Below are 69,273 nucleotides of genomic sequence, written 5' to 3'. Positions count from 1 at the left end.
TCTCTTTGTTGTCTGATTGCTGTTGCTAGGACTTCTAATACTATGTTGAAGGGTGGTGAGAGTGGGCATCCTTGTCGTGTTCCTGATCTCAACGGGAAGGCTGCAAGCTTTTTCCTTTTGAGGATATTTGCTGTGGGTCTTTCATAGATAGATTTGATGAAGTTCAGGAATTTTCCCTCTATCCCTATACTTTGAAGCATTTTAATCAGGAATGGATGCTGGATTTTGTCAAATGATTTTTCTGCATCAATTGAGAGGACCATGTGGTTCTTCTATCACATTGATTGATTTGTGAATGTTGAACCATCCTTGTAGCCCAGGGATGAATCCCACCTGGTCATGGTGGACAATCTTTTTAATGTGCTGTTGGATCCTGTTTGCTAGGATCTTGTTGAGAATCTTAGCATCCATATTCATCAGTGATATTGGTCTGAAATTCTCCTTTCTGGTAGGATCTTTGCCTGGTTTGGGGATCATGGTAATGCTGGCTCCATAGAAAGAGTCTGGAAGTTTTCCTTCTGCCTCAATATTTTGAAACAGCTTCAGGAGAATAGGTGTTATTTCTTCTTTGAAAGTTTCATAGAATTCCCCCAGGGAATCCATCAGGTCCTGGGCTCTTGTGTCTTGGGAGGTTTTTGATCACTGCTTCAATCTCGTTACTGGATATCAGTCTATTCAGGTTGTCCGTTTCTTCCTGGTTCAATTTTGGGAGTTTATAGTTTTCCAGGGATGCATCCATTTCATCTAGGTTGCTTAGCTTATTGGCATATAACTGTTGATAATAACTTCTGATGATTGTTCTACTTCCTTTGTTTTAGTTGTGATCTCTCCCTTTTCATTCATAATTTTATGAATTTGGGATTTCTCTCTTTTCTTTTGGATTAGTGTGGCCAATGGTTTATTGATCTTATTGGTTCTTTCAAAAAACCAGCTTCTAGATTCATTGATATGTTCTACTGTATCTCTGGTTTCTACCTCTGCTCTAATCCTGATTATTTCCCTTCTTATGTGTGGAGTTGGTTTGATTTGTTGTTGATTCTCCAGTTATTTAAGGTGTAGAGATAGCTGCTGTGTTCTGGATTTTTCAATTTTTTTGAGGGAGGCTTGGATGGCTATGTATTTCCCCCTTAGGACTGCCTTTGCTGTAACCCATAGGTTTTGGACTGAAGTGTCTTCATTCTCATTGGTTTCCATGAATTGTATCAGTTCTTCTTTGATCTGGTTGATCCAAGCATTCTTAAGCAAGGTAGTCTTAAGCTCCCAGATGTTTGAGTTCCTTCGGAACTTTTCCTTGTGATTGAGCTCCAGTTTCAAAGCATTGTGATCTGAGAATATGCAGGGAATAATCTCAGTCTTTTGGTATTGGTTGAGTCCTCATTTGTGACCCAGTATGTGGTCTATTCTTGAGAAGGTTCCATGTGCACTTGAGAAGAATGAGTATTCTGTTGTTTTAGGGTGGAATGTTCTGTATATATCTATGAGATCCATCTGGTCCAATGTATCATTCAATGCTCTTGTTTCTTTATTGATTTTCTGTGAAGCCACTCTTCTGACTTTTCTAATGTGGTATTTCCTGGCCTCTGTGGCGCAGGGGTATGTTTCAGTCTCACCCTTGCATTCTGGGACTTTCAAAGTGGTTTCTTGTCTGTGTATAACTGCTAGATGATCTTCTTTTGAGGGGAACTGCTGTCAGGAATGACCTATGTGCATTTTTCTTGAAGTATGTTAGATTCACTCATACAATGAATTACTATGCACCAATTAAACAAGAAATTACTTATAAATTTGACATGGATAAATATAACAGGATGTTTAGTAAAAGAAACCATCCACACAAAAGAATATAGGCTGTATGATTTATACGAAGTTCAAGAAAGATCGGAGAAAACTAATTTATGTTGATACAAGTCTGAAAAACTGTTGGCTCACTAGCTACAACTATTGATTGGAAAAAGGCATAAGAAAACTTTCCATAATGGAATAAGTGTCCTATATCTTGAACTGTGTGGTGGTTATAAGGACGTTTTTATATGTAAACTGATATTGAGCTGTACAATATTTATTTTAATTTTTGAAATGTGTACCTCAACTAAAAAAAGTGAAATACCATGGGAAAAAACATGTTAAAAAGATAAAATTGCTACTTTAAAAATACATTTTGGGAGGAATAGTTAAGCTGCCAGAGGAGTATGGGACCCCAAGTTTGTCTTTTCCCTCAAACACAGCTAGATAGTTATCAAATCATTCTGAACACCCAAGAATTCATTCGGAGGTTTGAGAGAACAAAACCTGCAAGTCTACAGAGAGAAAAATGACCACCTTTTGGAAGGCAGGGGGAGCAGAGAGTTGACTTGGGGGGGATATAGCTGTGACTAGGAGGGATTCAGCTTATGGAGGCTACTGCAACGTATTATTAGCAGTGGAGCACAACATCTAAACTTTTAGAAGTCTGCTACAGTGAGAACTGGCCTGGCTTAAAGGTGCTCAAGTAGCAAAGTGGGGCAGAACCCTAGGTATGAGAGCATGGTCTGAGGATCCACTGGGTTGCAATAATAAAGGATGGTGCATTGTTCCTAGGCATAAGAGCTGGGAAGCTGGGTGAGAGCAGTGGATCTTGGTGCCGGATTTCTGCTCTCCTTTACCATAAAATTCCAACCACTGCATAGTCTAACAACCACTTTCTTGGGACTGACTGTCAAATGGCAAAAACATGGTGAGACCCTACCCTGGAAGAATAGCACAGGTTAATGCCACAGGATTCCTTAAAATTTGGAGCTTTGAAACGCTATCTCATGCCTGATTAAAAAAAAAAAAAAAAGTACTTCAGACATAAGCAACAAGCAAGGTGAATGCCAGATTCAGATGGAAACCAGGCACACAAGAGGGGTGACTGGTTGCTCTTCTCTGAGGACTCACTGAAGAGGGGGGAGGAGGGACTTCCAACTCCAGGTCTAGAGAGTGCAGTGCCACAGTATTCATCCCCCCATCAGCACTGAAAGCCTTCAAAGAGTAAAAGAGCACCATTTAGTGGAAGCCAGAGTGGCTTACATCAAGCCCTATCCCCCCTGTAGCCTGGAGGAGCATTTCCACTGAAATAAGTCAGCCAGAAAATCAGCACAGAGGGCCCCTCTCCCAGAAGACCAGCACAAACCACTCATTTGCACCCAGACTACTGATCAGAGTACTGCAAAGCTGCAGCTCTAGGATAAATAAAATCTGGCTTCCTTTTTAATTTTATTCTTTCTTTCTTTATTAGTTTTTCATTTATTTTCTTATTTTTTCAATTCCTTTTTAATTTTTAAATTATTTTTAAATTTTATTTTATATATGCTCTTCATATTTTTAAAATTTTTTTTGTTTTGGTTTTGTTTTTATTTATTTTATTTTATTTTATTTTGGGATCCAGATTCTTTTATCAAGCAGACCAAACACACTCAGGATCTGGGGGAGGGGTTGTGTGTGTGTGTTTTTTTGTTTGTATTTTTTAAAATTTGTGTGTATGTATTTCTTTTCCTTTCTGAAGAAAATGACAAGACATAGAAATTCACCCCAAAAGAAGGAAAAGGAAGTAGAACTCATGGCCAAGGATTTAATCAATACAAATATAAGATGCCTAAACTAGAATTTAAAACAATGATTATAAGAATACTAGCTGGGTTTGAAAAAAGCATGGAAGACACTAGAGAATACCTTACTGCAGAGATGAAAGAATTAAAATCTAGTCAGTCAGAAATTAAAAATGCTGAAACTGAGATAATATATACCTAGGTAGGTTAGTACTAAACACTTAATCATTGTCACTTTGTTTATATGGCTTCATATATGATGGCATTAGTCTTCTCCACTTATACTTCTTTTTCAAAAGTTTCCTGGAAATTCTCCGAGGTTTTCATTTCAAGTGAACCATAAAATTGTTTTGATTACTTGTATCAACCTTAGAGGTAGATATTAAGATTACTCACATTTTATATTTGTGAACTCAGGAAACGAAGGTAACATGCAAGTTAAGGAACTAACTTACAATCACATGACTAATAAGTGGCAGAGCTGAGAAATAAATTCTTATTTATCAGATTGCCTATTATACTGAGAATATCAAATATGTAAACATCCTGGAATAAACCTCCCTGACAATTTATAAAAGCCATACAGTGGGCCTTGTGAATATTCTCACACATATATTTTTATGAAAAAATGATGATAACCTCTATTCAATGCACATATAAGAATAATTCTGATACAGCCTTGTCCTTCTTTTATGGGTGCCCTAGAGAGTCAGATGGCTCCTTCTCGCTTTAGAGTCCTCAAGAAAGACCACAGAGGGTCCTGCTCTTGGCTTGTTCATCCCAAGAAGAGCTGTGTCTATACTGCAACTCTAACCTGCTATCTCAGAGTGGGACAAGAGTTGGTTGGTTGGTTGTTGTTGTTAATTCCTGTGCACTGTGATAATGCAGTTGTCAGGTCTTCAGCAATTTTACTTTAAAAAAAAATCTTACTATTAGGGACGCCTGGGTGGCTCAGTTGGTTAAGCAGCTGCCTTCGGCTCAGGTCATGATCCCAGTGTCCTGGGATGGAGTCCCACATCGGGCTCCTTGCTCCGCAGGGAGCCTGCTTCTCCCTCTAACTCTGCCTGCCACTCTGTCTGCCTGTGCTCGCTCTCACTCTCTCTCTCTGACAAATAAATAAAATCTTAAAAAAAATCTTACTATTAAATCACTCTAAGAGATCTACCATACAGTTTCACTAGCCATTTACTGTATGTAGGATTTTAGTAACAACTCAGGAACACAAAATCCCCAAAATGAAGCAAACTCAAACTTGTATGCCTGTGAGCAGTGTGTCAGAGGAAGTTCATTTTTCTCCACTGGAAGCACTTTGTCCTTCACCACCATATTCCCACACATTTGACAAGCAATTTCTCAGCCCCCTTGACTCACTGACTAGTTTGCCTTTTTCTGTATCTGAGCGCTCAACTTCAGGAAGTTCTTTTCTCCTGTTCTTGCAATGAAGGTGGGCAGCCAGCATACATTCTTATGGCCATACTATTTGCTTATTATAGGCAGTGTTGGTTATTGGTCCAGGCCTATGACTTAATAATTGTTACATGCTTTGTATATTGTCTAATGAAAATTTGCTTTAAATACATTTACCTTTAAGGTATCAAATTTTATTAACTCACCAACAAGGGAACCAAGAAGATGACAAAGTCATTTGAGAGAGAGTGTGCCAGGTCAGAAAGGATTTTGAAATAGAATGATTACAAGTGTGGGAACTAGGGATGCTTACGTAAACAAGTGGGTTTTTATACTAATTAACATTTCCTTTCACAATGTTTTAAACAAATAATGTCCTTAAACACATAATGTTCCAATTATTATCAAGGAAGCTTGTAACTGGATGGTACATGCTATCAGTTAGAAGATAACAAGAAGGTGCATTTAAGTAGCAAATGTTCAGAATATATCTGCCTGAGATTGGGGGTTGGTTTTATCTTCTGGCAATATTGTGTAAATAGGAACATCTATGAGGAAAGCATAAAACATAGTCAACAGAGATTGGAACAGATCACTAAGTAATGTTAGTGCCAGTAATTTTTTTAAAGCTGAAACAAAGACACAGAATATATAGTTGGTCATTTCTTAGCTTGGGGACGATTTCTTTTCTTTGACTGTCATTCCTCTGGTTTCCTCCTCCAAAAAGCAATAATAATTCTCACTTTAACTTACTGTTTGAATAATCATTTTGCACAAATTTTGAATATAACAAAAAGTAGACATATGCTTATTTATATACTGTTATTATCATCATGATCATCAGAAAGTTTTTATTTGTATTATTCCTTTAAATCAGTTTCCAACATCTAGGAAAATTTTCCAAATAAAATTCCAAAGTATATCAATATTAATGGTAACAAATTAATTTTGTTTATGAACTTCGGCTTTCAGAGTGTGTTCTTTCTACACATAACCTCAGATAGTCATTAAAGTGCATCAATAACATTACTAAATGTACACATTCCTTCTTATTGAATAATTAACAACTTTCGGGATGAGAAACTACCAAGACGTGATAACTTTTGCTGGAAGATTATGAAAGGAATACAAAGCTCTGTTTTATTTGTTTTAAGGATTTATTTATTTATTTATTTACTTGAGAGAAAGAGAGAGAGAGAGAGAGAGAGCACACGCACATGGGTGGAGGGGCAGAGGGAGAAAATCTTCAAGCGGACTCACAAGTGAGCATGGAGCCCTGCGCAGGGCTTGATCTCATGACCCTGAGATTGTGACCTACCCAAAACCAAGAGTCAGGAATTTAACCGACTGAGCAACCTATGTGCCTCCAAAGCTGTCTTAAATGGTCTTTATTACATCAGAAATGCCCTTTACCATTTTTATCTTATTCTTGCCTCATCCAAAGTTATAGAATGAGGACCAAGAAATTCCATCTGTTTGCAATACCTGTTACTCTGCAGCAGTCCACAGAGTTCACCCCAAATTTCCAAGGTTCCTAACCTGCTGGAAAAGATATTTCCTACCTGAGGCTGAGACCCTTTGGACAACAAAACAAGCACCAGTTCCCTGAAAGGTCTATTTAGGCATTGTTCTCAAGTGTAATATTTGTTTCTTGATGGTAGGCTTATTAATTCTAATTCAGTGACTTTACCTTCAAATGTGGCATTTCTTATATGGTTGCAGTTACAAATTTGATTTGATATCTGATAAACTACAGTATTGTTTCAAATACTTTTGTCAAGCCCTCCTCGTTAGTATAGTGGTGAGTATCCCCGCCTGTCAAATACTTTGTCAAATTCAGATATAGACATTAAGATTACACACACTTTATAGCTGAAGACAATGAGGCACCCCAAAGTTGAGGAACATATTTAAGATTATACAACTAATCTAAGTAGCATAATTGAGAAATAATTCATATCTAACAGTCTTCTTGTCATAATGGAAATATCAAATATGTAATCATCTTGCCATATACCTCCTTGGCAATATATAAAGAGTGGGCCTTTTGAACAGTCTCCCATATATCTAGAGTCACCATCTTTAAGTCTTTTTATTCCACTGAAAATTCACATTTATGGCCAGTTTTTTACATTAAAATGTCATAATACAGACATATAGGAAATTTTATGTTTCTGGATTTTAATGTATTCCATACTTTACTACTCCATATTGCAATATTCTGAGGAATTTAACCTGTTGAGTCCCAAAGTTTGATGACATGAGCTAAAACATAGAATTCTTAGCATGGGGCTTTTGGATAATCACTTGAATTTCATACCACTTAAGGAGTGTGAAATACTGCTGTTACCCTATGATTTCGACAGTTAGAATTTTTAAAAGAGGAGGACAAAGAAGAGAAGAGAAAAGGAAAAGAAGAAAGAGTTTTTTAAAAATCTGCAGTAATAGACTGTCCAAATAGAGAATATGAAGCCCAATACCTTAAACATCCCAATGCAAAAAATCACAATTAGATTTTTCTTATTAATTTCCTTTGGTCCTCCCATAGTCTCTAATTCTTGTTCCACTCCTCTTGAATCAACAGTCTACTTCTTGAAGTTTGTTTCTGGGTTGATATAGTCTTGGAAAACTTGAATTTCCTGTCTTTTATACAATCCATTTCACTGCAGCTCTAAGGCCAACGTTCTTGGGAGTTTCTTCCATTATATCCAACCATCAATTGATAGCTTATGACAAGAATCCTTAGGTTCATGTGTGCAGGGGAGGAAGATACAAGAATGACAGGTTTGGGTTAATTTATTAGAATGATAGAATATATCAGGATAGGAGCCTGGATTTCCCTATTGGATAAAATATGTAAAAATATGGACCTAACCATGACCTTTTCTTAGAGACTTAGGCAATACCGGTTGAAAGTTAGTATAAAACAATGGAGGACATTAAGATAAGGAAAGGAAAAGTGAATTGGGGTAAATCAGAGGGAGAGACTAAGCATGAGAGACTGTGGACTCTGAGAAACAAACTGAGGGTTTGGGGGGGGATAGGTGAGCCTGGTGGTGGGTATTAAGGAGGACACTTATTGCAGGAAGCACTGGGTGTGTTGCATAAACAGTGAATCTTGGAACACTGAAAAATTTTTTTTAAATGTTTTTTTTTTATTAGAATTGTACTTAATGTGTATATTGCTTTGGAGGTAATAAACTTCTGTAATATGAACTGTCTCCAAAAAAATTAGTGTAAACCATTTTATAAATTATGATTGACAAATCTCCAGGGCTTTAAAAAACTTCCTGTAAGGTGTGGACCACAATCATCACTGATACGCAAGGAATAATGACCTAGTAATAAAATCTTGTACATAAATTTGCAAAAGGTTTTTGTGTCTGCCCATGCACATAAGAACATGCTTCTACAAATCCTGAAGAAGCAGTTGATGAAATATATTTACCTCAATAGTATGTTAGCTATACAAAATTAACGTAGGAGTTGATTTTCTCTCTTTGATCTGACAATTGTTCTATAATGTATATCTGAAAAAAAATAGTTGCTCTTCTAACACTGTGGATCCAATTACAAAATAAAGGGCACACCAAATATACTTTAGTCTGTTTTTCATTTCTTCTTTTATAAGGTGAGGGAATAAGCCTTTTGTATTATCTTCTAGCCATCTAGAATCTGCCAAAAATGATTTGTGTGTAAGAGACATCTTGACAGTTTTATTACTCTCAATATAGGGTTAGATTTTAGAGAAGAAAATAACAAAAGGGACTGTCTATTAGGAGAAACTGGCAGCTCAATTAAAATTAGAACATAGTTACCTAAGAACAAGGAACAGTTTTATTATAGGGTAAGTTGTTAACGAAGTGAAAATGCATCATTTAAAATAAACATAGCACCTGAAGTTAATAAAATATTGTATGTCAACTATACTTCAATAAAAAGAACTATAAAATAATAAAATAAAATAAACATAGCAAAAAGAAGCAGAGGAATAAGTAAAAATTTTAGTTTTCCCTTAAATGCAGAATCTATGAATATGATAAGAGGCAGCATAAAAGGATAGAGGTTAACTATTTTGAGTTGAAAATAAACATACACATGAGGCATACTAAATCTTCTAGCACTCTGTGTAGAATATATGAAAAATTATGTCTATATGATCTCATTGTGAATGTAAATTGTATATTGTAAGATCATTTTTCATTTTAACTGTTTAGTCCTCTCCTTTCTATTATCCCTAGGTTGCTCTTCTTTATATTAATGTATTGTTATATGTATATATGTAAGCATACAGACCCAGATACAAACAAATGTATTCAAATTATAGAAAGGTTTAACCTTAAGCTTTAAAATATTGTTAACTTCTCAAAATATTATAAGGTGATGCATATACCATATTGATTTTACTATCTTAATTTGAATTAAAGTGAATATTTTTATATGTAAAACTCTAATAAAATTATTGCATTGCAACTTGGTATGTTTGATGCTTTGTGTCTGTGGATTTTGCTTTTCTTTGGAATTTTCCAGGTATCAAAAATATTCACTTATTATTTTTGAAGTCTCAAAGTCAACTAGAGAACTTGGAAATTAAGTCGACATTAAAAAAACCACAATCATTGCCATTAAAATTTTGGCTTTGTAGTATTTCACTGAAAACCTATATTATAATACAATCCAAATGGAAAAACTGTAGGTCCACATATTTTGTAGCATTGTCTGAAGTTGGCAAGAACCAATACTTTTGTAAAAACTTGACTTAATATAATTCAGTTTCTCATTATTATCTTAAACATTTAATGAGTAATGGCAACTTCCATAAGCAGCAAAGTCAGTTACATAGGCAATCTAGGAAGTTCAGATTAGTCTTTTATAATATTATAATCCCAAACAATGCAAATCAAGGAGAAAACACGTGGGAGAACTTAGGCGGGTTATGTGTTCCATAAAGCAGACTATTCTACGTATTTTTTTATTGTCACCACTGTATAAAATTTGATGAAACTCCCCAGTTTGTATTTTTATAAAGTATATAGTATATTAGAGTACAAATGATTTTTATAACCATTTTAAAGTATTTATAAATAAATGCTTATAAATAAGATGAAAAGAAATGAATTTTGGATATTTACTTCCTAGGTCAGACTAGGTGGTCTTATTTGTGCTCTGGAGTATACGTATCTCTCTCTGTAGAGATTATTTCTCCACTACCTGTTTAGTCATGCCACTCTGCTACCAAAAGCCCTAAATGTTCTCTGTTCAACTTTAGGGGATCATGTCGAACATTTCCCAAAATATTAGTCCCAATTTATACTCCAGGAGTGTACAAACCTTTAGTTTCTCCTAATCGTCACCTATACTTGGTATATTCAATATTTTAAATTTTGGTATGTTTATTTTTTAATGTTCCACTGGCTTCTTTTTAAAGCATTTTTTAATACTGAAAAAAATTACAAAATAATACCAAAAACAATAAAAGAGCAACCCTCAGAGTAGAATCTTTTCATTCTTAATAACAGTTTCTCAAGGTCTTCCCATTTTAAATAACAAAGTTTATCAGTTCTCTGTTGTCAATTGTTTCAAAAAACAATGTTTCTTAGTATTATGTCCTTGATAAACAACAGAACTGATTCTGCAATTTTGCAAAACTTCTCACGAACAGAAACTGTTTTTAGAGAATTGCAGTATTGAGAAGCATTGGTTTCTGACATTATATTAGAGCTCTTGAGAGAATGTGCTGTTAGAAATCATATCAGATATTATACGACCAAAATAAATGGACTTTAATCTGGGAGAGATCAAAATGCTTTGTATGCTAAAAGAGCCTCAGGAAAAGCTGACCAGCATTTTCTCCCACTTCTGTTAAGGCTAAACAAATTTTTCTTGCTTGCCCAGTAATGTATTCCCATTCTTTTTGGCATTATTATAACTTTGAGGTTAAAGATACGTAAGTCTCTACCTACAATTGTCACATCTTAGAAATAATGAACAAATTGCAACAACAACAAAATAAATAAAATAGCAGATGAAACCAAAATTCAGAAACCAAAATTCAGCTTTATTCAGAGGGGAAAGTGAATTGCAGAGTACTGCTCATTAGGAGAGTGAAATGAAACTAACAGAACCCAAGATTGGAGCAAACTATCCATCAGCCTAGAGGCCTTTCTAGTCTAGAAGTAGAACCTTCAAGGTGCACCATTTATGCTTTCTTCACAGGAAAATGAATATTGGGGATAAGGAAGAACATTGCTAATTTCTTATGGCTTTTACCAGTTTCTCTACCCTGGTATTCATTTCTTTCTTATTGAAATATAAGAACCAGCTTAGGGATATTTTTGTTTATCCAGTCATATGCATTGAAAAACATTTCTATGTTTGTGGTTGATTTTTTTTTTTTTTTTACTTTGGCTTATTGTGATTTTACTATTGATACACATATTTTTTTCAATTTTGGTATAACCAGATTTTGTTTCAGGATTTTGTTTAGAAATGGCTTAAGGAAAGAAGTATTAGACCTAAATCAAAGAAAAAATAGATACATTATGTCCCAGATTCAAATACAAAATTGTAAATTATTAATTCTACCTAAAATAAAGTATTCATTCATATCAATCCCAATCAAGACGCAGCATTCTTTCATAGTGGAGCTTGACTAGCAGGTTTCAAATTTACCAGAGACAAAGTATAAGAGAAGGTCTGAAAAAAAATATGCGAGGAGAATTTTAATGCATCTTTACTTATGAAAAAAAAAATTTGCTACTTCTATTTCTTTTCTTTTTTGTTGTCAGGAAGTCACCCACCTTAGGGATTTGAATGGAAACTGAACAGACATATGTTGCCATTATGCTTCAAAATTCTTTAAAAGGACCCAATTCTTTCTGTTAACTGTATTGCTGTTTAACTTGTGATTCTCCTCCCTCTAAATGAGGGAAGGACCTCCTGCTTTCTCCATCACAGAGAAGGGGCGGAGCATTCTCTAGAAGCTTGGATGTAAGCTGTGCCTGGGCAGTCTTGGAGGAGGAGCCGCATTACATACAGACTTGGAGGCTTCCGCCCTGAAGAGAAGAAGCTTGGAGGTAATGGCTGTCGTAAAAGCCAGTTATTTTCGGTGATTTCTGGAAACTTTCGAGTAAAGGTGAGAAAAGAAGGGACTGCTGCTTTGGAGTGGAGAGAAAGAAGTGTCGTTTCGTGGGGGTCGTTGTTTCTATGAGGGAATTAATGCCTGAATTTTGTATTCCTTCAGATATTTTAAAAGTCCACATTTTGAAAGTGGGGGAGGTGGTGATCAGATTACACCTGCGGGAAAAATACTTCATGAGGTGCCCAAAACTAACTTCTGAATAGTGCATTTTAGGTTTCAGATGAAAAGCAGTGGTAACAAGGGATGAATGATGAAACAAATGTTGAGAAATAAATCTTTCTTATTTAGAAAAAAAAAAAAAAGATTGTGATAGTCCCAAATGAAAAATGAAGTTAGTTGGGGTGTTGGCTTTTCATATTACTTTGATTGTATTGTGTTTCTAACAAATATTACTGTTGTGAAGGAGTTTATATAGTAATGTATAACTGTGGGGATTTAAATAGTTCTGAAAATTAGGAGTTTGGTTGTCAGTGGATTCTCAATGCCTTAGAAGAATTGCTTTTTTGTGGAAGTTCAGAGGACTGTCTTTGTCTACATCCCTACCTAGCTATCAGAAGAATATGTGTTCCTATTTTTACTAAAATCTGAAAAATATTAAGCTAAGGAAAAATGGGCTTATGTTAATATAACAACAAACAGTATGTCTAGTAGTTAAAGATGTCTAGGAGAAAAAAGAAAGGAAATTTTCCACTTCTTTCTTCCACATTTCACTTAGCATGTAGTACCTGTCTCAGCATAAATAAGAGAATTTTTTTAAAGATTTTATTTATTTATTTGACAGAGATCACAAGTAGGCAGAGAGGCAGGCAGAGAGAGAGGGGGAAGCAGGCTCCTTGCAGAGCAGAGAGCCCAATGTGGGACTTGATCCCAGGACCCTGGGAATCATGACCTGAGCCGAAGGCAGAGGCTTTAACCCACTGAGCCACCCAGGCGCCCCGAGAATTTTAAAACATGGTGGAGAAACCTACCTTCCCCAAAATGTATAAATATACATAAACATGGAAAAATCTTCAAATATATGGGTGAATAAATGTAATCTCAGATGGTACATCCTAGTGTATCTATGATGAGGGGAACAACCAAAGGGATTAGACTCAAATGCAAGCAGTAAACAACTCAGTGGTTGAAGTAATGATGGTCTATATTTTCTTCTTTGGACTTTACTTATCTTTAGAGTTTTTTGGAAACACATAATGGAGCTGAGAGGGAGCAGTCTGTTTTGTTACAGATATTTAAATAGACACCACACACACTCCATTGTCTTTACCTGGAGGTGGATCTGAGAAGGCTGGTTATCTGGTTGCTTGGGCTTTTCTTACAATTCCAGATATTTAGACTCTTGTCCAGACTTTGGTTCAAGTAGAAGGTATGTATTTGTATTTTTATGTACTCTTGAGAAATAATTCAAAAAATTAATGTTTAAAACATATTATAGAATAGTCACATAGGATAGTGCATCCATAATGTTGAATACTATGCAACTGTAAAAAGAATGAGCTAATACAATGAGCTAAATAATAATAAAAAAAGATGTCCATGGTATATTCCAAAAATAAATTGCAAAATGACCTTTATTATATTAATACATTATATGCCAGAAAAATCTGGAAATATGCATGCCACCTTATTAATTGGGGATATAGGTATTGTTGGAGAGAGAGAACATTTCAGTCTTCTGTATATCATATTTCTCCATTTAAAAAATCTTACTTTGAAAATAGTAAGCTTGAATAATTCTAATTATGAGAAAAATGAGATCAAATTTTAGAAATATAGACAACTCTTGTAACAGTAATTCACAAAAAAGTGATGTGGGAAAATATCGATGTGGAGAGACGATCAAGCATGTTCTTGTTTAAAAAGCATGCATATGTATAAATATCTGTAGGAAAAATCTAGAAATATGGAGAGAAAAACCTTATATTTTGACCATTATTGTGGAGGTTTGTTTTCTTTGAAAAATTAAAAGATGAAGAGATACAATATGTATGGGAGATATTATAATAAAGACATTAAAATGAGGAATTGTTATTCCATTTTTGCCTAACACAATTCTTAAATCGAGGATGAAAAAGTATGGAAGCCTAGGAAGGCCACTGTCTGGATAACTAGTTCCCACCCTTCCCCACTAAGGATCCAGGTATCTGCAGTTCTCTTTCTAGTCATTAGATGGCTCTTGCCCGGTGTCTTAAATTTTCTTCATGCAACCATTTTTATGAAGTGGACAAACAAAGCAATGAAACATATTTTTCATTAGCAGGTGATGAGACAGTATGTACAGTGTGATTGCAGTTCTGCTGAAATTTTTCATAGGTGCAGAAAAAGCACCCACACTAAGACTGATGTAAGAATTCAAACAGAATGCATTTTTTTTAAAAGATAGCTACAGAGATTTAGATATAGAAGATGGACAGCAACTATTATTTCCCTTCTTGCCTGTACCCAGATCATACTTTTCATGAGAGAGCTCATTTCATCACGAAGCAAATAACAACTGTATCATAGAGAGCATTTCAAATAATAACCAAAAGGGTGATAAACATGGCATCTGCATAGTAGATGAAATTTCACCTCATTTCCTATGTTTCAGAATGACCCTCATGCTGCAGTTTTGGTAGGGAAGTTTCTTTCCACCTTTTCTATTGAATTGGTTTGATTCCCTGTCTCCTTTGGGACAGTCTAGGTTAATATCAAAGATACACGTGACCTAGGGAATCTGCATGTGATGCCCATTGAGCCCCAGAAAGGCAGTGTGACCTCGGAAGTACTGAGCAGGGAGAAGGCTCTGCTGGACAAGCAGCTGGAGTGACAATCAAGACAGCCAGATCACAGGACCAGATCCTCTACGATCCACGTTGACATTGGGTAAGGCTCCTCCCATTCCATGAACTATTTCATGAAAATGTGTTGAGAACCTAGGGTATGTGATGCGTTTGCTTCCTGCTGTATCCATAGCATTTTGAATTAAAAGCTGCATTTCATACTAAAATTATGTTAGGTTGTGAATTAGCAGTACAATTTATTTTGTTTGCTATTCTGTAATTAAGAGTCATAGCTTCTCATTTGGGGAAAAAAATCTCTTGTGTTAAACCACTGTGAAGGAAATTGTGCAAGAATCTATTCAGGCATCTACCTGAGGTTTTAGCCAATGGTCTGACTCTCCATTCCTTGACAGCTAGGTTGTCATCACCACATACTACATAACATAGTTACAAATATAATTTTAAAACCTGCTTAAGGTCTTCTGACCCTCCTTACATAGACATCTGTATACTCTCTTGAATAGTAGCTTATAATGGTTTAGCACATTTAATTCTTTCCCAACAGCCATCAGGAATCTCTCTCTCTTGAAGTCATACTCTTAATGAGGTTGGTGCTGAATCTTACCCCCTGTATCCATGAGATCTTTGTTTGCTTTGGACAGGTGGAACAGCACTAGCAGTATAGAAAACGCAAAGACGCACATTCCCTCATGATAATCCAGTGGAGTCCAAAAGGTCCAAATTGTCCAGGAACACAAATAATGTCCCTGACACTGGCTAAGCCTCTCCTGCACTCATTCCCTTCTTATACTACAATAGAAATAATAAAGACAGGATATTAGGTTTGTTATTGTAATCTTTCTTCTCTGTTTTTGTTCCTCTCTCCCAAAACATGTTCCATGTCTCTCACCTCTGCTGATATTATTTATTCTTCTGATTTTTATCTTATCTTCATTCTCATTGTCCACATTCTTTCTTGTTAGCAAAGTAAACTTTGTGTCTGATCCCTTTTCTTCTCTGCCATGTTTTAATCTAATTCAGTTTTCACTCATGGAACATATTTTATTCAGGCTCTTTTGTGAAGTTTCAGGATAAGAGGCTATAGAAGGTGAGAACCATTTACTAGCCCTAATAAGAAGAGTTAAGGATTCTTTAAAAACACTGCTTTTCTAGAAAACCAGGCAACTAAAACCATATCAGTGGCATAAGGTTTTTCCTAGCATATTGTGTATCTATTGATTGATTTCTTGTCTCTATCTGGCTGCACTGATGGAGCAGGAGAAAATTCAGTTTCTCGGTGGTTAAATTGGACTTCTTTTGCCCCGTTTCCGGTACTTCCTATCTCATCTGTCTCTTACTGCACACTTAGGTAATAAACTCTTTTTTATTGTACCATTAAATATGATTTAATATTTAGACAACCTAGGTTAGTATCAGAGATAGATGTGACTCATGTGTCTTTCTTAACTATGCTATCTAGTGTAGGGAGATGACAACTTAGCATAGTTGTCAAGGATTTGATATATTTCTCTCTGCTGAACTAATAAAGGTCTCAAACCCACAACTGTCTGCCTGCATGCCTTGCCTGTTCAAACCCTTCAAAAACATGACTCTGTCATAATGCCTCCATGACAGATTTTTAAAAGAAGGACATTGGATTCTGCCAATAGAAATCCGTATCTCCTCACTGAAGACCACTTGACATCCTTTATTCAGAGTGGCTAGCTGAATAATTTTGACCCATTCTGACCCAGCTGTTATGTGTCTCTGGAAGAATGATGGCTTCTTCTTTCTTTAGAGTCCCCAGTGCAGATAGTTTTCTTTCTCTTGTTTGCTAATTACAGGAAGAGCTGTGTCATACTGCAGCTCTGTTATTCCAGCCTGAATAATCAGAGGTAGCAGGAGGTAGCAGTTGTGTTTACTTGTTCACTGTGATAATGGATGAGGTTGTAGGGGGTCTCACCAAATTTACTTACATTTTATATGTTACTTGTGTTTTATAACCTAGCAAAACATTATGTTAAGAGAACTAACCCCCTGAAAGATCCATTGGCACTGTGTAGGTTTTAGCACTTCCTGGGAAATAGCACTCTAAGTTAAAAATCTAAATTTAAGTCTTACTTTATGGACTGTATTGTGCACACAAAAGCTCAGTGAAAGAAGATAGAGAAACAATTTTCTCATATTGAATTAGAAGTAGCAAACAAGAAAAGCACAAGAACAAGGAGTTGCCAAATGTAAATAAGGATGGAATGAACTGGGGCGTTTCTCTACATAAATGACTGATTTTTCAGCCCCTGCCCTGGAATAGCTGTATCTTCAGGGGAAGATACTGCCAAGCCCTTCAACACAAAAGAGATATGTCATCTACCGCATAACCAAGTGAATGCTATCATGCAGATATGGTCAGTGCAAAAACATAGTGCAGAAAAATATTTTTTAAAATTTGTGTTGATGTGTGAATATACGTCAAAGATGGAGAGTTCATAGATAAGTCTGATAGTTATGAAAGTGGTTGTAGTTCACCAGTGTGTTCCCCAGAACTGACAGGAAATTGAGCAACGCTCACTCTGGGGTTACATTTATCAATTTCCTCGCAATCTGAAGGTAAATGACATCATTTCTGGTTCAGCCAAAGACTCGGGATTCCAAGCCCAGGAGGCAGTGAATACTGGTGGAGAAAGAACACATCCTTTTGTTTGGGAGTCAAACAGACTTTGGCTTTAATTGTTTTGCCCTCTTCCCAGCTTCATGACCTTGCCCAAGAGCCAAAGTGCCCATTTCCTCATTTTCTGGTCAACTGTCCATTGTATCATTTCTTCGTGTCTTTGTAAGTGAAATTAGGTAGAAAAATCTCATTGCTGTTTACATTTGCGTTTCTTTGATTATTAGGGAAGGTGAATATCCTTCATGTATCATTTACTTTTAATTTTTATTTTGATTGGGTTTTGAGAAGCCCCACTGAATAGCACTTTCCTTTCTCCACAGAACAAATTGATATAAAACCAGTAAAGTTTCAGGTGGGAGCCCAAATATCAGCTCTTGTACAATGGCAAGATAAGTTGCAGGGCATTGATTATTGTGAGAATCAAGTGAGCCTTATAACACCACATTTAAACAAATCTACCCAACAGCCTAGAGGTTTGCAGCTGCACAAAAAGGAGAGAGAAACACGTAGTTAAATTACTTGAGCTTACTCACAGGAAGTAAATAGGAGCAGGGTAGAACTACCCCCACAGAATATTGTAGATTGCTGAGCTCCTGGGTGACTCAGTTGGTTAAGCGACCAGCCTTGGCTCAGATCATAATCCTGGAATCTCAGAAACAAGTTCCACATCGGGGTCCCTGCTGAGCAGGGAGCCTGCTTCTCCCTTTTAACATCTCTCTCCCTCTCAGAAATAAATAAAATATTCAAAAAAAGAATATTGTGAATTGCCTATTTATACCTTTGCTTATTTTTTTCCATTCTGCTGTTTGGTCTTACTAATTTGGAAGCTCTACTTTAGATGAGAGGTTTTTTTTTTAATTGAAAATGGTTTTGTGAAGTTTGTCATCCTGTTTTCAACTTTGTTTTTTCCATGTTTTTTTTTTTTTTATTTCAGTATATTCGGATACAGATCTCTTTTCTTTAAAGATTTTGATGTTTTATGTCTAAGGAATGACTGCACTTGAAAAAACTAGAAAACATTCTGAACGATAAATGAGACATGCCATGTCCCAGGTCCAGAGAAATAAAATTACAGAGATATAATTCTTCACAAATTAATGTATTCATTCACGGCGATCAGAAACAAGAATCTAACAGGTCTTTTTAATGGACAATGACCAGCTGGGTATTAAAATCTGGTAGAAATAAGGTGCCAGAAAAGGCAAGAAAAATATGCAAGAGCTATTTTTAACTGGATCTTTATTTTATGATAAAGGGATTTGCTAAGTCTTTTCAGGAAATCACCTTACCCCTGTGGTTTGAATGGAAATTAAAGAGACACATGTTGCCATTTCACTTTCAAGTCTTTTAAAAATGAACGTTTTTCCCCTTTAAGTGAATTTCAGTTAACTTGGCGATTCTCCTCCCTCTAATTGAGGGAAAGGCCCCCTACTTTCCCCATCACAGGGAGGGGGCGGAGCATTCTCTGAGAAGCTTGAAGTGAGCTGTGCCGGGCCAGTCTTGGGGGAGGGGCTGTGTTTCACGAGGCTGCAGCTGACAAGAAGCTTCAAGGTAATGGCTGTCTTAAAGCTAGTTATTTTCTGGGAATTTCTTCGGGCTTTTGTGTTATGGTGGAAAAAAAAAAAACAAAACCGACAACAGACGTTATTGCCTGGGAAAGGTGGGAATGGAATAAATATGGTTTGGGGAGAATTGCTGTTACTGTGACAGAATCAATCCCATGAAAATTTAGTTTCTCTCAATATTTTATGAAGTCCACAGTGTGAGAATGGGTGATCAGATTACAGCTTCTAAATTAAGACCAGTGAGGCAAGCTGTTCATGTTAATTTTTACATGGCATTCCATGTTTCTATTTTTGTTACAGATTGTATTATGTTTTGATGTAAACATTTATTATTCTACACAAAAAGTAACTAATAGAAAAATATAAGCATAAAAAGTGATTGACAAGTACAAACACAAATATAAATGTATGTGAACGAATGTGGGAGGGATTCAGATATGCTGTTGAGTGACAACATTTGTGTAAAATATATGCATTTTCCTTAAAGAGAACTAGACTCCCATGTTAACAGTCAGCATCTCTGAAGTGTTCAGATTACTGAGGATTTCAAAATACATTTTTATTTGGATTAGCATTTTTAGAATTGCTTTATTTCATGATTATTTTTATAATGAGAAGAGCACAGTATATAATTTATATATATACTGAGACGCTGCAACAGTATACCTGTTTGGTTTCAGACACATAAACATTCACAGACACGACAGACATGCAAACATACCCCTCTTGTCTTCTGCCAATAGTGGAAATTTTCCTGGACCTGATCAAGCTCATAGCCTGGTTGCTCTGTTGGCTACCGCCCTGCATGTGTCCTCCTTGCAACTCATTCTTTCAGACCACAGGTATGGCTGTGGTCAGCAAGAACTATTTTTCTATATCTTTTAAGTCTATTCAGGGGGTTTGGTTTATTTCTGTTAGCAGTTTTAAAAATATCATGTGACAAGGTGCATCCACAGAATTGAATGCTATATAGCTGACAGATGAAGTATCAACATGTAGTGATTTGTAAAAAAAAAAAAAATGTCTGAGAAGTAGTATTAGGTGAAAATGGAAATTGTAGAATGGCAAGCACTATATTATGTCATTTAAAGATAAAAGACTGCCTTAATGCTCTATGTCTAACAAAATCACCAAAAAATATAAGGCTGCCTGCTAATGGGATTGTGTGGTTGGAGGCATAAGACAGTCTTTACTATCTTTATGTAAAAATAATTCTTAATATATATTTAGTCATTTTTTAACAGTAGCAGAAAAAAGTTTGAGATAAAATGTTACAAATTAGGGGGGAAATTACATTTAAAATCATTCATAATCAATGAAAATACTTATTGATATGGGAAAACTTTCAAACCATGTGCTTGAGCATGGTGAAAAGCTGGTCTGAAATAAAGATTATGGAAAAATATTTAGGAAAAAATAATACTAATTATTTTTCTAGAATTACACTTTCTTTTTATAAATCATCTTTTCAGTTTTCAGTAACTATGCAATTTTTATCAGCCCATTAGAAGTAAAGACATAGCATTCAATGTTTTGCATAATGCATAACAAAACTCTAAATTTGAGCATGGTATATTCTAGAAGCCTGAGAAAATTGCTGGCTTGGCAGCATGTAGTTCCCACCCTTCCATAAGAAGGTTCTGGTAGTAATAGAGTGCAGTTCTGGCACTGGTCACAAGATGGCGCTTGCCAGACTCTCCAAATTTTCTCCAAGCAACTATTTTTATGGAGTGTGCAAACAAAGACATGAAATGTATTTTGTATTACCAGACTATGAAACGGCACGTAGAGTATGATTATAGCTTCGTTGAAGAAAACTGCGTGTCCAGAAGAAAAAGCCCCACATGAGAACTGATAGGAGAACTCAAAATGAAAGCAATTTTTTAAAGTAACTACATAGAATTCGGCCTATAGAAAACAGAAGGCAATTGTTATTTCTCTTCTCTTTTGTCCTCACCTTACCTTTTCTTAATAAAGATGATATCAACATGAAGCAAATAACAACTGTATCACAGATAACATTTCAATAATAACCAAAAAGGTAATAAACATGGCATCTACATTGTAGATGAAATTTCCTCATTTCCTGTGTTTCAGAATGACCCTCATGCTGAAGTTTTGGTAGGGAAGTTTCTTTCCACCTTTTCCATTGAATTGGTTTGATTCCCTGTCTCCTTTGGGACAGTCTAGGTTAATATCAAAGATACACGTGACCTGGGGAATCTGCATGTGATGCCCATTGAGCCCCAGAAAGGCAGTGTGACCTCGGAAGTACTGAGCAGGGAGAAGGCTCTGCTGGACAAGCAGCTGGAGTGACAATCAAGACAGCCAGATCACAGGACCAGATCCTCTACGATCCACGTGACATTGGGTAAGACTCTTCCCATTTCATGTTAAAACATGGTTCCAAGTTGAGAATATGCAGTACAATTTTTTTTTTTTCCTAGCTCGGGAGCCATAGCATTTTAAATTTTAAATCATATATTCTAGTGTTAGGAAAGAATTATCTTAAACTTCTAGAAAGGAATTATATAAATGGAAATCTACTTATGGAAGACTTGCAGGTTTCTGCCAACTGCTTGACTCTCAAGAAATCTTTGAAAACTACCCTAGTCACTAGGTAGCTATGGTAGCCATTCCAAATATCTAACTTCTAAGCTCATCTTCTTGATGAGGTCATTGTGCTATTGTCTGAATCCAGGAGACACAAACCCCAGTATCTACGTCTGATTGCCTTGGGTAGATAGGGCAGCACTGGCAGCTTTAAAAAGTTAAGATTACCCTAGGGGCACCTGGGTGGCTCAGTTGGTTAAGCATCCAACTCTTGATTTCAGCTCAGGTCATTGACTTAGGGTGGTGATCTCTGGGTCATGAAACCAAGCCCTGCATCAGGCTCCGCTCAGCGGGCATCTGCGTCTCTCCCTCTCCCTCTGCGACTCCACCCTGGCTGTGTGCTCTGTCTATATATATAAGGTAAATAAATAAATCATTTTTTAAAAAGCTAAGATTACCCTAGAATAAACCTCAAGAGGCCCCAACGTACCAAAACATCCAATAATAGAAATGGTCTCCCTGACACATTCCCCAACACCCCCATCTCCTACCATACACACCCTCATTCATTTCTTTTATGTAATAGCTATAATAAGTATTACATAGTAGGACATTAGAGAATTACTTCTCATTCATTGAATTTTCACATATTTTCCCCCAACCACATTTCTTTGGTGCCAGGCATATATTCATCTTTTTGTATGTCTTCTCCATTTTCATTGTCCACCTTCCTTCTCCTTTGACAGAAGAAATCCTTTTGCTTATTCTCTTTTCTCTTCACCTTGTCTTTAGTGACTATTTTCTTACTCCCTCATTTATGTGAATATTTCTTATCTCCCATTCAAAATCAATTACTAGCCTTCCTCACAAGTTTTCAGGAGGTTTAAGCACTGAATGCAAAAAAATTATTTGTAGCCCTGAGGCAATAGAGGCCTCTAAAATCACAGTTTTTGTGGTTAGCTGGGCAGTCAGACACAGCCCAATGACCTAAGGATTTTTCTAAATGATTCAGAGTTCACTGATTGATTTCTAGTCTATATCCAGATATACCAATCAATCACACACATGTTCAGATCTTCAGTGATTCATTTTGAACTTCTTTTATTTTGCCTTTCTGATGTTCTTACCTACTCCTTGCTTCGCACTTCAACTGTTACTGAACATTTACAAATGATTTTAACCAGTCCCTTTTTTTATTAATTCCAAGAAGATTGTAGTAAAGCTCTGTTTACTACATGCTCTAATGATAAAGTTGTGACATTCTCATCAACCTTTATTTTATTTCTTTTAATATATTTTCCATTCCATCATTCTGAATCTTAATTTCCTAGCAGCTTCAGCCATTGGCACCATGTAGGTATTAGCATTACCTGGGGAATACAAAATCTCCAGACATGGCAGCTTTATCTTCTTGTGATCTCTAGGTCACTGATGGTACTTTTTTCTTTTTTCGCCTCTCTGTCTGTTCACATACATTTGGCCAGAGATTATGAAATCTTTTTGTCTCTGGCCTTGATTCATTCTCTGGCTAGCCTTTTTCTTACCTGGCATATTCATTCTTAGCAAACTTTCTTCTGATGTTCTTCCTCTTCAGGTGGGCTGACGTTCAGCCAAAGAACATTAATAATAAGATTTTAACTTTGTTTATCACCAGTTTCTGTTATTTGTTTGTGCCTATGCCTTAGGGGTCATTCGATATTTTGTATATCCATGAATTATCTATAATTCCTTGCTTTACCAGTGCTCATGGCTCCCTCATGGTTTTTACAAGTGTTCTAACTGAACAATTTCTACTCTTTTATATGAACCTTATACACTAAAGATATTGATATTTGTTTATTCTCAAGCCACACTCTCTCTCCCCTTGGCTTCTACTTTCTCACTGGGGACGTAATTCTTTTTTATTTATTTATTTATTTGACAGAGAGAGAGATCACAAGCAGGCAGAGAGGCAGGCAGAGAGAGAGAGAGGAGGAAGCAGGCTCCCCGCTGAGCAGAGAGTCCGACGCGGGACTCGATCCCAGGACCCTGAGACCATGACCCGAGCCGAAGGCAGCGGCCTAACCCACTGAGCCACCCAGGTGCCCCACTGGGGACGTAATTCTTAACCATATCTCTATATCCAGATTATGACACTTAGGCTTCTACTCCTTCCTTTCCTTCCATTCACATAGTTGAGTGGCATGTGAAAACTTCAGTGTAGTTAAAGGCTCTTCTAATGAGGATAAGCTTCACAAACTGTAAGGTGCTGATGTCATCTGGATTCTTGACATTTATCCTGTGTTAACTAACTTCTAATGAAGGGATATTTAGTGAGTATATAAATTTATAGAAAGAGATACATAACTGCATTAAAAGTCATGTGTCTTAGGTAACTGCCCAGTATTTTAAAGTGAGTTCAGAAATATAAGTTAGCAAAAATTAAAGATATTTAAAAAATTAAATTTCTAACATATTCTTTGTACCCTCCAGAAAATATTTTTATACATATCTTGTGGTACCCACAATCTATGCTGGTATTCGTGACCCAAAGTACAAATCAAACTCTTATATGTATTCCCATCATTCTCACAGTGAAATACAAACTTCTTATATTGGTTATATTCTGATTTTGAATGCCTTGTTAAGGCTCAGGTTTATTGAGATATGATTTACATGGAGTTAAATTCACTGTTTTAGGTGTATAGTTTGATGAGTTTTGTCAAAGGTCTGTAGTCATGTAATAACCAATAGAATCAGGCTATAGATATAATTCCAAAATGTTCCCTCTTGCTGCATTGTAGTCAGTACTTTTTACCCTCATTCCTGATGACCACTGATCTAATTTTTGTCCCTACAGGTTTTTATTTTCCAAAATATCTTATACATGGAGTCATATAATATATAGTTTTTTACATCTTGTTTCTTTCACTTAGCATGATGTTTCTGGTGTTTACCCATATTGAAGTATGTATCAGTACTTTGTTATTCTGTTTTTCTACAATTTGTGTATCTACTTATAAGTAGATTTATAATTTTAGTAATTATGATTAAAGTTGTTATAAACATTCCAGAACAGATCTATGTCTGTTCATAAATTTTTATTTCTCTTGGATAAATACCCAGGAGTGGAATTCCTGGATTACCTGGTAAGCCTATGTCCAACTATATTAGAAACTGCCATACTGCTTTATAAAGTAGCTCTGAGATCTTGTATGTTCATCAGCGGTGTATGCATTCTAGTAGCTCTGCGTCATTGCCAGCAGTTGATACTGTCAGGTTTTCTCTCTCTCTCTCTCTTTTTTTAAGATTTTATTTATTTATTTGACAGACAGAGATCACAAGTAGGCAGAGAGGCAGGCAGAGAGAGATGGAGAAGCAGGCTTCCCACTGAGCAGAGACCCCAATGTGGGGCTTGATCCCAGGACCCTGAGATCACAACCTGAGCCAAAGGCAGAGGCTTAACCCACTGAGCCACCCAGGCACCCCGGTTTTTTCTCTTTTTAATATAAGCCATTCTTATAAAAGTGTTAGTGATGTCTTACTGTGGTTTTGCTTACATATCCTTAATTATTAATAGTGTTGAGCATCTTTCAATGTGTTTATTTGATATTCATATACCTTCTTTGATTTTGATTTAAATTGGGGGTCCATTTTTTACTGGGATGTTAATCTTATTACTGGATATATATTCTGGATAAAGGTTCTTTATTAGATATGTGTTTTGCAAATATAACCTCCTGTGGATTTTCATTTTGTATTTTTAAGAGAAGTTTTCAAGTCCAATTCATCAATTTTTTTATATGGTCTTAGGTAAGGGGCCAAGATGAATATTTTTACCTATAATGTCCAATTTTTCCAATACTATTTGTTGAAAAGACCATTTCTCCTTTTAATTACCATTGTCAAAAATCTATTGACCACATTTGCTGGTCTATGTGTGTTCTATTTATCTGTACATCTATTTTATAGTATATAATCTATTTTATAATATAATACACTATAATGATTAATAATTGATAACTAATAATGTACTTGAATGCTATAGTCAACTTTTTAGGGGAGGGGAAGAGCAGAGGGAGAGGGAGAGAGAATCTTTTTTTTTTTTTTTTAAAGATTTTATTTATTTATTTGACAGACAGAGATCACAAGTAGGCAGAGAGGCAGGCAGAGAGAGAGAGAGAGAGAGAGGGAAGCAGGCTTCCTGCGGAGCAGGGAGCCCGATGCGGGGCTCGATCCCAAGACCCTGAGATCATGACCTGAGCCGAAGGCAGCAGCCCAAACCACTGAGCCACCCAGGCGCCCCAAGGGAGAGAGAATCTTAAGCAGGCTCCACACCCAGGGGAGAGCCTGATGCAGGGCTCAATCTCATGACCCTGAGGTCACAACCTGAGCCAAAATTAAGAGTCAGATACTTAACTGACTGAACCACCCAGGCCCCCTTGATAGCTGTAGTCTTAAAATCAGATAGCATGAATTTTCCACTTTGGTATTTCTATCCCAAAAGTGGTCTGCCTATTCTAGTTCCATTATTTTTCCATGTACACTGTACAGATATCTTTTCAATTTCTTCAAAAAGTCTTCTGAGATTTCGGTTGAGATTGCAGTGATTCAACAGATATGTTTGGAGGGAAGTTACATCCTAAAAATAGTTAATCTGTCAGTCAGTGAACATGATATATTTCTTCATTTATTTAGGTCTTCTTTGATATCTTTCATCAATTTTTTGAGATCTTCAGCATACAAATGTACACATATTTGTTAGATTTGTCTTACCTTAGTATTTCCTAGTGTTTTTTTATGATATTATAAATGGTACTTCATAAAACTTCCAAACTTTAGGGGCGCCTGGGTGGCTCAGTCATTAAGCATCTGCCTTTGGCTCAGGTCATGATCCAGCCCTGCATCATTCTCTCTACTGTGCGGCAAGCCTCCTTCTCCCTCTCCCACTCCCGTTGCTTGTGTTCCCTCTCTCGCTGTGTCTTTCTCTGTCAAATAAATAAATAAAATCTTAAAAAAAAAAAAACTTCCAAACGTCACTATATAGAAATAAATTGGGGCACCTGGGTGGCTCAGTAGGTTAAAGCCTCTGCCTTTGGCTCAGGTCATGATCCCAGGGCCCTGGGATCGAGCCCTGCATCGGGCTCTCTGCTCAATGGGAAGCCTGCTGCCTCCTCTCTCTCTCTGCCTGCTTGTGATCTCTGTCTGTCAAATAAATAAATAAATAAAATCTTTTTTTAAAAGAAATAAATTGTTTTATATTGACCTTACATCTGCTGATACTGATAAACTACCTTATTAGGTCTAATAGCTTTGGGGGGGAGTTGTCTACATGGATCATCATGTTTGCAAATAAAGACAGTTTTATGTCTTCCTTTCCAATATGTATGCCCTTAAATTACTTTTCAGGCATTACTGTATTGGCTAGTATCTCCAATATAGTGTTGAATAGTATTGGTGAGAGTATACATCCTTTCCTTGTTCCTGATGTTAGGGGAAGAACTTTCCATATATCATCATTAAGTATGATGTTAACTTCAGGCTTTTTAATAGATATCCTTGATCATATTGAGAAAGATCCTTTTAATTCCCAGTTTTTTGAGCTTTTTTATCATGAGTGCCTATAGCATTACATAAGATGCTTTTTCTGCATCAGTTGAGATGATCTTCTTTTCCCCCTTTGGTCTGTAATACGGATATGGTAAATTACATTGATTTGCAAATGTATAACTATCTTTACATTCCCAGGATAAACTCCATTTGGTCATGATATATTATCCTTTTTCCATATAATTGGCCTTTTTCTAGATAATTTTCTACATCATTTCTATACCTAACTAATATCATTGGATCCATTTGTTTGTTTATGAGAGATATGGATCTGCAGTTTACTTGTTATGGTTCTTTTTCCAGTTTTGGTATCAGGTTAATGCTGATATCAAAATATATTGTAGATTGTATCCTTCTTTTTTTACTTTACCTTTTTTCACTATTGTCATCTCTCTTGCATAGGGTACATTATTTTAGCTTATTAGCTAAATTTTTTATTATTAGCTAACCTCTGATTTGTACCTGGAGTTGGTCTTTGGCAAGAGATATATCTTGCCCCTTCCTCATCAGTAGCTGACCCCTGCTTTTATTCATGTAGGACCCTGAACCTAACTAAGGGTTTTGTACCCCACCTCAGGGGCAGAGGTTTTGTTTTTAATTTATGTTATTATGTTTTGTTAGTCACCATACAGTATGTTATTAGTTTTGGATGTAGTGTTCCACGCTTCATTGTTTCCGTATAACACCTGGTGCTCCATGCAATATGTGCCCTCCTTAATACCCATCACTGGGCTCAACCATCCCCCTACCCCCTACCCTCTAAAACCCTCAGTTTGTTTCTTGGAGTCCATAGTCTCTCATGGTTCATTCCCACTCTGATTTCAACCCCTTCATTTTTCCCTTCCTTCTCCTAATGTCCTCTGTGCTATTCCTTTATGTTCCACAAGTAAGTGAAACTATATGATAATTGACTTTCTGTACTTGACTTATTTCACTTAGCATAATCTCCTCTAGTCCCATCCATGTTGATGCAAAGGTTGGGTATTCATCCTTTCTGATGGCTGAATAATATTCCATTGTGTGTATGGACCACATCTTCTTTATCCATTTGTCTGTTGATAGACATCTCAGATCTTTCCATAGTTGGGCTATTGTGGACATTGCTGCTATGGACATTGGGGTACATGTGGCCCTTCTTTTCACTACATCTTTATCTTTTGGGTAAATACCCAGTAGTGCAATTGCTGTGTCATAGGGTAGCTCTATTTTTAACATTTTGAGGATCCTCCACAATGTTTTCAGAAGTGGCTGTACCAACTTGCATTCCTACCAACAGTGTAAGAGGGTCCCCCTTTCTCCACAACCTCTCCAACCCTTATTGTTTCTTGCTTTGTCAATTTTTTTTACCATTCTGACATGTATAAGGTGGTATCTCAATGTGGTTTTGATTTAAATTTCCCTGGTGGCTAATGATGTTGAACATTTTTTCATGTGTCTGTTGGCCATTTGTATGTTTTCACTGAAGTGTCTGTTCATGTCTTCTACCCATTTCTTGACTTGATTATTTGTTTTTTGGGTGTTGAGTTTGAGAAGTTCTTTATAGATCTTGGCTATCAGCACTTTATCTACAGTATCATTCACAAATATCTTCTCCCATTCCGTGGGGTGCCTCTTTGTTTTGTTGACTATTTCCTTTGCTGTGCAGAAGCTTTTTATCTTGATGAAGTCCCCAAAGTTTCATTTTTGTTTTTGTTTCCCTTGCCTTTGGAGACATGTGTTGAAGGAAATTGCTGTGGCTGATGTCAAAGAGGCTACTGCCTATGTTCTCCTCTAGGGTTTTGATGGATTCCTTTCTCACATTGAGGTCTTTCATCCATTTTGAGTTTATCTTTGTGTGTGGTGTGAGGGAATGATCGAGTTTCACTCCTCTGTATATAGCTGTCCAATTTTCCCAGCACCATTTACTGAAGAGACTTTCTTTTTTTCCATTGGATATTTTTTCCTGCTTTGTTGAAGATTATTTGACAGTAGAGTTGGGGGACCATGTCTGGGCTTTCTATTCTGTTCCATTGGTCTATGTGTCTGTTTTTGTGCCAGTACCATGCTGTCTTGATGATCACAGCTTTGTAATAGAGCTTGAAATTAAGCAACAGATACTCCCAGTGTTGTTGTTCTTCTTGTTGTTATCATTGTTGTTTTTAACATTTCCTTGGTGGTTCAGGGTCTTTTCTGGTTCCATAAAAATTTTAGGATTGTTTGTTTCAGCACTTTGAGAAATGTCATTGGTATTTTCATCAGGATGGCATTGAAAGTATAGATTACTCTGGGCAACATAGACATTTTAACAGCGTTTATTCTTCCAATCTATGAGCATGAAATGTTTCCCCACCTTTTTGTGTCTTCTTCAATTTCTTTCATGAGTGTTCTGTCGTTCCTAGAATATAGATCCTTTGGCTAGGTTTATTCCAAGGTATCTTATGGTTTTTGGTGCCATTGTAAATGGGATTGATTCTCTAATCTCTCTTTGTACAGTTACATTGTTGATATATAAGAAAACAGCTTATTTCTGTGCACTGATTTTGTATCCTGTCACATTTCTGAATTGCTGTATGAGTTCTAACCATTTGGGGTTAGAGTCTTCTGGGTTTTCCATATAAAGTATTGTGTCATTTGCAAAGAGAGAGAGTTTGACCTCTTCCTTGACAATTTGAATACCTTTTATTTCTTTTGTTCTCTGATTGCTGTTGCTAGACCTTCTAGTACTATGTTGAACAATAGTGTCAAGAGTGGGCATCCTTATCATGTTCCTGATCTTAAGGGAAAGGCTCTCAGCTTTTCCCCATTCAGAATTATATTTGCTCAGGGTCTTTCTTAGATGGATTTTATGAAATTGAGGAATGTTCCCTCTATCCACATATTGTGAAGAGTTTTAATTAGGAAAAGAGGCTGTATTTTGTCAAATGCTTTTTCTGCATCAATTGAGGGGACCATGTGATTCTTATCTCCTCCTACTTATGTGTTCTATCACATTGATTGATTTGCAAATGTTGAACCAACCTTGCATCCCAGGGATAAATCCCACCTGGTTGTGGTTGTGGTGGATAATCCTTTTAATGTACTGTTGAATCCTATTAGCTAGGATCTTGTTGAGAATCTTGGCATCCATATTCATCAGGGATATTGGTCTGAAATTCTCCTTTTTGGTGGTGTCTTTATCTGGTTTTGGGATCAAGATAATGCTGTCCTCATAAAAAGAGTCTGGAGGTTTTCCTTCTGATTCTATTTTTTGAAACAGCTTCAGGAGAATAGGTATTATTTCTTCTTCGAATGTTTGGTAGAATTCCCCAGGGAATCCATCAGGTCCTGGGCTGTTGTGTTTTGGGAGATTTTTGGTCAGTGCTTCAATCTCATTACTGGTTATTGGTCTATTCACATCATCAGTTTCTTCTTGTTTCAGTCTTGGTAGTTTATAGGTTTTCAGGAATGTATCCATTTCTTCCAGGTTGCTTAATTTATTGGCATATAGCTGTCAATAATAATTTCTGAAAATTGTTTTTATTTTCTTGGTGTTGGTAGTGATCTCTCCCCTTTCATCCATAATTTCATCAATATGGGTCCTTTCTCTTTTCTTTTGGGTAAGTCTGGCCAGTGGTTTATAATCTTATTACTTCTTTCAAAGAACCAGCTTCTAGTTTAGTTGATGATTTCTACTGTATTTCTGGTTTCTAATTCATTGATCTCTGCTCTAATCTTAATTATTTCCCTTCTCATCCATGGATTAGATTTAATTTGTTGATTTTCCAGATCTTTAAGGTGTAAAGAGAGTTTGTGTATTCAAAATTTTTCTTTCTTTTTTTTTTGAGTGAGGCTTGGATGGCTATGTATTTTCCTCTTAGGATCACCTTTGCTATATCCTATAGGTTTTGAACTGATGTGTCTTCATTCATTCTCATTGGTTTCTACAAATTATTTAAGTTCTTCTTTGATTTCCTGGTTGACCCAAACATTCTTGAGCAGGATGGTCTTCAGCTTCCAAGTGTTTGAATTTCTTCCAAACTTTTTCTTGTGATTGAGTTCCAGTTTCAAAACATTGTAGTCTGAGAATATGCAGGGAATAATTTCAATCTTTTGGTATCAGTTGAGAACTGATTTGTGACCCAGTATGTGGTCTGTTCTGGAGAAAGTTTCATTTGCTCATGAGAAGAATGAGTGTTCTGTTGTTTGAGGGTGGAATGTTCTATATATTTCTATTAGGTCCATCTGGTGCAGTGTGTCATTCAAAACTCTTGTTTCTTTGTTGATTTTCTGCTTAGTTGATCTATTGCTGAGAGTGGCATGATGAAGTCTCCTACTATTAATGTATTCTTATCAATATGTCTCTTTATTTTTGTTAACCGTTGGCTTATGTAGTTGACTGCTCCCATGTTGGGGGCATAGACATTTACAAGTGTTAGATCTTCTTGTTGGATAGACCCTTTAAGAAGGATATAGTGTCTTTCTGTATTTCTAATTACAGTCTTTAGCTTAAAATCTAATTTGTCTGATATGAGAATTGCTACCCCAAATTTCTTTTGAGGTCTTTTAGCATGGGGCATGGGGCAGAAGTTTTTTACTTCTACTTCACTCCCTACCCATCCAGCAGCAAAGGATCTTTGCTTTTGTCCTGGGGATAGGAAGGTTTCCTGTCTCTCCCTTCCTGGATACATGGGTTTTGCTTCTACTCTTCCCCCAGAAGCAGTGGTTTTTTACCTGTACCCAGGAGGGAAAGGTTTCTTGCTTCTCTTCTGGTGACTTAAGGCTTTTGCTTTTCATAATTGAAGGGTTTGGATAAGTGTATGGTGCTGTGTGTCTGTCTGCCAGCAATAGCTTTTTGCCCTCTACCTACCTCAACCACTGATATGGGCTCTTTTTGATCTCCTGCTTTGGCCCTAGTTATGTGTTTCTGGTTAAGGACTGAAAAAGAACTTGGCAGTGAGTGAGTGTATAAGTATCTGGGATGCCAGGTATTCCAAACTATACTAGCCCATTAAGAATTTAAGAATTCATTAAAATTTCAGCTGATTTCTTTTTACCTGCTTGCATGACAGCCATCTCTGCCCCATGCTTTGCCAAAAGTAAAGCAGTACATGTGTCCTTTAATGGGGCTTGTCACCCTCTGTAAGTCAGTTTACCAGAGTTCTCTGATGGGCTCAAGGAATGTTACAGTTTTGTAGATTATCTAGATTTTTATCATTGTTTATTTATGGGTGACATTCTCTTATGCTTTTTCATATCCTAAGTGGAAGTGGAAGTGGTACTTTCTAATAATGTTATGTATGGGTTATTTTTGTTTTCTTTGTTATTAAATATGCTTTAGAAAGAAGCAGATAGTTTCTAAAGCATATTCATAAATGGATTTTATTATGTTTATGAAATGTTTCTACTTAAATTTATTTTTTTAAATTATTATTAGTTAAAATCATTTTATAGTATCATATGTAATACATGACTTCTTTGTATACACTTCTTTGGATTTTACACATGTATAGATTCATTCATATAATGAGTACCACCGTCAGAATACAGAAGAGTTTCATCACCCCACAACTTTCTGTGCTGTTCTTGTATATTGCCACACCCTCCCCCATCTGTAATTCCTGACAGTCAATGATCATATGGTCATCATTATACTTTTCTCTTTTTGAAAATGTCTATAAATGGAATCATACAGTATTGTGGCAGACACAACCAAGGTGGCTCACCTCCTTCTGTAATTCCCCCTCTTGAGAAGTGTAGATAGATCCTGTGACTTGTTTCTAATCAATAGACTTCAGCAAACATGATGGTAATCATTCTTATGATTATATTAGGTTGTATAAGATAATTTTATGTTAAATTAGATGCACAACCAGGTATGGAGTTTTAAGTTCCATGACTCCCATTACATAACCATTTCAAATTCATTAATTAACTCACCTATTCATAAAGGCACATTTACAGACAGTTTTTATTTGCAGTGAGGTAGGTACAGTGTATCTTAGTGATTAAGAGCATGGATTCTGAAGTCAAAGTACCTGGATTAACGTTCTGTGCACCACATGCTCTCTAGATATGCTGGTAAATGTCCATTAACCTCTAAAGCCTTACCTCTGAAATGGGAATACTCATAATACCCACTTAATAAGAGTTCATGGATCAACAGAGATGGTGTATACAGAGATCCTGACAGAGCATATGGCACATGATTAGAAACACTTTTGGCTTCTACAATCTTTGTCATTATTATGAATAATACTACTGTTCTTAGGCAAAAATGAATTGGTTACGGGACTCTCTTCCATGAAATAACTATCTAATTATTAAATGAGATAATGTGTCAAGTGTTAAGAACAGGTTTAGATACTATTAGATCTATAATTAGTATCTATCTTCATTATAATAGTAGTAATAACAGGCTTTATTATTATTGGTTATCATCCTTCTCCTCTTATTTCTACAGAACAGTGAAATACAAAATATAATACAAGGAATTTTTTTCCCCTTTGCATTTTGTTTGGAAAATAGTAAATTAGCATTTCCTGATATATGTGCAATATAGAAAATAGACAAATGAAAGAAATTAGGGTTTTGATGTAATGTCTGTACTTTATTTGCATTTGTTTCTTTTTCCAAACATGTGAAATGAGAAGACAGAATAATTTAAATTCAACACAGGAGAATTTTAATGAACAAAATTTACAAAATACATTTCAGACATATAAATAAAGACATGTAAATTTTGAAAATTTAGTTATCCCCACATTGAATAGCCTGAGTGAAAAATACCAACAAAATATAAGAAGGAATTTCCAATTATTGATGAAGGTATATAAAATGGGTACTTTCCTGCCAAACCAGGCATTTTTCTGACTTTAGTCAAAAGTAGCCATGTTTGTGAAGAATTCTATGAAACTTTCCTAAAGCACTTAGCAGAAGAACTGAATAAAAGGAAAGACTTGCCATGTTCTAGAAACTGAAAAAAAAATTGTAAAGAAACCATTCTCTCTAAAATATGTACTATTTTAGTGCATTCCCAGTCACAATCTAAATGAGCTATCTTAACGGAGGTTTATCAGCTGGGTTGTAAAATTTACCTGTAAAGGTAAGGTGCCAGCAAAAGCAAGGTAAAAAATATGTTAGGAATATTTTAAACTAGTCTTTTGTTTTTTAACAAAGTGGTTGCTAACCTCTTTTTATCAAAATATCACACACCCTCAGACTTGAATGGAAATTAAATGGACACTTGCCATTTCACTTTAAACTTTTTGGGAAAATAAACAATTTCTACCCTTTCCTACTTCAGCAGTTTAATTTGGCAATTCTCCCTTCTCTGATTCAGGGAGGTGCCTTCTGTCATTCCTATCACAGGGAGGGGGCGGAGCATTCTTTGAGAAGCTTGGAAGTAAGCTGTGCCGGGCCAGTCTTGGGGGAGGAGCTGTATTTCACCAGTCTGCAGCTGACAAGAAGCTTCAAGGTAATGGCTGTCTGAAAGCTAGTTATTTTCTAGGGACTTCTCAGGACCCTGGAGTAAAGATGAGGAAAATAGGGAGGGTGGTCTTAGAGTGGTGGGGAGGGTATATGCTTTTGAGAGAACTGCTGGTGTTTTGAAGGAATTGATCCTTTGGAAATTTTTTATCTCCCAATGCTTTAGAAGTCCACAGTAAGAGAAGGGGTGATCAGATTACAGTCTCTATATTAAGGCTTCTGTGCTGCATAGCCGTTCATGCTAATTTACTGACTTGATATTCCATGTTTATATTGTTAATTTATTGACTTGATAGTCCATGTTTATATTATTAGACATTCTGTTATTCTTTAACTTTTTAGGTATTTATTAATCTACACACAAAACATGATAGATAAAAATATTTGACAGCTTGGGGGAAAATACTTTAAATAGATTGCCATATAGAAAGATTATGTATTTGTCATCTGCACATGAGTATGGAAAGGGGAACATGTATGTAGATGAGTGAAGACATTTGCACATACCCATGCGTGTATATATGTGTGAGTAGAAGAAAATTTGGGAGAAAATAAAAGATGTTAGCATTTCTGGGTGGCCAGGTTACTATTTTAATGTTATTTTTCAGTCTGTTTCAGCATTTTTAGAGTAGATTTCCCATGATAATTTTTATAATCATGAAAGAAAAATAAAGCTGAAACAACATACCCATTTTGTTTCAAACACATAAGAATTCATAGACACATGCAGACATGCAAACATACCTTGTTTTTTTGCTGATAGGGGAAATTTTTCTAGACCTAATCAGAAGCCATGTAACCTGGCTGCTGTGTCTGCTACAGTCCTGCATGTGTCCTCCTTGCAACTCATTCTTCCAGACCACAGATATGGCTGTGGTCAACAGGGCTGTGGTCTGACAGAGAGGAAGAGTGGTTTGTTTCTATAAGCACTTCTTAAAATGATTATCCAGCTTGATTTAATCATACAACAGAATACTGTGTATCTGGGGAATAGAAACATGAACTTCTACATCTAGTGATTTGAAATGTCTGAGAAATAGGATGACGTGAGCAAAGCAAATTATAACATAGTATTTATCATATGAGCTCTCTTAAAATTAAATATGTAGGTTAATGGCAGGTATGTATGCTACTACTGGACTTGGAACAAGGCTGAGAAAAACATGTCTGTCACAGTATTAATGGATTGACCTGTGTGGTTGGAGAGACAAGCTCTCTATTTAAAATACTGTTAGGATGTTATTATTATATTTATTCATTTACTTGGTTTACATCATCAGGGAAATATATTGAGATAAAATGTTGCAAAGCTGGGAAAAAGCCTCATTTAAAGTAATTCATACAAAATCAAGTGGAAAATACTTTTTTGTGTGGAATGATGTTCAAACTCTTCTCTTAATTGAGATCTAATGATGGTTTGAAGTGATATGCATTCATTTATACACATAAAAAATTCTGTAAAGATAGAAAATATTCCTAGTGAATATTTGTATAGAGCTGTACTTTATTTTTCATATATCTTTTTGTATCATTTCAGTTTTTAATAAGCTTCTGTATGTTTTATAGCCAGAAATATTGTAATTGAAGACATTATAATCTTGTTATAATCCTACAGAACAAAACCCTTGGGCCTAGAACAAAAAATTATAGAAGCCTAACACAGTTCCTTGCTGGCTAAATGTCGTTCCCACCCTCTCTAGAGAAGGATATGATAGTGATTGCGGCACTGTCTGTACTTCTTGAGGAGTCTGCAGTTCTGGCTTTGGTCACAAGATGGCACTTGCCAGGTTTCCCGAAATTCTCCAAACAACCATTTTTATGAAGTAGGGAAAGCAATGAAACATATTTTGTATTTCTGAACTATGAGACAGTATATCTAGTGTAATTAAAATTCTGTTGAAAAAGTTATATATTTAAAGAAGGAAAAATCCACATAATGGTCAATGTGAGGATTCAAACAAAGCTCTGTGGTCTGACTCATAGTAGACACAGGGTAATTGTTACTTCCTTTCCCTCTTCTCCCCACCTCACAGTATTCCTGAGACCAATTATTTCAACATGAACCAAACAGATTAACAGTATCACACAGAGAGAATTTAAAATAATAAGAACAAGAAGAAAAAGAAACATATCTAAATTACAGATGAGATTTTATCGTAGTGTAGAGTCCCCTTGCCCTAGGTATAATATAAGGGGCACCAAAGTCCCATGGTATGTAATAACATAGAGTCCCTGACACACCACTTCAGCCTCATTAACCTCTGAAATATGTACACAAATTTACTCCTTAATATTCATGTGCAATAACAAGGGCATGTTCTTGAATTTGAGATATTATAAAACCATTTCTCCACTTCTCATTCCCCCAGCTTACATTATGTTGCATTTTTCTCCTCACCAAACTTTGTTCTTTCTTTTACCTCATCTTTGTTTGCAGCTGCTCACTTCTACTTTGGCAAAATAATTTTATTTGCTGATATTTTTCTTCTTTTCCTTTTCCATATTCTAGTATCCTCCATATTGTCCCATTCAAGCAACGCGTTCACGCATCCTTGGGAAATTCAGCTGGAGAAGAACAGGCCACACAAGCTGTGTACCCTTTGTAGTTCTAGGACAAAAGAGGCTTTGGTCAGAGTATAGCTTTTGGTAGAAATTGCCTTATAGTGTCAAGAATAGCCAAACACCTCAAGTTCTGCTAGTAACATTTTGGCACACACTAAATCATAATGGATGCCGAGTATGTCCTGTGCAATTGGAAAGACCAGTTATGGCCAGCAAAAGTTTTATCTAGATCTGAGATGTCATCAAACAGCAAGAGAAAAAAGACATTTTCCCTAGAAGTTCAAATACTCTCACTGGATGAAAAAATTAAAGTGGAAAGCACAGAAACAAAGATTCTAAATAAATCTCAAATTGAAGCCCTTGTCTCCTCACTAGAAGCACAGTCAGAAGTCAGTTCTCCACCTAGAGAGGAAACAGCCTATGAAAGGTCACTAAAAGTGGCACTGGATATTCTGAATGAAAAAACAGATTTGAGTCAAGCAAGCAGTTCAGATGAAGAAGCAACCTCTACTCTGTCTCAAAATGATTTACAAAATCTTTCTGATTCACCCCCTCGTAAGAAGTATCGGAAGCATGAAGGAGATGGAGACTTATCAAAGTGTCTTGAGGAAAGTGAAAATGCAACATCCCTGTCAGTAGCTAATTTAGAGAATAATGATTCCCTGTGTGATGATAAATCGAGGGTGCATGCAACCATTGATACTCTTGCAAGTGAAATGGAAACAAAGTCATCAGAAAACTCCAGCTGGTATGAAACTTTTCCTTCACTTTCAGAAGATGAGGATGAAAAAGAAAGCAAGAAAAAGATTGATATCTTGGCAGTTATGCCTCTGTATTCCACAATCAAAGAAGAAGACGTATGTGTTAAAGATGAAAAGTTCACTCCAACTTGGTCATCAGACACCTTCATTGTTCCCAAAGCTGTGAAAGAGGAGGCACAGGATATTTGCCCAGAGACCCTGGCTGTTTCCTCTGAATGCTCTACCTTCTCAGAGAATACTGAAGATCCAGGAGAGGGTCCCTCAAATCCGTGCTCAAGTACCAGCCAGAATCAACCTGTTGAATCAGAAGCAGGTGCTGCGGCATCCCCCAGGCATTGTTCATGGGAATGTCAGGTTTCACTTAGTGCCTCTAACCGTGTCCTGGATTACTCACTCCTTCTTAGGAATAATGAAGGAAATCTTCAGAGACTGGATTTTGAAGAACTTGGGGAAGAACTTCAAGCTTCTGATAAGTCAGCACAGCTAAATCCTATTGATGCTTCCATATTAGATGACAATGAGGAAGATGAAGAACTTCCACGCTTTGTTTTTAATTATGAACCTCGTTCATTTGAAACAGGAATGATAGTCTGGTTTAAATATCAAAAATACCCATTTTGGCCAGCAGTGGTGAAAAGCATCCGGAGAAAAGAGAGAAAAGCAAGTGTGCTTTTTGTTGAGGCAAGCATGAATCCTGAAAAGAGAGGCATTAGGGTGCCTTTTAGAAGATTAAAGAAATTTGATTGTAAAGAGAAACAAGCACTAGTGGATAAAGCCAGGGAGGAATACAGTGAAAGTATTGACTGGTGCATCTCGCTGATTTGTGACTACAGAGTTAGACTAGGTTGTGGTTCTTTTGCCGGTTCTTTTCTTGAATATTATGCTGCTGATATTAGTTATCCACTTAGAAAAGTAATCAAACAGGACACCTTTAGGAACTTATTTCCAAAGTTGCATAATGAGAATTCTGCAGAACAGATGGTTGTCACTTCCCAGACCAAGAAAATGTCCTTCCAGAAAATTCTTCCTGACCGAATGAAGGCTGCTCGGGACCGAGCCAACAAGAACCTAGTGGATTTCATTGTGAATGCAAAGGGAACAGAGAACCATCTTCTAGCCATTTTAAAAGGCAAAAAAGGGTCCAGGTGGTTGAAGTCATTTTTGAATTCAAATAGATTCACTCCCTGTATTGAAACATACTTTGAAGATGAAGATCAGTTGGATGAGGTTGTGAAATACTTACAAGAAATCTACAAACAAATAGATGAAAAAATGCTGACTCTGATAAGAGATGATAAAATTAAATTTATCCTGGAAGTTCTTCTGCCAGAAGCAATCATTTGTTCAATTTCTGCTGTTGATGGATTAGATTATAAGGCAGCTGAAGCAAAGTATCTAAAGGGACCATCTCTAGGATGTAGGGAAAGAGAATTATTTGATGCAAAAATCTTATTTGAAAAGAGACGGAAACCATTAACAAATGAAGCTCATTAAATCTCTTGAGAGTCCAGACCATAACAGGAAACTTTCATAGATACTAGCTTTAAAAAGTCGCTAAACAGTTCTAACATATATTTTCCAGAAACGGGAGAGTTTGGATACTGTGTTCACTTTTTTTTTTTTTTTTGCCATCTTTAAGATTTGCGAGTATTACTACATCTTTGTTTCTTTTTCTTATGCTTCTTCAAAGTCAGTTTTATTAACATATATCAGCAGTTCTACTTTCCCATACATTTTTAGAATGCATAATTCCTAAATTATTTTTACGGGAAAGTACTGTTTTGTTTTTTGACATTTTTTGTGTCTCTGCTGTATGGTTAAATACAGTGTGCACAATCAGTTTAATATTAAAATTGCACTGGTGTTAGATATTAAGGGAGATAATTAGAAAATAGTCTAAAGGACATCACTTATATATTTTTTGCTTAATTTTTATAAAATATTAGGTTTTCTCTTAAGATAGTTGAATTATTTTTCCTGCCATGCCTATTTATTTTTGGAAAAAAAATAACTCTGAGACATGGAACCAAAGATAGAGAGATGCTTTGCTATATATTATAACTAACTGCAATTGCCTTTGCAAAAAAAAAAAAATAGTCTAATTCAAAAATAAAGTAAATAGATTAACTGCATGCAGTCTATATGTGTGTGAATAACATCTCAGCATGCAGAAAATAATTTTGGCAGCCTTTAACAGGATTGCTCATTTTATGTTTCCCTGAAATTCCATTTATGAGAGTGTCTGTTATTCAGTAGCTGAATGGTTTCTTAAAACAGGCTTTTGGCTGTCTTCATTAGTAACAGTGACAGTATCTTAATATAGCCTTCTGACCATATGTGGAAGGCAGCTAGAGTCATTGTATTCATGGTTGACTACTCTAGATGAATGAGTCCACGCCTATTGCTTAAGAGCCATCTAGTTTGATATAAACTATAGAAAATGCAAGCACTTTGTTCTGAGTCTTGTATCTCTGAATACATAGTCATTTGTTTCAAACCAAGCAATCTTTATCATCTGGTTTATTTGTAAAATAGTTCACATTGGTTCCAACAATATAAATGCCAACTGGTGAGTCATTCCAGGCTACTAGAAAGAGTAGATGGACCAGAATCTGTGAATTTGGAAATGGGTCACAGATAAGGCCTCCATTTGGCCAAAGTTGACAATTATCTGAATCTGTTTTAAAATAAACAATTAAAAGTTAATGTTTGAAGCCAATGAAGTGTTTATTCTAACTTGAAACAAGACTTCAGTGAGAATAAATGTTAGGGGAGCTACTTTATTTTAAAACCTTGACATAAATATAAATGCTAAAGACTTAACATGAAACTGTCTGCATTGTTACTTAGTGAGACAAGTGTCACTCTTGGGTTTTTGTTTTGTGTACACATGGCTGCAAGTTTATGTAAAATTTGCAAATTTGATGTTTTGATTTGCAATAAAGCTATTATATCTTTCACCTTGGATGGTCACTTTGTCATATTTCAGATTGTACAGCTTCATAAGTGGTGTTTCTGTGAAAAGAAACATACAGACACACACATATATATTATAATTTGTTTGAAATTTTTGCCTGTTGTAGTCATAATTTTAATACTTGTTATATGTTATCATTCTAAATAAATATTCATTGTCATGATTGATTTTGTATTATTTTAAAGGAAAGCCATCTAAATTGTATAAGCTTCAGATTCCACAGAACCTTATTTGGACCCTGCCTGACAAAGACGTAGTCTCCTTGGCGTACAGCCTATACCAATTCACATAGCTTCCTCATGATCCCGAGACATATTTGACAACAGAAATCACTACATTATATGCAGATCTTATACCCTGGGAAAACACTGTATTTACTCTATAAAATTATGTTCCTTTCATTCCAATCTGTTACCCACCTTCAGTTTTCTCAGTAGAGCCAACCCTATCACTTGGTTCTAATATTTTCTTTACTACCCCATTCATTCATTCATACAAATCTAAGTCAGAAGAGCAGAAATGTGTGGTTCAAAGCCCAGCTCTGAACATTTAACGTGACCCAAATGAGAGGGTCAGATTTAGGGTGAGTCAGATGACAATCTAATTTCTAAAATGGGTAGGAAGCATTACATCACGATAGAAATATTTATTAATCTTATTGATCACTTAAATTTGAAAACCAGAACCTTACACTTCCCCATATTTGGGAGTTCCTGGATATGTAGTTTGGAGTAAAGGAAGAGTACACAATTCCTCCTGGGATTTCATATTATGACATTTATTGAAGTGAGGAAGATGTTCCTCAGACGTACATCTATATTCTCTTTGGGGTTTTTGAAGATTTTATTTGAGAGAGAGCACAATTGAGGGGGGGAAGGAGAGAAGCAGGCTCTCCACTGAGCAGGGACCCCCCCACAAGGAACTTGATCCCAGGACCCTGAGATCATGACCAGAGCTGAAGGCAGCCACTTAACTGACTGAGCCACCCAGGTGCCCTATCTCTAATCTATTTTCCCTGGAAGGGCAGAGAAGAGACTACTATGACTCTGTGGGTGAAGCGATGCACAGTTATTTCATTTTATTTTTTAGATTTCTCATTTATTTAGATGGAGAGCATGAGCAGTGGGTAGGGCAGAGGAAGGTAGGGAATCTCAAGCAGACTCCACGTTCAGCATGGAGACCAACATGGGGCTCTATCTCACAACCCTGAGACCATGACCTGAGCTGAAATCAAGATGCTTAACTGACTGAGCCACCCAGGCACCCTGGAGAAACACATTTTTTAGAAGGTCAGTGTTGGCTCTCCTCTGCCAACCAAGATTAAAAGTAAACTATGTTGCAATAAGGATGATAAGATTCTGGAATGACAGTACCCAGGTGGTGGCACAAAGCTTTAGGGACAAGTTGGGCATCATTACTGTAATGGAAAACAAGGTCAGAGAGGAGTGAGGCTATTTTGACAGACAGAAATCTGTGGCAATGCCTTGCAGATAGTATTCCAAAGCTAAATGTATGGACAGCTGTCTGCGGTATTATGTCCTTTGTGCAAAAAGAAAAACACGAGACTTGGCAAGCCAAAGTCTGATGTTAGCAGCTGTGGTGGAATATCATGATCCCCCACCAAGTTATCAGATATACAGTGCAAGTAGTCCCACTACTGAGGACATATGACTTAGCATATCTGCTAGTGCTAACAGTATGTGGATAAGAATGTACTCTCTAGTCTTCTAAGCCATAATATGGGAGCTCCAACACAGAATTCTGAGGTTCTGAACAAAATTCATACATCCTATATCAGTAAATTTGTTATAGATTTAAAAAATCTCATTGTATGCTATTAAAGGCTTAGTAACTATAGGGCACCTAGCTAAGAGACAACAAAGGGCATATACAGGAGCTTCCCACCATAAACTGTATCAAACAGTTTGATAGAGTTTGGCAGGTTTAAGAGCAGTCCACCCTATGATGGAAATACTACATTCAGGATCCAACCCGAGAAGGCACAAATAAATCAGAAGATTTAATAAACCAAGATGTTATTGACTACAGTTGCAATGATGTCCCTCATGAGTTATAAGGTGATCTATGGCCAGCCAATGGAAGAGGAAATTATCAAGCATAGTGTACAGATATGTCGGCACATTAAATATTGATGATAGTTGTAAATGAATTACCACCATATTTCAGCTTCAGTTGGAATAGCCCCAAAGAATAATGTTGAAGGGAAAAATGTTCCAGTTGGCAGAGCTGTGAGCATTACACAAGATCTTCCACTTTTAATGGAAGGAGTAGTATCTTGAGGTCATGTCCTGAACTGTGAAGAATGATTTGCTATGTGAAGGTCTTGGAAGGAGAAGAGTTGGAAATTGAAGATAAGAAAGTTTAAATAAAAGGCGTGTAGATGGACTGTGGGAATGGAAACAAAGCTTATGCATCTCTATGCCTTGTATTAGTGGTCATCCAAGCAACTGACTGTACAGAAGACACTGACCCAAGTGGTTCTGATGGCTCATGCTGTGGATGTGAAACAGCTTGTGTCCTCAATCATCTTAGTTTTGGCACAGGGTATGATGAATTTTCATGATGGCAGGGATGGAGACTGAGTGTAAGCTCAGTAACACTGGATCTGACTCCAAGGGTAATTAAGTTACTGTCACTGCTGAATGTATAATTCCCCAAGAGAAACCTCTGATTCTGGGCCCTCAATTCTGCACCTTCCTTCAAAGATATCATTTAGTGAGCTACCTCATTCTATGTTAAATACACTGCACTCATTCTATCTTAGAATAGGTCGTGGCAGTTAATTGTCCTCATAAAAATGCATACCAACTTTGGACCCATAGGATCACCTCCACTTGCCTGTAGTGTGAAATTTCATAACACATTTTTGTTTGACTTTTCCACCTTCTTTGTTTCACCACTTATTTTCCTCACTCTGACTCACTAGAACCATTTGCCAAATGAACTATTCATGCAGAAACTTATATCATAACTTCTTTTTTAAGGGAACTCAGACTAAGAAAACCAGCAGTAATTACGTATATTTTATAAAATATAAGTAGGTGCTATGTCAAAAGGTGTTAAAGATTTTAAGCTTATTCATAAATGAAAGCTATTAAAAATAAGTGTTCCAGGGGAGCCTGGGAAAATGGCAGAGTAAGAGGACCCTAGGCCCACCTTATCCCATGGATACAACTAGTTAACACTCACATCAGTATAAACAACTTAGAAAATTACCTGAAGACTGACAGAACAAACTCCACAACTAAAAGTAGAGAAGAGGCCACATCAAAGAGTGTAAGAACCGTAGAGACTCATGGGGAGCTAAATAGACAATAGCCCTCTGTGATGGGAGAGGGTCAGGCACAGAGAAGGGGATAAACAGACTGTCACACCAGGGGGCACACACAGGGAAGAAAAATCTCCATAAAATTTGGCTTTGAAAGGGAAAGGGACCAAATTTTCATAACTTCTTAAAACCAACAGAATTTAAAACCAGGAATTTTAAAAATCAGCAGACTTGTCTCTGCCATAGTCTAGAGGACAAGAGGAAGCTGAGAGCTTCTTAAAGAGACAGCAGGACAAATAAACCACAGAGATACAGCCTAGAAACCACAGTTTGAAAAGCACCTGGGACACACAGGAGGAAGAGTAGTTTACTCATTCCAGAGCGTATCTGAGAGGGGTAGAGATCACAGGAAGGCCTCTCCAGAAAAAAAAAGTAGCTGGAAGGCACCATTTCCCACCCCTGCCTCCCAGCATAAACACATGACTACTTCTGGGAACCCACACAGTATTGGAATTCACTATCAAACTTGCTAAAAATATGCCCCACCCACCCTCAGCTTCCACTGATCTGCCCTTCCTAGTCCTGCTTACCTCAGTTCCACCTCTGTGAGTCCCCTCCTCCAAAAGACCAGTACAAACATTGCCAACACTATGTCTCCTGACCCATGCATTTTGCAGGGCCGTGGTTCCACTGGCAGCAACGGGGGCAACAGAAGCTAATCCCGCAAAAGACCAATAGGTAACTTGTTGAAATTGTTTGCACGAAGCACATGGTCTATGCAGAACTGCCCAGGCCAACCCTAGTCCTGAGAGCCACAGTAGCAGATATTTCATAAGTAGACCAGCAGGCACCATGCTAAAACCATGTGCCCCATTCTGGCCCAGTCCCAGCAGCAGCAGCACGAACCCTTCAATACACTCTCAGTTGCAGCCCATCCAAAGCTATACCATAAGACTGACGATGTGTAAGCAGCTCCAACAGGGACCAGCACTACTCCAAAGCGACTCATGCCCAGGGAAGAAGAAAAGATAACTACACACATCAGTCCCACCGTAGCGCCAGTAGTGGGAAGGAGTTAGAAAACTGGTCTGAATGCAGGTCCCACGCACCAATGAAAACTTCTCAGGAAATGACACAGGGAAAGTGCTCTGCAGTTTGGTACTATTGAATCTTTGGCAAAAGCCTAGCCTGACTCAACTCAAACTCAAGATGACCCCAGACTGGTCCACTTACATGACAGGAACCAAATACTGCTCACATAGGCAAAGAAAATCACTACAACTGACTAGACTGAAAAAAAAAAATAACCAAGGCACAACCGTAAGGTACACAAAACACACATAGAAGACACTGGTGTACTGTCAAGTTCTAGTGAACAGGAGACACTGCACTGCAGGCCACTACAATACCTCATCTTCATAAGGCAATTACTTTCAAGAGCAAAAGACATAGCTGACTTTCCTAATACAGAGAAACAGACAAATAGATTTAGACAAAAGAGACAGAGGAATATGTCCCAAATGAAAGAACAGGACAAAACCACAGAAAGAGACATACATGAAATGGAGATAAGTATTATTCCTGACAGTGAATTTAAAGTACTGATCATAAAGTTACTCACTGAACTTGAGAAAAGAGTGGAAGACATTAGTGAGACCCTTACCAAAGTAACAGAACGTATAAACAAGAAGCAGTCAGAGATGAACACAATAAATGAAGTAAAAAATATAATAGATGGAATAAATAACAGGCTATAGAAAACAGAGAAATAAATTAGCAACCTGGAGGACAGAGTAATAGAAAGTAATCACGCTGAGATAGTGAGAAAAAAATTATGCAAAATGAGACTAGATTTAAGGAACTCAACAAATCCATCAATTTTAATAACATTTGCACTGTAGGTTTTCCAGAAGAATAAGGGGGGGCAGAAAATTTACTTGAAGAAGTAATAACTGAAAACTTCCATAATCTGGGGTAAGAAACAGATACCCAGATCCAGGAGACAGAGCTCTCCCAACAAAATCAACCCAAGGAAGGCCACAGCAAGACACATAGTAATTAAAATGGCAAAAAGTAATGATAAAGAATTTTAAAAGCAGCAAGAAAAGAGAAGTTATGTACAAAGGAAGCCCAGTAGACTACTGGTGGATTGTTCAGCAGAAATTTTGCAGGCCAGAAGAAAGTGGCATGACATATTCAAGGTGCTGAAAGAAAAAAATCTGCAGCAAAGAATACTCTATTCAGCAAGACTACCATTCAGAATAGAAGGAGAGATAAAAGAATTCCCAGGCAAACAACAGTTAAAGGAAATCACAACCACAAACCAGCCCTAAAGAAATGTTAAAGGGGATTCCTGGAGGGGAAAGGGAAAACCATAAGAAAGCCTAAGAAAAGTAGGAAGGAGAAAAGCACTAAAAATGAGTATATCTGTAAATATTAGTCATGTCTCCCAAAATAAAAGGATGTAAAGTATGGCAACATATACCGAAAGCATGGAGGAAAAGGAATAAAGAATGTTCAGGGGATCCTGAGTGGCTCCATCAGTTAAGCGTCTGACTCTTGATTTTGTCTCAGGTCACAGTCTCAGGGTTGTGAGACTGAAACCCATATCAGGCTCCACACTGAGCATGGAGCCTGATTAAGAGTCTTTCTCTCCATTTCCCTTTGCCTCTCCCCTCCCCCATTTCCTCTCTTCTCTTAAAAAAATAAAAAGAATGGGTTCAAACTTATGCGACCATCAACTTAATTTAGACTGGTATATTTAGAAGATTTATATACAAACCTAATGGTAACCACAAATCAAAAACCAGTAATAGATATACAAAACAAGGAGAAAGGAAACTAAGTATATCACTAAAGCAAGCCAGCAAACTGTGAGAGAAAAGAGCAAGAGAAGAAAGGATCAAAGAACTACAAAAACAACCACAAAAAATTAACAAAATGGCAAAAAATATATGTAACTATAATTATTGAAATGTAAATAGACTAAGCACACCAATCAAAAAACATAGGGTGATGGAATGGATTTAAAAAAGGGATCATGTACATACAGCCTACAAGAGACACAATCTGGGGGTGCCTGGGTGGCTCAGTGGGTTGGGTCCTCTACCTTCAGCTTGGGTCCTGGTCTCAGGGTCCTGGGATCGAGCACTGCATTTGGTTCTCTGCTCAGTGGGGAGCCTGCTCCCCCACTCCCCGCCTGCCTCTCTGCCTACTTGTGAGCTCTGTCAAATAAATAAATAACTTTTTTAAAAAGAGACACAATCTTCAGGTGCAGATTGAAATGAAGGATAGAGAAACATTTCTCGTCCAAATGGTTGTCAAAAGAAAACTGGGGTAACAATACTTAAATGAACTACTTTAAAACAAAGACTGTAACAAGTGACAAAGAAGGTCACTGCATAATAATAAAGGGAACAATCCAACAAAAAGATATAACAACTGTAAATACTTATGCACCCTATGTGGGAGCACCCAAATATATAAAACATTTAATATTGAATATTAAGGAGCTAATCTGGAGGAGATTATGCTGACTGAAATAAGTCAAGCAGAGAAAGAAAGTCAGCTATCATATGGTTTCACTCACCTTCCACAAGGAGCTTAAGGAATAACATGGAGGACATAAGAAGAAGGAAAGGAAAAGTGAATTGGAGTAAATCAGAGTGGGAGACAAAGCATGAGAGACTGGACTCTGAGAAACAAACTGAGGGTTTTAGAGGGGAGTGGGGTGAGGGGATGGGTGATCCTGGTGGTGGGTATTAAGGAGGGCACATATTGCATGGAGCGCTGGGTGTGGTGCATAAACAATGAATCTTGGAACACTGAAAAAATGAAATTAAATTTAAAATATAAAGAATAAACCCTTTTAAAAAAGGAACTAATCAATAGTAACACAATTACTATAGGGGACTTTAATACCACACTTACATTGATGGACAGATCATCCAAACAGAAAATCAACAAGGAAACAATGAATTTGAATGACACACTAGACCAGATGGATTTAAGAGATATATTCAGACTACTCCATCTTAAATAGCAGAATATGCATTCTATTGAAGTGAACATGGAGCATTCTCCAGAACACATATATTGGGCCAAAAAAAAAAAATCTCAACAAATTAAAAAAGATTGAAGCTATACCATGCGTTTTTTTTTTTACTTCAACACCATAAAACTAGAAATCAATCACCAAAAAAAAATCTGAAAATATACAATTACATAGAGTTTAAATAACATACTACTCAACAATGAATAGATCAGCCAATAAATCAAAGAAGAAATGAAATATTACATGGAGAGAAACAAAATGAAGCATAATGACCCAAAATGGTTCTATGTAAAAATGGTTCTAAGAGGGAAGTTTATAGCAATACACACATACATCAAGAAGCAAGAAAAATCTCAAACAACCTAACCTTACACCTAAAGTAGTAGCTAGAAAAAGAACGAAGTCCAAAATCAGCAGAATGAAGGAAATAATAAAGATTAGAGCAGAAATAAATTATATAGAAACTGAAAAAAAAAACAATAAAAATGATCAATGAAACCAGGAGCTGATGTTTAAAAAGATCAACAAAACTGATAAACCTCTAACTGCAGTCATTAAAGAAAAGAGAGAGGACTCAAATACACAAAATCAGAAAAGAAAAAGGAAAAATAACAACTGGCACCACAGAGATGCAAAAGATTGTAAGACAATACTATGAAAAATTATATCCCAACAAATTTAACAACCTAGAAGAAATGAATAAATTCCTAAAAATATATAACCTACCAAAACGAAAGGAGGAAGAAATAGAAAATTTGAGCAGACCAATTACCAGCAAAGAAGTTGAATCAGTAATCAACAAACTCTAAACAAGCAAAAGTTCAGGACCACACAGTTTCATGGGTAAGTTGTACCAAACATTTAAAGAAGAGTTGATACCTAGTCTCCTCAAATTATTCCAAAAAATAGGACACAAAGGAAAACTTCCAAATACATTCTTTGAGGTCACCATTATCCTGATACCAAAAACAGATAAAGAAGCTACAAAGAATGAGAACTACAGGCCAATATCTCTGATGAACATAGATGTAAAAATCCTCAACAAAATATTGGCAAACTGAATCTAATAATATATTTAAAAAATAATTCACCATGATCAAATAGGATTTATTGCAAGATGCAAGGGCAGTTCAATATTCACAAATCAAGCAACATGATACATCATATAAATAAAAGGATAAAAACCCTATGGGAACTCCAACTGATGCAAAAAAAAAAAAATTGACAAAGTGCACCATCCATCCATGATAAAACCCTCATGGTCTAGAGGCAACATACCTCAACATAATAAAGGCTTTATATGAAAAACCTATAGGTAACATCATACTCAATGGTGAAAACTGAGAGGTTTGTTCTTAAGTTCAGGAACAAGACCACTCTCACCACTTTTATTCAACATAGTGCTGTAATTCCTAGCCACAGGAATCAGACCAAAAAAAGAAATAAAAGACATTCAGATTGGTAAGGAAGAAGTATAAAGTTCACATTTGCAGATGACATACTATATATAGCAAACCCTAAAGACGCCACCAAAATCTACTGGATTTAATCAATGAATTCAGTAAATAAATATACAGAAATCTATTGCATTCCCGTATGTTACTAATGAAGCATCAAAAAGAGAAGTTAAGAAAACAATCCCCTTTACAATAACAGCAAAAATAATAATGTATCTAAGAAGGGCACCTGGGTGGCTCAGTCATTAAGTGTCTGCCTTAGGCTCAGGTCATGATCCCAGTGTTCTAGAATTGAGCCCCATATCAGGCTCCCTGCTTGTTGGGAGGCCTGCTTCTCCCTTTCCAACTCCCTTGTGCTTGTGTTCTCTCTCTCTCTCTCTCTCTCTCTCTATCATAAATAAATAAAATCTAAATATATATATATATATATATATATATATATATATATATATGAATAAACTTAACTAAAGAGGTGAAAGACCTGTACTCTGAAAACTATAATACACTGATAAAAGAAATTGAAGATGACACATGGAGCACTGGGTGTTATATGAAAATGATGAATTGTGGAATGCTACTTCAAAAACTAATGATGGGGGCACCTGGGTGGCTCAGTAGGTTAAGCCTCTGTCTTCGACCCAGGTTATGATCTCAAGGTCCTGGGATTGAGCCCTGCATCGGGCTCTCTTCTCAGCAGGGAGCCTGCTTCATCCTCTCTCTGCTTACGTGTGATCTCTCTCTCTGTCAAATAAATAAATAAAATCTTAAAAAAAAGAATGATGTACTGTATGGTGACTAACACAACACAATTTTTAAAAACCCTGCAAATTCACACACACACACACACACACACACACACACACACACACACACACCAAACATTAAAAAAAAGAACAGAGAAACCAACTTGAAGGGAAGGCATTGCAAAATTCAGGCCAAATTGAACATTGAAATTAATAATGGTAATAATGGATTGCAACCCATTGAATAAAATAAGAAGTTGTGGGTTCAAATGGATTTAAATAAATCAATGGACAAATTTTAAAAAATGAAGATGACATAAAATAATGGAAAGACATTCCATGCTCACAGATTTAAAGAATGAATATTGTTAAAATACCTATACTACCAAAAGCAATCTATACATTTAATACAATCACTACCAAAATACCACCAGCATTTTCCACTGAACTAGAACAATCTTCAAATTTGTATAGAACCACAAAACACCCAGAATAGCCAAAGCAGTCTTGAAAAAGAAAAATAAAACTAGAGTCATCATAACTTCAGGCTTCAAGTTATATTACAAAGCTGTAGTAATCAAAGCAGTATGATACTGGCACAAAATAGGCACATAGATCAATATAACAGAATAGAAAATACAGAAATAAGCCTACAATTATATGGTCAGTTAATCTTTGACAAAGGAAGCAAGAATATACAATGGGAAGAAGACAGTCTCTTCAACAAATGGGGTTGAGAAAACTGTACAGCTACATGCAAAAGAATGAAACTGGATCATTTTCTTACACCACACACAAAAAATAATTCAAAATTGTGTAGAGACCTAAATGTGAGACCTGAAACCATAAAAATCTTAGAAGAGAGATGAGGCAGTAATTTCTCTGACATCAGCCACAGCAACTTTTTCTAGATATGTCGCCTGAGGTAAGGGAAATAAAGCAAAAATAAACTATTGGGACTACATCCAAATAAAAAGTTTCTGTTCAGCAAAAGAAACAATCAACAAAACTAAATGTCAACCTACTGAATGGGAGAAGATATTTAGAAATGACATATCTCATGAAGAGTTAGCATCCAAAATATATAAAGAACTTCTACCACTCAATACACACACACAAAAAAACCCCACAAATAATCCAATTTAAAAATGGGCAGAACACGTGAATATTTTTTTCAAAGAAGATATCCAGATGGACAATAGACATATGAAAGATGTTCATCATCACTTATCATTGGGAAAATGAAAATCAAAACTACAATGCATTATCAGCTCACAGCTGTCAGGATGACTAAAATAAAAAATTCAACAAACAACAAGTTTTGGCAAGGATATGGAGAAAAAGGAACCCACTTGCACTGTCAGTGGGAACGTAAACTGGTGCAGCCACTATGGAAAACAGTAAGAAATTTTCTCAAAAATTAAAAATGAACAAACAAACAACAACAACAGCAACAAAAAACTACTCTGTGATCCAGCAACTGCACTACTGGATATTTACCCCCAAAATACAAAAACACTACTTCAAATGGATACATGTATTCCTGTATTTATAGCAGCATTATTTACAATAGCTAGAATACAGAAGCAGTCCAAATGTCCATCAATAGATAAACGGATAAAAAAGAAGTGGTGTGTACACACAATGGAATATTATTCAGCCATAAAAAGAACGAAATCTTGCCATTTACAATGACATGGATGGAACTAAATCATTCAATGCTAAGCAAAATAAGTTAGTCAGTGAAAACAAATACCATATGATTTAACTCATGCTGAATTTAAGAACCAAAACAAGCAAACAAAGGAAAAAATACACAGAGAGAGACAAACCAAGAACCAGAGTCTTAACTACGGAGAACAAAATGATGGCTACAAGAGGGGGGATAGGATGGGTGATTGGGTGAAATAGGTGACAGAGTTTAAGGAGTGTGCTTGCTATGAAGAGTGGTTTTTGTATGGAATTGCTGAATCACTATATTGAACATCTGAAACTAATATAACACCATATATTAACTATACTGGAATTAAAATGAAAACTTAGTAAATATATAATAAAATAAATGGGTAAAGGGGAACAAGTGTTCCCTTACTATGATTAGCACTAAGTAATGTATAAAATTGTTGAATCAGGGGTGCTTGGGTGGCTCAGTCCATTTATTAAACATCTGACTTGATTTCTGCTTAGGACATGATCTCAGGTTTGTGAGATCGAGCCCCACATTGAGCTCATGCACTGGGCATGGAGCCTGCTTAAGATTCTCTCTATCCCCTGCCCTCTGTCCCTCCCCCTTCCCTCTCTTAAAAAAAATGTTGAATCATTATATTGTATATATGAAATTAATAAAATGCTGTATAATTATGCTTGAATTAAAAATTATAAAGTCACACTTTTTAAAAATTAGAACTAGTCTACAATTCATGAATCACACTACAGGGTATAGAATATGAAAACACTAATTTGGAAGGACATAAGAACCCCTCTGTTTATTGCAGTGTTATTTCAATATTACAATAGACAAAGAGTAGAAGCAGCCTGTGTCCATCAATAAATAAGTTTATATATATATATTTATATATATTTGTGTATATATATTATACATGTATATAATATATATATGGAAAGAAATATTATTCAGCCATAAAATGGAATAGAATCTTGCTATTTGTACCAGCATGGATGGAACTAGAGAGTACAATGCTGAGCAAAATAAGCCAGTCAGAGAAAGAAAAATACCATATGATTTCATTCAGACATCAAATTTAAGAAAGAAAATAAAGGAACAAAGAGACAAACCAGAATACAAACTCTTAACTATAGAGATCAGATGGTTACCAGAGGGAAGGTAGGTGGGGGGATTGGTGAAACAGGTTTCACCTTGGAGATTAAGAGTACACTTATCTTAAAAAAAAAAAAAAAAAAAAGCGTGCACTTATCTTGGTGATCATTGAGTAATGTATGGAAGTGATGAATCACTATATTGTACACCTGAAACTAATATAATATGATGGTGTTAACTATACTGGCAGTAATATAGATAGATGATAAACTGATAGATGATAGATAGATAGATAGATAGATAGATAGATAGATATCCAGACTTCCATTATATATATATTCTGGATTGGATGGAGTCATACATTTCCTCCATTCCTCCTGCCAAAATCAATCACCTAAATTCTCACCTTAGAAAAATAAAGAAGAGTACATTATGTCTGAAACAAGAGGAAGAAAGAAAATATATAGTAAAGCATAAACCAACAAAATTGAAAACAGGGCAATAATAGAGTAAATCAATGAAACCTAATGCTGACCCTTTGAGAAGAACAATAAATTTGATAATACTTTAGCCAGGGTAAGTAAGAGAAAGAGAGAAGACAAATGACCAATATTAATAATGCAAGACAGGACATTACTACTGACCCCATGGACATGAAAAGGATAATAGAATATTATCAATAATACAATACACACAAATAACTTAGATGAAATGGACCAATTCATCAAATAATTTGAAAGAAATTTCTTCTTTTTACGATACTTTCTTTTTACTATCACTTTCTTTTTACTATACTTCATATTTTAAATTAGGATTCACTTTTTTTACATGGAAAAGTACTGGTGTCAGATATTAAACTAATAATTTTCAAAATTTTGTATATATTTTCCTGAAATATAAATTGACTTTTTCCCATTTTTTTCTTCATTGATATAAACTGTTGATTTTTAAACATAATTCATAAAATTTTTCCAATTATACCTATTTATTTTTGGAAAAATGTCTTCCAAACGTTAAGTCAATGACAAAGATGCTTTCTTAATTATTATCACTAACTCCAATTGCCTTTGCAAGAGAACAGTCTGAAATTAAAAAATAAAGTTAATGCAGTATCTGTCTTCAGTCTTTATGTATGTGAATGAAATTTCATCATGTAATAAATCATTTGGCAACATTGATAAAAATTGTTCACTCTTCCTTTCCTGAAATTCCATTTATGGAAGTATCAATTCTTCAATGGCTGAATGACTTCTTAAAATAGACAGGCTTTTGGCTGTCTTCCTGAGAGTGACTGGATCTTTTTAATATAACCATCTGACAATATGTGGAAGGTAGCTAGAGTCATTGTATTCATTCCCTGGCTACTCTAGAATATGAATCCATATTAAGGATAACTGCTTAAGATTCTATCCAGTATGCTATAAACTGTAAGAAATATAAGCACTTTGTTCTGACTCTTTTGTCTCCAAAAACATAGTCGTTTGTCATAAATGAAGCAAGCTTTATCATCTGGCTTATTTCTAGAGTAGCTCTAATAGGTTCTGATAATATAAAGGCTGACTGGTAAGTTATACCAGGCTGCTAGAAGAAGTAGATGGACCAGGATCTAAGAATTTGTAAATGTATTGTAGAAAACCCATTTAGCCAAATTTGACAAATATCTGAGTATGGTTAAATATAAATTAAAAGTTAAAGTCTGAAGCTCATTGTTTATCTTAACTTGAAACATTAACTTTTGTGAAAATAAATGTTTGAAAAACTATTTTATTTTTAAAACTTGATGTGAAAATAAATACTTAGGGTCTTAACTACGTTTTTAATCTATCATAGATCAAGTGTATCTCACATATAATATCATTTACATATATTTTTTTCACAGTAATGACTATGGTAGTTGAATTTGTGGGGAGAATGAGACCACTTTCCTAATTTCCCCTCACTTTACAGAAGCTCCTTTAATAAAAGTTATAGTGCATTTTCTATTAGATGGGTGACTGTCCACTTCCCTTTTAATCAGCGAGTTAATGTTTTAAGGGGAAGACAGACTTATAGGAAAAATAATTGCAAACACAAATTATAATATGTTATACCCATTTTCAGTGTTGATTTCAAAGTGTGATGTAGAACTTAAAAAATATTTATTCAAATGGCACTGCTGCAGTTGTGGAGTAGGGAAGTCCAAGTCTCTTTCATTCTACTGAAGCAAACTATAAGCTTGCAGAAACTGTCAGAATAAACATTTTTGAAATTCTGGAATCTAATAAATACACAATAGCAACCCAAATGGCTGTTGACAGAAGAATGGATAAACAAAATGTAAGATAAATAGATCGATATTTTAAGATTTATTTATTTATTTGAGAGCGAGTGAGTGGGGTAGGGACAGAGGGAGAGACTCTCAAGCAGACTCCCTGCTGAGCACAGAGACCAGTGCGGGGCTTGATAGCATGACCCATGGATCATGACCTGAGCCAAAACCAAGAGTTGGATGCTTAACCGACTAAGCCACACCAGTGCCCCTTTCATTACTTTTATTGTAAAAACTAAGAACTCTGCTAATCTTAGGTCCCAAAGATTTTCTCCTATGCTTTATTTTCTAGAGATTTTATAATTTTGTGCTTTATAAAGATTTTTCATTTTAAGTTAAAATTTTAAAGAAGGTATGATATTTAGGTCAAAGTTCTTTTCTTTTTTTGTCTGTAAATGTCCAATTATTCCACACCATTTGTTGAAAACCTCATCTGTCTTCTACTGGATTATTTTTACGTCTTTGTCAAAGATCAGTTGGGCAGCATAGTTGTATGTGTCTATTTCTGGTTGTCTATTCTGTGGGGTTGAGCTATATATCTGTCTCCCTACCAGTTCAATGATAAGTTAATTATTATATAGAAGATAAATAAAGAGCTAGTGGTATAGAGGTAGCAATAGAGACAGAGATAAGTAGAGAGACATGATATAGAGACAGCGCACACACAGACAACATTGGAAAGAGTGGTGTTATTCTTTTACAAAATAGTTTTGGGTATGTTAAATTCTGTGCCTTTATATATACAATTTTTTAGCCCATTTTATTTTATTATTTTTTAATTATATCAATTAACATAAAGTGCAATATTGGTTTCTGGAATGGTTATCTCTATCTAAAAAGTACTAATATTTTTATGGAATTGAAATCAATCTATAGATAAATTTGGGGAGACTTTATATCTTTACTATGTTGCTTCCAATCCATGAACACATTAAGCCTCTCCATTTTAGGTCTTCTTTGATTTCTTTTTTTTTTTTTTAAGATTTTTTTATTTATTTATTTATTTATTTATTGACAGAAATCACAAGTAGACAGAGAGGCAGGCAGAGAGAGAGAGGGAAGCAGGTTCCCTGCTGAGCAGAGAGCCCAATGCGGGACTCAATCCCAGGACCCTGAGATCATGACCCAAGCCGAAGGCAGCAGCTTAACCCACTGAGCCACCCAGGCGCCCCAGGTCTTCTTTGATTTCTTTTACCACATTTTGTAACTATCGGCATACAGATCTTATACATGCCTTGATAAATGTATACCTAAGTATCTCATTTCATTTGAAGTTATAATAAATTATATTGGTTTTTTTTTATTTTGGTTTCTGCATGTCCATTCAACATACAGATGTACAATTGACTTTTGATTGTTGATCCTTTACCCTATGACCTTCATGATCTGACTGATTAGTTCTAGGCAGGTTTCACAGACCCACACAATTCCTTTGTATGAATAAGTGGTAACAGCTATTATGGTAAAGGATTAAAAATGTAGGCTTAAGTGGGTAGAAGAAGAATAAATGAAACAAGATGGGATTGGGAGGGAGACAAACCATAAGTGACTCTTAATCTCACAAAACAAACTGAGGGTTGCTGGGGGGAGGGGGTTGGGAGAAGGGGGTCGGATTATGGACATTGGGGAGGGTATGTGCTTGGGTGAGTGCTGTGAAGTGTGTAAACCTGGTGATTCACAGACCTGTACCCCTGGGGATAAAAATATATGTTTATCAAAAATAAAAAATAAAAAAAAAATAAAAAAATAAATGTATGCTCATGAAAGGGCCTAGAAACTGTCACTAGAATGACACATGCACTAGAGGGACACATGCACTAAGTATCATCATACCAAAGTCATGAGGCTCAGAGTATAGATGGTAATTAAGAGGATTTAAATATACTGGTAGTAAATATAGGCACCTCAGGTAAGACATAGTGATTGGGGCTGTTAATCATTGCCAATTTCTAAACTTAGAAGATAGCCATCCTTCAAGTGACATTCTCCAATAGAAGAAACTGTATTCATGAGTGGGCCTTCATGAGTGTTTAAACAATGTGATTCTATGATTAACCTCTTAAAAGGAGATTTTTCTCAGTGAATTTATGATTAGACTTTATCATATAAACAAGTTGCATACAATAATTGGCAATACTGAAGCCAAGATTTTGTTTATGTACCTTCTTTGCACCAAATGCTGTATAATTGTTGCTATGGTCTTTGGCAGCATCATGTGCTGTGTTCTTGGAATATTATTTTCCATGGGATAATTGCCTTACAAATCTGGCAGTTGCTTCTGCTTTCTATTCATACCCATGATGAGCTCCCTAGAATGTCCTTCAGGACAATGGGGAGTTTTGTCTAACTTATTTCTGCTCCATATCTACTACCTTAAGCATTGCCTGGCACATAAGAGATGTTGAATGTATAAATATATGTTATATGAGTTGAATGAAAGGGTAGTATGGAAATCAAATCTCTTGACACCTGTTCTTTGTATTTTTTAAAAAAATAAAGCCCATGAGAAACTTGTCACTCAACTCCTATGATTTCTGAAGACTTATAAATTGGGAGGGTTAGTCAAAGTGTACAGTTATGCAAGATGAGTAAATCTTACAGATATATGGTACAGTATAGTGCCTGTAGTTAATATACTGTATACTTAAAACTTTACTAAAAGGTTAGAACTTATGTTGTGTCTTTATCACAAAAAATAATAATTAGAGAGGATGGATGAAACTTTGGAAAAATCCCCAATGATCTGTTACCTCATTAAAAAAATAGAAAAAGAAGATCAAATTATATCTACAGCAACAGGAAGAATGAAATAATCAAAATAAGAGTAGAAGTCAATAAACTGAACAGCAGAATGTCAATAGAGAAATGAATGAAAACACAAACTGACTATTTTTTTAATATTTTATTTATTTATTTGACAGAGAGAGAGAAATCACAAGTAGGCAGAGAGGCAGACAGAGCTCTCCCCGCTGAGCAGAGAGCCCGATGTGGGGCTCAATCCCAGGACCCTGAGATCATGACCAGAGCCAAAGGCAGGTGCCCCACAAATTGACTCTAAAAAGTAAACAAAAAATGGTAGTAACTTCTTGCTAGATATGTCTTCTGAGGCAAGGGAAACAAAAGCAAAAAATAAACTACTGAGACTACATTAAAAAAAAATCTTCTGTACAGTGAAGGAAACAATGCATAAAACAAAAGGGTAACCTATGGGAAGGGAGAGGATATTTGCAAATGACATATCTGATAAAGGGTTGGTTTCCAAAATATGTAAAGAGTTTATAAAACTCAATGCCCAAAGACAATCTAGATTAAAAAAGGGCAGAATATATGAACAGACATTTTTCCAAAGAAAACATATAGACAGCAAGCAGACATGTGAAAAGATGCTCGACATCACTCATTATGAGGGAAATGCAAATCAGGGAAATGTGGAGAATGGAGAAGCCTCTTATACTGTTGGTGGGAGTGCTCAGGAAAACAGTATGGAGTTTCCTCAAAAAGTTAAAAACAGAAATACCTTACCATCCAGCAGTTGCACTACTAGGTATTCACACAAGGATACAAAAATACTAATTTGAAAGAATTACATTCACCCTTATGTTTATAGCAACATTAACTATAATAGCCAAAATATGGAAATAACCCAAGTATCCGCAGACTGATGAGTGGATAAAGAAGAGGAGGCATATATAAACAATGGGATATATTAGTCACCCATCAAAAATAATGAAATCTTGCCATTTGCAACGACGTGAATGGACCTATAGAGTATAAGGCTAAGCAAAATAAAGAAGAAAAAGAAAAGTACCACACGATTTCAGTCATACGTGGAATTTAAGAAACAAAACAAACAAGCCAAGAAAAAGAGAGTCAGAGAGAATCAAAAAATAGACCTTTTAAGAAAATGTTTTAAAGATTTATTTTATTTTATTTATTTGAGGGAAAGAGAGAGAGCATGAGAGGGGATAGCTCAGAGGGAGAAGCAGACTTCCCACAGGGAGCCCAATGTGGAACTCAATTCCAGGACTCTAGGATCATGACCTGAGTGAAAGGCAGTTGCTTAACCAACTGAGCCACTCAGAAGCCCTAAAAATATTTTTATGAAGTAATTTATTTTTCCTTATTTTTGTACACCTTGTTTTTGTTTGCCTAAATAAAAATCATTAAATAATGGTTTTAAAATATATTAAATAATTTTGCATATCATAGGCAAAGGAAGAACTTTAAAATTTACTTGTTTATTTATAGCAATATAATTATGTGAAACATATATTATAACATAACCATATTATACTTTTAATAACTTGTCTTTTCACAAAAGTATATGTTTATTTTATACAATTTAGAAAATAAATACTTTTTTGAATATTTTATTTATTTATTTGACAGAGAGAGATCACAAGCAGGCAGAGAGGCAGACAGAGAGAGAGGGGAAGAAACAGGCTCCCACTGAGCAGAGAGCCCAATACAGGGCTCGATCCCAGAACCCTGAGATCCTGACCTGACCCAAAGGCAGAGGCTTAACCCACTTAGCCACCCAGGTGACCCAATAAATACTTTTTTTAAAGATTTATTTTTACTATTTATTTGAGAGAGAGAAAGCATGAGCAGGAAGGGCAGAGAGAGAGGGAGAGAGAATCTCAAGCAGACTCCTTGGTCAGTGTGGAACCAAGGTGGGGCTCAATCTCATGCCTCTGAGATCATGATCTGAGTTGAAACCAAAAGTTGGATGCCCAACTGTCTGTGCCACCCAGATGCCCCTATAAAGCACATAATTAAGTGGAAAAGAAGAAAAAAAATTCCCTCATAATCCCACAGCATCTATTGATATATTGGTGATCATTCTATCTGCATTTCTTCTTCTATCATACACACATGTAGCTCTCTCTCTCTCTCTCCTTCTTTGGGTGTGTGTCTATGTGTGTGTGTGTGTGTGTGTCTACACACTGTGTATATATGTGGTTTTTTTTTTTTTACAAAAATGGGCCATATAGTCAGGAAATGAAAGATGTTGGCAAGGATGGGGAGAAAGGGGAATGCTCCTACACTGTTTGTGGGAATGCAAGCTGATGCAGCCACTCTGAAAAACAGCCACTCTCAAAATGTTAAAAATAGAGCTACTCTACCACATAGAATTGCACTACTGGGTATTTATCTCAAAAATACAAATGTAGTGATCTGAAAGGGCACCTGCACACCAAAGTTTATAGCAGCAATGTCCACAATAGCCAAACTATGGAAAGAGCCTAGATGCCCATCAACAGACGAATGAATAAGGAAGATGTGATACAAACACACACACACACAACATGCACGCACGCACACACGCACGCACGCACATGGAGGAATATTATGCAGCCATCAAAACTGAAATCTTGCCATTTGCAATGGCATGGATGGAACTAGAGGGTAGTAGGCTAAGTGAAATAACTCAATCAGAGAAAGACAATTATCATATGACTTCACTGATATTGGAATTTAAGAAACAAGGCAAAGTATCATAGGAGAAAAGAGGGAAAAAATGAAACAAGATGAAACCAGAAAAGGAGACAAACCATAAGAGATACTTAATCTTAGAAAACAAACTGAGGGTTGCTGGAAGGGAAGGGGTTAGGCAGATGTGGTAACTGGGTGATGGACCTTGGGGAGGGTATGTGTTGTAATGGACACTGGGTATTATATGAGACCGAGGAATCACAGACCAGTACTCCTGAAACAAATAATATATGTCAATAATAATAATAATAATTTCACACACATAATGTGTGAAAAAATGAAAAGTAAACAAAGATACAGGAAGATAATCAGTATAGAAATGAAAAATGCAAGTCAAAAAATAAACTCTTAACTATAGAGAATAAACTGATGGTTACAAGAAGGGAGAGGGTTAGGGGATGAGTGAAATTGGTGATGGGAATTAAGGAGGGCAGTTGTGATGAGCAGCGGGTTGTATGTAAGCGTTTAATCACTAAATTTTTTACTTGAAACTAATATTACACTGTATGTTAACTAACTGGAATTTAAATAAAAACTAAAAAAATGATAACACTGTAGCTTCACTAATCAAGGAAAAGGACAAAAGAAATGAATTATCAATGATCATAAATTAAAAGTAAGACATCACCACAGATACTATAAGAAGTAAAAATATAATAAGGAAATAATATGAACATGTTTATACAATTAAATTGAGCAACATAATTAATATAAACTCACTACCTGAAAGAAACTACCAGAAGTCACTCAAAAGGGAATCTATAGCCTTAATAGCTCTACATATACTGAAGAAATTATATTCCTAGTTAAAATTGTTCCAATAATAAAAACTCCAGATCCAGGTGTCTTCATGGGGGAATTCTAGGGAAATCTAGAAATCTAGAAAATATTTGAAGTATAAATATTATTAGTTTTACACAAATTCTTCTATGAAATAGAAAGTTAAGAGTCACTTCACACTCATTTTGTAAGAACAATGTTTTACTAAAGACATAAACAAACAAAAAAATTACAAAACAATGAAAAATACAGATCAGTAACTGTCATTGATATAGATAAAACATCCTTAGCAAAGTATTAGAGATTGAATTCAACAATAATAAAAGGATAAATATCATCAATAAGTGGAGACTACCCATGAATTCAAAATTGCTTATACATTCAAAATCAATTAATGCAATTCACCTATCAACACACAAAAGAAAAAGTGTTCTCAATCAATGCTGAAAAACCATTTGATAGCATTCAACATATATTTGTGATAAAACCATCCAACAACTTATAATCAAAAGAAAACTCCTCAAAATGGTAAAGGGTACTCAACATCATATTTAATGCTGTATGACTAAATGCTTTTCCCTTAAGTTTGGAAATATTTGTTGTGTATCTAAAATTCAGATTTAACTAGGAATTCTATAATTTTATTTGCTAAATCTGACAATCCTACCAAAATTTATCTTCTTTGTGTAACTATAAAGTCTGGATATGTGTCTTGGTATCCTTTTTCATTTTCCCCTCACTAAAATAAATTTTGAAAATCTTCATTCAGTTTATATACAAGTATATTTCTGGACTTTCCTGGCACATCCTCCATAGATCCCAGGATGTTTGAAATGGGTTCTTTTTGCTTTTGAGTACCTCAACTGACTACAGAGGGGTCCCTGTTATGCTTGTTAAGAGAAAGCAGAGCTGTGTCCTACTCCAGCTCAGTCTCTCTAATCTGAATAAGCAAGTATTAGAGGAAACTGTGTGTGTACTTACCTATTCTGATCATGGTCATCATCAAATGTACCTAAATTTTATTTTCTTAAGATTTTATTTATTTGAGAGAGAGAGAGAGAGCAGAAGCAGGAAGATGGGCAAAGGGAGAGGGAGAAACAGACTCCCCACTGAGCAGGGAGCCAAATGCAGGGCTCAGTCCCAGGACCCCAGTATCATGACCTGAGCTGAAGCAGACACGTAACAAACTAGGCCACCCAGGGGCCCCTAAAACTTTTTAAAAATTTTTTTTAATTTTTTTATCAACATGTAATGTATTATTAGCCCCAGGGGTACAGGTCTGTGAATCGCCAGGTTTACACATTTCACAGCACTCACCATAGCACATACCCTCCCCAATGTCCATAACCCCACCATCCTCTCCTTACCCACCACCCTCCAGCAACCCTCAGTTTGTTTTGTGAGATTAAGAGTCTTTTATCGTTTGTCTCCCTCCTGATCCCATCTTGTTTCATTTATTCTTTACCTACCCCCCAAACACCTACGTTGCATCTCCACTTCCTCATATCAAGGAGATTATATAATAGTTGTCTTTCTCCAATGACTTATTTCGCTAAGCATAATAGCCTCTAGTTCCATCCACGTTGTTACAAATGGCAAGATTTCATTTCTTTTGATGGCTGCATAGTATTCCATTGTATATATATATACACCACATCTTCTTTATGGATGAAGGACCTCAATGTGAGAAAGGAATCCATCAAAATCCTTGAGGAGAACACAGGCAGCAACCTCTTCTACCTCAGCCACAGCAACTTCTTCCTTATTTTTTAATTAATCTTAACATAGTATATAAGAGAAACATTCACCTATGAGTGTTTTATCTATGGAAATCTGTAGATTTTATCATTGCTTAGGAAACAGCATAATCCCTAAAGTAGCAGCCTCATATTTATTTTCTGTCCTGTATTCCTTTGTACCAAAATATTATGGAGTTCTGTGTGTCTATTCTCATTCAAGTTGTTTTTCATGGTGCTTGATATGATGAGTGATTTTTTTAAACAAATTCTGGATATTTTGACTATTATTTTGGGAGATTCATGATCTTAAATCCCATTTCAATAAGTGGTCACCTCTTTTTAGATCTAGCTAATAGTTTTGGGCTAACTTTTGTGACCTTTAGTTCAAATGGCAGTTTAGTGTTCAGAGCTCAATTCAGTGCTATTCTGGCTGACTGTTTGGCTCTGCTAGTCTCCCTCTTGATCTCTTTAGTTGCCACCTGTGTGCCCAATACCACTGGGTAGGAGTTCATGAAATATTAAGCCTTGGTTGCTGATGCTGTGACAAACTGATCCACCACTACTTCACGCATGGCATGTGGAATAAGTCCCTGGCTAGGTCCTTATGACTATGCTGCTGTTACTGAATATGCCACCACTGCTCCTGTTGTTGGGAAGGGTGGGTCTCCTCACTAAATCTTTGCTAGGTACACTTTACCCAGATCCTTTAGCAGAAAGAGTAGATTTCTTGTTCTCCTTTGTTTTTTGTCTATGCCTGTGAGAGCTTCCAGACTGTAGACCTCTTTGGCACCCAATCAGATACAAAGAAAACACAGTAGACTCACAGACACTACTATGTCTTTCCTCACATCTTGAGTTCCCTGGCTTGTCACCTTCCTTCAACATTCAGAGTCCTTTTACAACTGTCTGTTGAATTATTCCTGCAGTATTTAGAGAGAAGGAGAAAGGAAAGTTAGTCTATGTCATTTTGTCCTGAAACTGGAGGTAAGCTTATCTTTCCTGGTATCATTTTCTTCATATTACCATTTTCATAAACATTTGTCCGAAAATTTACCAGTGCCCTTAACACAGGAAGATCCTTAGTGACTGTTTTCCCTAATGCTGTACCTGGAAGGTTAATATTTACTAAATTTTGTCCTCCCTGTGTTGTCCCAAATGTACCAAACAAAAATCCTTGGACTTGGCCTCAATATATTCCTGTTATAATTAGGTAGCTCCATTATCAACAAAGATCTTGGTGGAGGGAAAATCTAATTCTCAAATACTACTCCAGTTCTCCTTCCTTATTAGAGTCATCTCAATGTCCAGATTCTAACATTTTCTGCTTTATCTCATTCATTTATTCATTTAGTTTTAGGACTGTAATAAGTGAACCACTGAACTATGGTGTAAGGTCATGATATTAATGATAAACTTAAGATGCAATAGAAAGAATGTGGTAATTTTGTGAAGTAGGTCATCTGGAGGTATTGACTGCCCTGGTTTTGGGGTGATGTGGATTTTGAAATCCCCTCCAGCACAAGCATCTGTTATTTCAGGTTCTAAGGTGATCCTAAGGAGACATTGAAACCAGTTTTGCTACATATGACAGGAAATCTGGAATGATTAACCATCCTTTATAGCATCCATTTTAACTCCTTGTTTTAAAATCCTTTTATTTTACTCCAATGTAAATTTTGGAAGAATTGCTGAGATAATATCTTCACTGTATCAATTCTGAGGAGGAATTTGTACTTCATAGCTTCCTTGGAAAACTAATGTAAAGCTGATTGTTATGCTGATACTCTGGTTTCTATGACAACTGGAATGTGCTATCTAATGGTCAGAGGGAGAAACAGTTAGCAAGGATATTCATAGTCAGAAAGAATGGCATACATGCATCCAAAACAGGCCTACTGGGAAGTCTACTATCAATATGACTGTGATCATGTGTCTTTTTCCATGCGTCTTTGAGGCAGTGAGTTATTTTATTGGAGAATCTCGGTCTAATCTCCCTGGTAATTTGACAGAGTTTCAGCCCCTCCTGAGGGCCAGTGGTGAAGAGCTGAGTCACCAGTATTTATTTAATTCCCTGGTCTCTGTACCTTAAAATAGCCTGACACCTGTGCAGAGAGAGCCAATTTAACCTTTGATTCTTTCATTTGGATTCTGTTAGTGGACATAGAATAAAATGTGGAAATCCAATAGAAGGTTAAATTAATTTTATGGTTTTTAAAAAATGTATGTAGTATTTTAAAATTTAACATTATGTATTAAAAATCCCCCTAACAAAATGGGTATACCTTAGGAAAAATATTGAATTCTAGTAAAGATCTAAATTTACCTTAAATTGTCCTTTATATTCAATACCAAAATAATTATTGGGAGTTCCTTTAATTACACAAAGGAAATTATAAAATTAATCTAGTGTTAAGTGCCAGAATAGCCAAAATATTTTTATTACATAAAATCATTACAAATATCTTTTAGTATAGTAAAATTTCCTTACTTGTTATTTTTAGGAAATACTCCATTCAGTTGCCTCTAAATTTCCACAGGCTACACAGTACAAGAAGTTCTAATGGGATAGAATTTTAGTGATGTGAATTTTGGATAAAAGTGAAAAAAATAAATTTCAGTCTATGGATGTTGGTGTTCATGGGAGTCATTTTAGTGCACTTATTGAAGAGGGGGAGGTCGGAGGGAGAGATAAACCATGAGAGACTGTGGACATTGAGAAACTGAGGGTTTTAAAGGGGCGGGGGTGAGAGGATGGGTGAGCCTGGTGGTACGTATTAAAGAGGACATGTTTGCACAGAGCACTTGGTGTTATGCATAAATGGTGTTGTGCATAAACAATGAATCTTGGAACACTACATCAAAAACTGATGATGTATTCTATTGTGACTAACATAACACAATTAAAAAAATAATAAATATGTACTTATTGGGGCACCTGGTTGGCTCAGTCAGTTAGGTACCAACTCTGGATTTCAGCTCAGGTCATGATCTCAGTGCTGTGAGACGGAGCCCTGTGATGGGCTCCACACCCAGTGTGGAGCTTAAGATTCTCTCTCTCTATCTCACTCTACCCCTCCCTTATCTAAAAAAAAAGAAGAAGAAAGGAATGTACACTTATTAAGAAAGCACCCCATACATTTTTTTAAAAAGCATAGGAAACTCATAATTTGGGCATTTGGGCATTTTGTTACTGTAAAAATTTTTATTTTATTTTAATAAGAACACTTAAAATAAAATCTACCCTCATAACAAAATTTTTATGTGTATATTATTGTTAACTATAGGTATAATATTATATGACAGATTCTCTGAAGCTTATGCATTATACTTAAACTTGATGCTTATTGACTAATAACTTGTCATTTTCCTCTCCACCCAGACCCTGGAACCACTGTTTTACTCTTTCATTCTATAAATTTGACTATTTAAGATAGTTAATCTGGGTAGAATTTTACCATATGTGTTTTTATTGTGACTGGCTTTTTCCATTAAGCATAATGTTCTCAAGGTTCATTCATATTTTCACATATTTTAGAATTTCCTTCTTTTCTAAAACAGAATAATATTCTAGTGTGTGTGTGAATATATATATATATATATATATGTATATATATATATTTTTTTTTTCTGTATTCATCCAGCTGTTGATGGACACATAAGTTGTTTCCACATCTTGGCTATTGTGAATAGTGCTGCAATGAACATGGCAGTGCTAATATCTCTTCAAGAACCTGATTCTTCAAGAACCAGAATTCTTCAAGAACAGACTTCCTTTGTTCTTTAGGTGATCCTCAGATATTGCTGTCCACTCCAGTATTGTAGGGCAGCACCCTCATGGCTCTATCCCAGCCAAGCCCACTGCCTTTTAAGACTCTGATGTTTAAGCCCTGCTAGTTGTAAACAAAACAAAATAAAACAAAAAACTCATAAAAATCAGCCCCTCTCATTTTCACAGCCAGTGGGTTTGGGGGAAGTTGGTGAGGCTGTGGAGAAACTGGAATCCTTGCACATTGTTGGTGGGTATGCAAAACATTGCAGCCACTGTGGAAACCAGTATGATGTTGCTTAGAAAATTATGTACAGGAATATATAATGTAGTAATTCCTTTCTGGGTATTTATTAATAGAGCATCAGTGAGAGGTGGTATTCACAGAGATGCCTTTCCAGGGACAAAAGAACTGGTGGGAACTATTTCCTTCCTCCACCATTAAGCAAAGGCACAGGGCATCTGCTGAGGGTGACTATCCCAGACTCTGGCTCTTTAGCCTGTTTCCCTCAAATCCCATGCCCCTGTGCTCTGGTGTGACTGCCCTTTTTGGTCAGACCTGCATTTGTCCCAGTGCAGTGAGACCATGCCCTGTAATACCAGTACAGGCCCCCACTACAGTCCATCTTTAGCATTTGGAGTTTTGAAAAGTCAGGAGGCTTGGCTGGGATAGAGCACAAAGTGCATTGAGCTGCTCCAGGTGGGCAAGCAACCTGGATACAGAAAGCATGAAAAAAGTGATCTGAAAAGTACCTGGGACACAGGAGGTGAAATTCTCACTCTTCTGGGAGTGCTTCCCTGAAGGCAGCAACCACAGAGACCTCTTTCTGGGGACAAAGGAACTGGCTGGTGCCATTTCCCTCCCCTGCCCCTCCACATAAACAAAATTCAGTAAACAACACAGTTCCAACACTGGCTGCCTGACCTGCTTACATCACGTCCCATCCCGCTGCACTCTGCTGGTAATGCTTTTCTCAGGCCAGTGTGCCAGGCCCAGTGCAGTGGGCCCCTTCCCCAGAAGACCGGCAGAAACCCACATACACACCATGTCTACCAACCATAGAGTTCTACAAGGCTTCAGTTCTAGTGGAAATAACATCAGTTCTCATTTAATAAGCAGACCAGAACACACTTACTTAAAATGTGCCATCCTCTTGACTAAGGTCCAAACACTCTCCACTGTAGACAGGGAGACCCTCTGTAGACAACTGACCTGAGGGATAGAGGAACTGAAACACAGCAGCAGAGTGTATGCAGCACACACCAGAGACATTTTATGAAGCACCAAAGCCTGTACAGTATATGGCCTCTTCTTCATAAAGCGATTACTCTCAGGAGCAGGAAATATAACAGGCTTTTCTATCACGGAGAAAAGAGAGACCTAGACAAAATGCCAAGATGGAGGAATTAATCCCAAAAGAAAGAACAAGAAAAGGTCACAGCCAGAGATCTAACTGAAACAGATTTGACTAATATGTCTGATAGAGAATGTAAAGTAAGAATTATAAGCTGCTTGTTGTATTTCAGAAAAACATGGAAGATATCAAGGAGACACCACAGAAATAAAAGAGATTAAAAAATTTTAATCAGAAATAAAAAATGCAATAACTGAAATTTAAAACAGACTGGACTTAATATCCACAAGGATGGAAGAAGCACAGGAATAAACAAGTGATATAGAAGGTAGAATAATAAAAATAATGAAGCTGAACAAAAGAGAGAAAGAAAAATTATAGATCATGAGAATAGACCTAGGGAACAGAGTGATTCCATGGAAAGTAATAACATTTATATTATAGAAGTCCCAGAAGAAGAAGAGAGAGTAAAGGGGGCAGAGGGCTTATTTGAGGAAATAATAACTGAAAACT

General features: G+C 36.1%; 1 protein-coding gene across 4 annotated transcripts; it reads left to right on the top strand.

The window, feature by feature from the left end:
* The first annotated feature begins 12,014 nt into the window (after window positions 1–12,014).
* On the top strand, window positions 12,015–40,977 carry PWWP3B (PWWP domain containing 3B). Of its 4 annotated transcripts, none has more exons than XM_059386236.1 (5): window positions 12,015–12,108; window positions 14,798–14,979; window positions 21,295–21,480; window positions 34,549–34,683; window positions 37,204–40,977. In XM_059386236.1, the coding sequence occupies exon 5, from the start codon at window positions 37,421–37,423 to the stop codon at window positions 39,509–39,511; it is 2,091 nt and encodes a 696-aa protein (XP_059242219.1). In that variant the 5' UTR covers window positions 12,015–12,108; window positions 14,798–14,979; window positions 21,295–21,480; window positions 34,549–34,683; window positions 37,204–37,420; the 3' UTR covers window positions 39,512–40,977. The 4 variants fall into 4 exon arrangements, with proteins under 4 accessions (XP_059242219.1, XP_059242218.1, XP_059242220.1 ...); XM_059386235.1 differs by having other exon boundaries at window positions 14,793–14,979; XM_059386237.1 differs by lacking the exons at window positions 12,015–12,108; window positions 14,798–14,979 and adding an exon at window positions 18,945–19,095.
* Window positions 40,978–69,273: the final 28,296 nt, after the last annotated feature.

The sequence above is a fragment of the Mustela nigripes genome, chromosome X (genome assembly GCF_022355385.1).
Source record: "Mustela nigripes isolate SB6536 chromosome X, MUSNIG.SB6536, whole genome shotgun sequence".
In the NCBI taxonomy this organism is placed as follows: Eukaryota; Metazoa; Chordata; class Mammalia; order Carnivora; family Mustelidae; genus Mustela; species Mustela nigripes.
Note: the sequence above shows the minus strand (reverse complement) of the source record. Positions and strands in the feature narration are given on the sequence as shown.

What these genes read in the sequence shown, in the direction of transcription:
- PWWP3B (XM_059386236.1), top strand. Translation starts at nt 37,421, where the DNA reads ATGGATGCCGAGTATGTCCTGTGCAATTGGAAAGACCAGTTATGGCCA.